Source organism: Oncorhynchus mykiss, chromosome 31, assembly GCF_013265735.2.
Source record: "Oncorhynchus mykiss isolate Arlee chromosome 31, USDA_OmykA_1.1, whole genome shotgun sequence".
Classification (NCBI taxonomy): domain Eukaryota; kingdom Metazoa; phylum Chordata; class Actinopteri; order Salmoniformes; family Salmonidae; genus Oncorhynchus; species Oncorhynchus mykiss.
The window spans coordinates 7684012-7756100 of NC_050571.1; the positions used below are offsets into that span (position 1 = coordinate 7684012).

The 72089-nt window shown below is 43.9% G+C and overlaps 2 protein-coding genes across 5 annotated transcripts in view; one reads left to right on the forward strand and one right to left on the reverse strand.

Moving 5' to 3' along the window:
- Nucleotides 1–14171: 14171 nt before the first annotated feature.
- On the reverse strand, nucleotides 14172–41781 carry LOC110504480 (cationic amino acid transporter 2). 2 transcript variants are annotated; one of them, XM_036969850.1, is made up of 14 exons: nucleotides 41447–41781; nucleotides 41052–41085; nucleotides 40371–40545; nucleotides 37580–37781; nucleotides 31243–31398; nucleotides 30942–31107; nucleotides 23190–23326; nucleotides 22543–22765; nucleotides 21940–22076; nucleotides 21411–21513; nucleotides 21186–21319; nucleotides 18196–18362; nucleotides 17377–17485; nucleotides 14172–17101 (listed from the first exon to the last, which is right to left on the reverse strand). In XM_036969850.1, the coding sequence occupies exons 3-14, from the start codon at nucleotides 40536–40538 to the stop codon at nucleotides 16971–16973; spliced, it is 1833 nt and encodes a 610-aa protein (XP_036825745.1). In that variant the 5' UTR covers nucleotides 40539–40545; nucleotides 41052–41085; nucleotides 41447–41781; the 3' UTR covers nucleotides 14172–16970. The 2 variants fall into 2 exon arrangements, with proteins under 2 accessions (XP_036825745.1, XP_036825744.1); XM_036969849.1 differs by lacking the exons at nucleotides 30942–31107; nucleotides 31243–31398; nucleotides 37580–37781; ... (1 more) ...; nucleotides 41052–41085; nucleotides 41447–41781 and having other exon boundaries at nucleotides 23190–24250.
- Nucleotides 41782–53486: 11705 nt separating this feature from the next.
- Nucleotides 53487–72089, forward strand: part of LOC110504482 (annexin A6) — a 48962-nt gene continuing 30359 nt past the window's right edge. The window contains exons 1-14 of one of the 3 annotated variants that reach the window (XM_036969859.1): nucleotides 53487–53788; nucleotides 55309–55347; nucleotides 58805–58889; nucleotides 59612–59706; nucleotides 60833–60946; nucleotides 61098–61188; nucleotides 63519–63598; nucleotides 63873–63929; nucleotides 64048–64141; nucleotides 64512–64607; nucleotides 64782–64840; nucleotides 65531–65653; nucleotides 67537–67595; nucleotides 71420–71498. In XM_036969859.1, coding sequence (XP_036825754.1) covers nucleotides 55345–55347; nucleotides 58805–58889; nucleotides 59612–59706; nucleotides 60833–60946; nucleotides 61098–61188; nucleotides 63519–63598; nucleotides 63873–63929; nucleotides 64048–64141; nucleotides 64512–64607; nucleotides 64782–64840; nucleotides 65531–65653; nucleotides 67537–67595; nucleotides 71420–71498 — 1035 coding nt within the window. In that variant the 5' untranslated portion in view covers nucleotides 53487–53788; nucleotides 55309–55344. Of the gene's footprint in view, nucleotides 53789–55308; nucleotides 55354–58804; nucleotides 58890–59611; nucleotides 59707–60832; nucleotides 60947–61097; nucleotides 61189–63518; nucleotides 63599–63872; nucleotides 63930–64047; nucleotides 64142–64511; nucleotides 64608–64781; nucleotides 64841–65530; nucleotides 65654–67536; nucleotides 67596–71419; nucleotides 71499–72089 lie in introns of all 3 variants that reach the window. The other 2 variants (XM_036969858.1, XM_036969860.1) reach the window with 2 other exon arrangements.

The following is a 72089-nucleotide window of genomic DNA, read 5'->3' on the forward strand; positions in this document are numbered from 1 at the left end:
TCACCATAATCACCATGGTCACTATTATCACCATGGTCACCATAATCACCATGGTCACTATTATCACCATGGTCACCATTATCACCATGGTCACCATTATCACCATGGTCACCATTATCACCATGGTCACCATTATCACCATGGTCACCATTATGACCATGTCCACCATTATCACCATGGTCACCATTATGACCATGTCCACCATTATCACCATGGTCACCATTATCACCATTATCGCCATGTCACCATGAGCCCCATTATCACCATGTCACCATGGTCACCATTATGACAATGTCCACCATTGAAAAAGTCTTGAAAACTTGATTGCTGACATGCAACACATTTTGGTACTAACAGAAGGCTCCTTAACAACCCCCAAGCCATAAGACTGCTGAACAATTAATCAACTGGCCCCCCGGACCATTTACATTGACGCCCCCCCCCCCCCCCCCCCCCCTTTGTTTTTACACTTATCCAGTGAAGGTCCATGCTGCAGCTGAACAGCCCAGTCGGAGACCACCTCTGTATTCCACCTTTAACAGATTCAAATATCATTTAAAAATATCATTGTTCATTTTGGAGAGTTTCAGGCAGACACACTTTTACCACAGAATTTAAGTGAACAAAACTACTGATTGTTAAAGATTCCTGGACTCTTTATTTAATCCTGATACACCTGAACCAAAAATAAAACACTATGGTAAAACCCTCTCTATTTCCCTCTCCCCTCTCTATTTCTCTCTCCCCTCTCTATTTATATCTCATCTCTATTTCTCTCTCCACTCTCTATTTCCCCCTCCTCTCTATTTCTCTCCCCTCTCTATTTCTCTCTCCCCTCTCTATTTCTCCCCCCTCTCTATTTCTCCCTTCTCTATTTCTCTCTCCCCTCTATATTTCTCCCTCCTCTCTATCTCTCTCCCCTCTCCATTTCTCTCACCTGTCTATTTCTCCCCTCTCTATTTCTCTCTCCCCTCTCTATTTCTCCCTACTCTCCATTTCTCTCCCCTCTCTATTTCTCTCTCCCCTATCTATTTCTCCCCCTCTCTATTTCTCCACTCTCTATTTCTCTCTCCCCTCTCTATTTCTATCTCCCCTCTCTATTTCTCCCCCCTCTCTATTTCTCTCTCCCCTCTATTTCTCCCCCCTCTCTATTTCTCTCTCCCCTCTATTTCTCCCCCTCTCTATTTCTCTCTCCCCTCTATTTCTCCCCCCTCTCTATTTCTCTCTCCCCTCTATTTCTCCCCCCTCTCTATTTCTCCCCCCTCTCTATTTCTCCACTCTCTATTTCTCTCTCCCCTCTCTATTTCTCTCTCCCCTCTCTATTTCCCCCCCTCTCTATTTCTCTCTCCCCTCTATATTTCTCCACCCTCTCTATTTCTCCCCCCTCTCTATTTCTCCCTTCTCTATTTCTCTCTCCCCTCTATATTTCTCCCTCCTCTCTATCTCTCTCCCCTCTCCATTTCTCTCACCTGTCTATTTCTCCCCTCTCTATTTCTCTCTCCCCTCTCTATTTCTCCCTACTCTCCATTTCTCTCCCCTCTCTATTTCTCTCTCCCCTATCTATTTCTCCCCCTCTCTATTTCTCCACTCTCTATTTCTCTCTCCCCTCTCTATTTCTATCTCCCCTCTCTATTTCTCCCCCCTCTCTATTTCTCTCTCCCCTCTATTTCTCCCCCCTCTCTATTTCTCTCTCCCCTCTATTTCTCCCCCTCTCTATTTCTCTCTCCCCTCTATTTCTCCCCCCTCTCTATTTCTCTCTCCCCTCTATTTCTCCCCCCTCTCTATTTCTCCCCCCTCTCTATTTCTCCACTCTCTATTTCTCTCTCCCCTCTCTATTTCTCTCTCCCCTCTCTATTTCCCCCCCTCTCTATTTCTCTCTCCCCTCTATATTTCTCCACCCTCTCTATTTCTCTCTCCCCTCTATTTCTCCCCCCTCTCTATTTCTCTCTCCCCTCTATTTCTCCCCCCTCTCTATTTCTCTCTCCCCTCTATTTCTCCCCCCTCTCTATTTCTCTCTCCCCTCTATTTCTCCCCCCTCTATTTCTCCACTCTTTATTTCTCTCTCCCCTTTCTATTTCTCTCTCCCCTCTCTATTTCTCCCCCCTCTCTATTTCTCTCTCCCCTCTATTTCTCTCTCCCCTCTCTAGTCTCCCCCTTCCTATTTCTCTCTCCTCTCTCTTTTTCTCTCCCCTCTCTATTTCTCCCCTCTCTATTTCTCTCTCCCCTCTCTATTTCCCCCCCTCTATTTCTCTCTCCCCTCTCTATTTCTCTCTCCCCTCTCTATTTCTCCCCCTCTCTATTTCTCCCCCCTCTCTATTTCTCTCTCCCCTCTCTATTTCCCCCCCTCTATTTCTCTCTCCCCTCTCTATTTCTCTCTCCCCTCTCTATTTCTCCCCCTCTCTATTTCTCCCCCCTCTCTATTTCTCTCTCCCCTCTCCATTTCTCTCCCCTCTCTCTTTCTCCCCCCTCTCTATTTCTCTCTCCCCTCTATTTCTCTCTCCCCTCTCTGGTCTCCCCCTTCCTATTTCTCTCTCCTCTCTCTTTTTCTCTCCCCTCTCTATTTCTCCCCTCTCTATTTCTCTCTCCCCTCTCTATTTCTCCCCCCTCTCTATTTCTCTCTCCCCTCTCTATTTCTCCCCCTCTATATTTCTCTCTCCCCTCTCTATTTCTCTCTCCCCTCTCTATTCCTCCCCCTCTCTATTTCTCCCCCTCTCTATACCCCCCCCCCTCTGTTTCTCTCTCCCCTCTCTATTTCTCTCTCCCCTTTCTATTTCTCCCCCTCTCTATTTCTCTCTCCCCTCTCCATTTCTCTCCCCTCTCTCTTTCTCCCCCTCTCTATTTCTCCCCCCTCTCTATTTCTCCCCCCTCTCTATTTCTCTCCCTCTCTCTATTTCTCTCCCCTCTCTATTTATCTCTCCCCTCTCTATTTCTCCACCCCGCTCTATTTCTCTCTCCCCCTCTCTATTCTCCCCCTCTCTATTATCCCCCTCTCTATTTCTCTCCCCTCTCTTTTTCTCTGCCCTCTATTTTTCTCTCCCCTCTGTATTTCTCTCTCCCCTCTCTATTTCTCTCTCACCTCTATTTCTCTCTCCCCTCTCTTTTTCTCTCCCCTCTCTATTTCTCTCTCCCCTCTCTATTTCTCTCTCCCCTCTCTATTTCTCTCTCGCCTCTCTCCCCTCTCTATTTCTCTCTCGCCTCTATTTCTCTCTCCCCTCTCTATTTCTCTCTCACCTCTATTTCTCTCTCCCCCCTCTCTATTTCTCTCTCCTCTCTCTATTTCTCCCCCCTCCGGTCATCTTAAATAATTCTACTTTTAAACAAAAGTTTTAAACATTTTCTGCAGGTTTTTAAAAATAATGTTGATAAATTATGAAATTATTGTTTATATTGTTTATACAGCATCTCTATACAAACAGAGAGGTGAGAAATTAGTCCCTCACACCCATTAGTAGACATTGCTCCACCAACATCCGTCCATTGCATCAGAAATCTCAGACCTGTGAGTGCTTTTAAAAAATGTGTGCACATAATGTTTACCTTTAATGCATACTACTTACAGTGCCTTGCGAAAGTATTCGGCCCCCTTGAACTTTGCGACCTTTTGCCACATTTCAGGCTTCAAACATAAAGATATAAAACTGTATTTTCTTGTGAAGAATCAACAACAAGTGGGACACAATCATGAAGTGGAACGACATTTATTGGATATTTCAAACTTTTTTAACAAATCAAAAACTGAAAAATTGGGCGTGCAAAATTATTCAGCCCCCTTAAGTTAATACTTTGTAGCGCCACCTTTTGCTGCGATTACAGCTGTAAGTCGCTTGGGGTATGTCTCTATCAGTTTTGCACATCGAGAGACTGAAATGTTTTCCCATTCCTCCTTGCAAAACAGCTCGAGCTCAGGTTGGATGGAGAGCATTTGTGAACAGCAGTTTTCAGTTCTTTCCACAGATTCTCGATTGGATTCAGGTCTGGACTTTGACTTGGCCATTCTAACACCTGGATATGTTTTTTTGAACCATTCCATTGTAAATTTTGCTTTATGTTTTGGATCATTGTCTTGTTGGAAGACAAATCTCCGTCCCAGTCTCAGGTCTTTTGCAGACTCCATCAGGTTTTCTTCCAGAATGGTCCTGTATTTGGCTCCATCCATCTTCTCATCAATTTGAACCATCTTCCCTGTCCCTGCTGAAGAAAAGCAGGCCCAAACCATGATGCTGCCACCACCATGTTTGACAGTGGAGATGGTGTGTTCAGCTGTGTTGCTTTTACGCCAAACATAACGTTTTGCATTGTTGCCAAAAAGTTCAATTTTGGTTTCATCTGACCAGAGCACCTTCTTCCACATGTTTGGTGTGTCTCCCAGGTGGCTTGTGGCAAACTTTAAACAACACTTTTTATGGATATCTTTAAGAAATGGCTTTCTTCTTGCCACTCTTCCATAAAGGCCAGATTTGTGCAATATACGACTGATTGTTGTCCTATGGACAGAGTCTCCCACCTCAGCTGTAGATCTCTGCAGTTCATCCAGAGTGATCATGGGCCTCTTGGCTGCATCTCTGATCAGTCTTCTCCTTGTATGAGCTGAAAGTTTAGAGGGACGGCCAGGTCTTGGTAGATTTGCAGTGGTCTGATACTCCTTCCATTTCAATATTATCGCTTTCTCCAGTGCTCCTTGGGATGTTTAAAGCTTGGGAAATCTTTTTGTATCCAAATCCGGCTTTAAACTTCTTCACAACAGTATCTCGGACCTGCCTGGTGTGTTCCTTGTTCTTCATGATGCTCTCTGCGCTTTTGACGGACCTCTGAGACTATCACAGTGCAGGTGCATTTATACGGAGACTTGATTACACACAGGTGGATTGTATTTATCATCATTAGTCATTTAGGTCAACATTGGATCATTCAGAGATCCTCACTGAACTTCTGGAGAGAGTTTGCTGCACTGAAAGTAAAGGGGCTGAATAATTTTGCACGCCCAATTTTTCAGTTTTTGATTTGTTAAAAAAGTTTGAAATATCCAATAAATGTCGTTCCACTTCATGATTTTGTCCCACTTGTTGTTGATTCTTCACAAAAGAATACAGTTGTATATCTTTATGTTTGAAGCCTGAAATGTGGCAAAAGGTCGCAAAGTTCAAGGGGGCCGAATACTTTCGCAAGGCACTGTATATGTACAGATTTGACGAAGATCCCAATCTGTCATGGCAGCCTCACAATTATGAAAATGCAAAACAAGGCTTACTTTTATGAATAATTTGATAATTTGACATGTTTTCAACCCTACCTGTGTCAAAGGAACAGGGCCGGTGTTGCTTTAGCTTTGGGTTAACCTGCTCCCCTCACTGGCTTACCCTTACTGGGTTTAGGCTTACGTCCTGGTGGGCTGGTCCGTCCCTCCTGCTCCCCTCACTGGCTTACCCTTACTGGGTTTAGGCTTACGTCCTGGTGGGCTGGTCCGTCCCTCCTGCTCCCCTCACTGGCTTACCCTTACTGGGTTTAGGCTTACGTCCTGGTGGGCTGGTCTGTCCCTGGTCTGTCCCTGGGACCAGGTGGGCTGGACCAGGTGGGCTGGTCTGTCCCTCCTACTCCCCTCACTGGTTTACTGTTACTGGGTTTAGGCTTACGTCCTGGTGGGCTGGACCGTCCCTCCTTCTCCCCTCACTGGTTTACCCTTACTGGGTTTAGGCTTACGTCCTGGTGGGCTGGTCTGTCCCTCCTTCTCCCCTCACTGGTTTACTGTTACTGGGTTTAGGCTTACGTCCTGGTGGGCTGGTCTGTCCCTCCTTCTCCCCTCACTGGTTTAACCTTACTGGGTTTAGGCTTACGTCCTGGTGGGCTGGTCTGTCCCTCCTGCTCCCCTCACTGGTTTACTGTTACTGGGTTTAGGCTTACGTCATGGTGGGCTGGTCTGTCCCTCCTTCTCCCCTCACTGGTTTACTGTTACTGGGTTTAGGCTTACGTCCTGGTGGGCTGGTCCGTCCCTCCTTCTTCCCTCACTGGTTTACTGTTACTGGTTTAGGCTTACGTCCTGGTGGGCTGGACCGTCCCTCCTTCTCCCCTCACTGGTTTACTGTTACTGGGTTTAGGCTTACGTCCTGGTGGGCTGGACCGTCCCTCCTTCTTCCCTCACTGGTTTACCCTTACTGGGTTTAGGCTTACGTCCTGGTGGGCTGGTCTGTCCCTGGTCTGTCCCTGGGACCAGGTGGGCTGGACCAGGTGGGCTGGTCTGTCCCTCCTGCTCCCCTCACTGGTTTACTGTTACTGGGTTTAGGCTTACGTCCTGGTGGGCTGGTCTGTCCCTCCTTCTCCCCTCACTGGTTTACTGTTACTGGGTTTAGGCTTACGTCCTGGTGGGCTGGTCCGTCCCTCCTGCTCCCCTCACTGGTTTACTGTTACTGGTTTAGGCTTACGTCCTGGTGGGCTGGACCGTCCCTCCTTCTCCCCTCACTGGTTTACTGTTACTGGGTTTAGGCTTACGTCCTGGTGGGCTGGTCCGTCCCTCCTTCTTCCCTCACTGGTTTACCCTTACTGGGTTTAGGCTTACGTCCTGGTGGGCTGTTCTGTCCCTTCTGCTCCCCTCACTGGTTTACTGTTACTGGGTTTAGGCTTACGTCCTGGTGGGCTGGACCGTCCCTCCTTCTCCCCTCACTGGTTTACTGTTACTGGTTTTAGGCTTATGTCCTGGTGGGCTGGTCTGTCCCTCCTGCTCCCCTCACTGGTTTACTGTTACTGGGTTTAGGCTTACGTCCTGGTGGGCTGGTCCGTCCCTCCTACTCCCCTCACTGGTTTACTGTTACTGGGTTTAGGCTTACGTCCTGGTGGGCTGGTCCGTCCCTCCTGCTCCCCTCACTGGCTTACCCTTACTGGGTTTAGGCTTACGGCCTGGTGGGCTGGTCTGTCCCTCCTACTCATCCTGCTGGCACTGTCTTGCAGAGCAAGTATCAAATAGTGAATTTGTATTCTTTGAAATACACATAACCATAGTCACAAGCACAGTATGCTTCAGGTTAATGCAACATGAAGAGTCTAATGTTGATTTGCTATTGGTAAACATACTTTGGCAATAACAGGAATGTCCTGCATGGAATTTACAATACAGACAGACAGCATGAGGTGAAAAGTAATGTAACTAACACAAGAAATGCCATCAAAGTTCACAGTAAGTCATCTACTAATCTCTTCCTGCACCTCACTAGCCTAGTGTACGTTCAGGAATGCACACTATCCACAGCCACACAGAGAGGAAATAAAGTCACTTACCAAACTCCAGGTTTAACCCACAGATGAGGAGAGCGCCCAATAATACCAGCCTCCACTTCTCCCCTGAGCCGTTTACTGCCACCATGGATCCTGTGATGTACAGACCAATGAACCCACCGACTGACTGAGCACAGGATTAACAGTTCACAAGGTTCACAACCGCAGAACCACAGGGAACGCAACAAGGAGGGAAAGAAGGGGGTAGAGAGAGAAGGAGAGAGGGAGAGAGAGGGAGAGGTTGGGAGAGGTTGGGAGAGGGGGGAGAGAGAAGGAGAGAGGGAGTGGGAGGGAGAGAGGGAGAGAGAGGGGGGGAGAGGTTGAGAGAGGGAGGGAGAGACAAGGAGAGAGGGAGAGGGAGGGAGAGACAAGGAGAGAGGGAGTGGGAGGGAAAGAGAAGGAGAGAGGGAGAGGTTGAGAGAGGGAGGGAGAGAGAAGTAGAGAGGGAGGGAGAGAGAGGGAGAGGTTGAGAGGGGGAGGGAGAGAGAAGGAGAGATTGAGAGGGAGGGAGAGAGAAGGAGAGAGATGGGCAGAGAGAGAGGGGGTCAAGAGAGAAGCAGAGAGAGGGGGAGAGAGAGAGGGGGTAGAGAGAGAGGGGTAGAGAGAGAGAGGGAGAGAGAGAAAGGCAGGGAGAGAGGGGGTAGAGAGAGAGGCAGAGAGAGAGGAGGTAGAGAGAGAGGCAAAGAGAAATACATATAATGAGAGAGACACACAGACTTACAAAGAATTAGAAAACAATTGGGTGAAATGCCACCGTGTGACCTGTTGCCACAAGAAAAGGTCAACCAGTGAAGAACAAACACCATTGTAAATACAACCCATATTTATGTTGATTTATTTTTCCTATTGTACTTTAACTGTTTGCACATAATATGACATGATTAAAATGCCTTTATTATTTTGAAACTTTTGTGAGTGTAATGTTTACTGTTATTTTTTAAAATTGTTTATTATCTAGAGCAGTGGTTCCCAAACTTTTTATAGTCCCGTACCCCTTCAAACATTCAACCTCCAGCTGTACCCCCTCTAGCACCAGGGTCAGCCGTACTCCCTCTAGCACCAGGGTCAGCTGTACCCCCTCTAGCACCAGGGTCAGCCGTACTCCCTCTAGTACCAGGGTCAGCTGTACCCCCTCTAGCACCAGGGTCAGCCGTACTCCCTCTAGTACCAGGGTCAGCTGTACCCCCTCTAGCACCAGGGTCAGCCGTACTCCCTCTAGTACCAGGGTCAGCGCACTCTCAAATGTTGTTTTTTTGCCATCATTGTAAGCCTGCCACACACACACTATACGATACATTTATTAAACATAAGAATGAGTGTGAATTTTTGTCACAACCCGGCTCGTGGGAAGTGACAAAGAGCTCTTATAGGACCAGGGCATAAATAATAATATTATAATAATCAATAATTTTGCTCTTTATTTAGCCATCTTACATATAAAACCTTATTTGTTCATCTAAAATGGTGAATAAAAATCGTGATTAATTCACCACAGGTTAATGAGAAGGGTTGAAAGGATGCACATAACTCTGCAACGTTGGGTTGTATTGGAGAGAGTCTCAGTATGGAATAATTTTCAACACACAGTCTGTATCAGGTATCAAGGTAAGACCCAGATGCAGACCGTGTTGAAGTAACAATGTTTATTACAGCAATCAGGGGCAAAGGTACAGGACGGCAGGCTCAGGCTCAGGGTCAGGCAGAGGTCGGTAATCCAGAGGTGGGGCAAAGGTACAGGGCGGCAGACAGGGTCAGGGTCAGGGTCAGACAGAGTGGTCAGGCGGGTGGATACAGGGTCAGGACAGGCAAGGGTCAAAATCCAGGAGGATGAGAAAAGTAGGAGCTGACACAAAAACGCTGGTTGACTTGAACAAACAAGTCAAACTGGCTACAGACAAACAGAGAATACAGGTATAAATACACAGGGGATCATGGGGAAGATGAGCGACACCTGGAGAGGGGTGGAGACAATCACAAAGACAGGTGAAACAGATCAGGGTGTGACAGTCTGTGTCTGTATTTAGTTTTCATGCTAGTGAGGGCCAAGAATCCACTCTCACATCGGTACGTGGTTGTAAAGGGCATCAGTGTCTTAACAGCACGATTTGCCAAGGCAGGATATTCTGAGCGCAGCCCTATCCAGAAATCTGGCAGTGGCTTCTGATTAAATAACATTTTCACAGAACCGCTTGTTGCATTTTTGACGAGGCTCTCTTGTTCAGATATCAGTAAGTGGACTGGAGGCAGGGCATGAAAGGGATAATGAATTGTGTAATCCGTTTCGGGAAAGTACCTTCGTAATTGCGCACCCAACTCACTCAGGAGCTTCACTATATCACATTTGACATTGTCTGTAATCTTGAGTTCATTTGCTCAAAAAAATTAATGCAAGCGGGCAGACAAGTGAAAATTATGGTCAGTAAAGAAAACTTTAAACTGTTTCAAAACATCTCCTGCCGTGTCACTGATGCGACGTGAAACGGTGTTGTTTGATTGTCTGTATAGTTTTTTTGGCCTTTTCCCCCAGCATTGTCCCAGCCACATCCACGGCAGCAGGAAGAATTAATGAAGTCCTCCACAATAGTGTGGGGCTTGCCTGTCCGAGCCACTCGGTAGCTCACCATATAAGACTCTTCTGGCCCCTTCTTATTAATGGTATCTGTGGCTTTTATACATGTCTTACTACTCGAAAGTTGTCTTTATTCTCGCTCAAAAAACTCCTGTGGTTTATTTTTCAAATGGTCATGTTTCGTTTCTAAATGTCTGCGCAAGAGTGAAGGTTTCCTGTGAGAGTAACGGTTAATGTGATTGGATGAGTAACGGTTAATGTGATTGGATGAGTAACGGTTAATGTGATTGGATGAGTAACGGTTAATGTGATTGGATGAGTAACGGTTAATGTGATTGGATGAGTAACGGTTAATGTGATTGGCTGAGTAACGGTTAACGTGATTGGATGAGTAACGGTTAATGTGATTGGATGAGTAACGGTTAATGTGATTGGATGAGTAATGGTTAATGTGATTGGATGAGTAACGGTTAACGTGATTGGATGAGTAACGGTTAATGTGATTGGATGAGTAACGGTTAATGTGATTGGATGAGTAACGGTTAACGTGATTGGATGAGTAACGGTTAATGTGATTGGATGAGTAACGGTTAATGTGATTGGATGAGTAACGGTTAATGTGATTGGATGAGTAACGGTTAATGTGATTGGATGAGTAACGGCTAACGTGATTGAAAATGTGAAGAATAAAAAAATATATATATATATATAAATATATATAATATATATACACTTTTTTATTATAAATAAATTAATTGTGAATCACGTTTTTATTTAGTCCCAGTTTGGGACTACCTGAACTACTTTACTACAATGTAAATAGATGTTTCTCATGCCAATAAAGCCCTTAAATGAAATTGAATTGAAATGAGAGAGTCTCCACAAATTCCTCCTGAAATTCTCAATGGAGACATTCAGGGGCCTGTGGTCCAATCAGCAGCCGGGAATGGAGGCCCCTCCTCCCAACTACTTCTGGGACTGCTGAGACTGTTTATTTAGGTAGTAGAGTGAGAGAGAGAAAGAGCTTTGCATAGTAGCAGTGGCCCTCTGAACTACCTTGAAGACGTAAATAACAACAGTGTCCTAGTGTTGACGTTGGCGTGTTTTAGTTAGGTACTACCTTCAAAGGGACAGAGAGGGGCATGGCAGGTTGGCAGTGGCCCTCTGAAGTACAGAGGCGATATCTTTTAAAAGTTAACAACAGGGTCATTTCTAATACTACTCTTTTCATTAGATTTAGTTGGTTTAGCTGGAGAAGTGGAATAGAGGGCGAGGAGCATGGCCCTCAGAACTACCGTGCTGCAAACCTTGAAGATAGAAATATAGTATACTCTATAACAGGTTTTCCTAAAACTCTTGTGTTTTGACCCAAAGCTTCTCTAAGGTTCAAATAAATGGATTGGATGTTTCTAGGAGTAAAATATTGCACCATTTAGGAAACAGGAAGCTAACAACAATTATGTATTTGACGTAGTGTTGGGCAAGCTACTCTGAAAAGATTGTTTACCAAGCTACCAATTACGTACACTAGCAGTAGTTAAGCTACACTAAAGCTACCCTTAAGAAAATTATAGTTTACTAAAGTTACTTTAAAAAACGACTTTGTGAAAAGTTATCATATCTAAATCTGAAATGTCATAGACTACAAATTAAGCAGGTCTGATTCTGAAAAAGAAAGGAAATTATTGCCTACTTCACCCATATTTTTGCAAAAGAAGTAGTTAGCTACACCGCTACATGGTAAAACAGTAGTGTGTAGTTCCAGTAGTTAGCTACATGGTTAAACAGTAGTGTGTAGTTCCAGTAGTTAGCTACATGGTTAAACAGTAGTGTGTAGTTCCAGTAGTTAGCGACACCGCTACATGGTAAAACAGTAGTGTGTAGTTCCAGTAGTTAGCTACATGGTTAAACAGTAGTGTGTAGTTCCAGTAGTTAGCTACATGGTTAAACAGTAGTGTGTAGTTCCAGTAGTTAGCTACACCGCTACATGGTAAAACAGTAGTCTGTAGTTCCAGTAGTTAGCTACACCGCTACATGGTAAAACAGTAGTGTGTAGTTCCAGTAGTTAGCTACATGGTAAAACAGTAGTGTGTAGTTCCAGTAGTTAGCTACACCGCTACATGGTAAAACAGTAGTGTGTAGTTCCAGTAGTCAGCTACACCGCTACATGGTAAAACAGTAGTGTGTAGTTCCAGTAGTTAGCGACACCGCTACATGTAAAACAGTAGTGTGTAGTTCCAGTAGTTAGCTACATGGTAAAACAGTAGTGTGTAGTTCCAGTAGTTAGCTACACCGCTACATGGTAAAATAGTAGTGTGTAGTTCCAGTAGTCAGCTACACCGCTACATGGTAAAACAGTAGTGTGTAGTTCCAGTAGTTAGCTACACCGCTACATGGTAAAACAGTAGTGTGTAGTTCCAGTAGTTAGCTACATGGTAAAACAGTAGTGTGTAGTTCCAGTAGTTAGCTACACCGCTACATGGTAAAACAGTAGTGTGTAGTTCCAGTAGTTAGCTACACCGCTACATGGTAAAACAGTAGTGTGTAGTTCCAGTAGTTAGCTACACCGCTACATGGTAAAACAGTAGTGTGTAGTTCCAGTAGTCAGCTACACCGCTACATGGTAAAACAGTAGTGTGTAGTTCCAGTAGTCAGCTACACCGCTACATGGTAAAACAGTAGTGTGTAGTTCCAGTAGTTAGCTACACCGCTACATGGTAAAACAGTAGTGTGTAGTTCCAGTAGTTAGCTACATGGTAAAACAGTAGTGTGTAGTTCCAGTAGTTAGCTACATGGTAAAACAGTAGTGTGTAGTTCCAGTAGTTAGCTACATCACTACATGGCAACACTACACTACCAAGATCTGAATGTAGTTCAACTACCACCAAGCTACTGCAAAATGTAGTTAAATTACTAGATCAACTACATGTATATAACTACTCCCCAACACATGTTTAACATGCATTTTTATGAATGGTACTGTATGGAAGGCCTAATGAACAGTCTGACCACCCATGTGGGGGCCTATGTTTATGGAAGCACACACAGTTGATGTCGGGGAGTTTACATATACTTTAGTCAAATACATTTAAACTCAGTTTCTCTCAACTGCTGACATTTAATCAAATATGTAAATTAAAGAGTAGTATATTTGAATGTATCCTGTATGGTGTAATTAAACAGTAGAGTATTGGAACGTTGTAACGTCTCTCGTCGGAAGGCATCGACCAAAACGCAGCGTGGAAAGTGTTCACGATTCTTTATTACTCAAAAAAACACTAGAACAAAATAACAAAGTGGAGAAAAAAAACGAAACAGTTCTGTCAGGTGCAGAAAACACTAAACCGAAAATAACTACCCACCAAACACAGGTGGAGAAAAGGCTGCCTAAGTATGATTCCCAATCAGACACAACGATAGACAGCTGCCTCTGATTGGGGAACCACACTCAGCCAAAAAACAAAGAAATAGAAAACATAGAAATAAAGAACCTAGAATGCCCACCCTAGTCACACCCTGGCCTAACCAAAATAGAGAATAAAAGCCTCTCTATGGCCAGGACATAGAATGCCCACCCTAGTCACACCCTGGCCTAACCAAAATAGAGAATAAAAGCCTCTCTATGGCCAGGTGGCGTAACAAACGTATCCTGTGTGGTGTAGTTAAAGAGTATTGGAATGTACTGTCTCTTATATGGTGCTTCATTAGCTCTACTGTACCTCAGGTCTAGATGTCTGTGTGCTGTGTGAGTGCGCTAAACCTTGCTTAAGGAATGACTTGCTCAGCCATGATTATGGCATGGCCTAGGTAACAACATGTCAATGGTTCTATTGTTCCCCATGAACACAGAGTGGAAAAGTGGTACGCTATGACCATGTCCCAAATTGCACCCTATTCCCTATATAGTGCACTACTTTTGACCAGAGCACTATAGGCCCCAGTCAAAAGTAGTGCACTATATAGGGAATAGGGTACGATTTGGGATGCAAGTATATGAGCTCTTTATCCCAGCTTAGCACTGCCTTCATCACCGGCTTGGTCAATGGAAAAAAATGTGTGTTACAGTTTATTAATGACCCTTGTGAGAAGGCTTTGACCAATGAGAAGGCTCTGACCAGTGAGAAGGGTTTGACCAGTGAGAAGACTTTGACCAGTGAGAAGACTATGACCAATGAGAAGACTATGACCAATGAGAAGCCTCTGACAAGTGAGAAGGCTCTGACCAGTGAGAAGGGTTTGACCAGTGAGAAGACTTTGACCAGTGAGAAGACTATGACCAATGAGAAGACTATGACCAATGAGAAGAAGTTGACCATTGAGAAGACTTTGACCAAAATGGAACATGATCAAGTTTATTTGGGAGACATTTGCATTACGTCATTGTATACATTCATCTCTTTACATTATGAAACAATAAAATATCTTGTTAAAATCTTAAAATAAGCTATGTACTAGACATTTATTTTAATTCAAAATACGATTCTTCATCATATGGACTTTCTATGTGTACACCTGATAACATTATAATACATGTAGAAAAACTGAATCCTAAGAAATGGAGAGAGAAATCTTCCTCTGATTTAAAACTCACTTGCTTCATCTATTATTGGCAGGACAACGACAAGCATGGAAAAGCAGTGAGTACGTGAACTTTAACACACCGTCAGTCACAGTCGCACCGTCAGTCACACCGTCAGTCACAGTCACACCGTCAGTCACACACCGTCAGTCTCAGTCACACCGTCAGTCACAGTCACACACCGTCAGTCACAGTCACACCGTCAGTCACACCGTCAGTCACACACCGTCAGTCACAGTCACACACCGTCAGTCACAGTCACACCGTCAGTCACATGTTAGTTCACAGGTGAGAAGAAGAAACAGAAAGCTCAACTCTAACTGGTTGAATGGACTCCAACTCCAACTGGTTTAATGAACTCCAACTCCAACTGGTTTAATGGACACGAACTCCAACTGGTTTAATGGACTCCAACTCCAACTGGTTTAATGGACTCCAACTCCAACTGGTTGAATGAACTCCAACTGGTTGAATGAACTCCAACTCCAACTGGTTTAATGAACTCCAACTCCAACTGGTTTAATGAACTCCAACTCCAACTGGTTGAATGGACTCCAACTGGTTTAATGAACTCCAACTGGTTTAATGAACTCCAACTGGTTTAATGAACTCCAACTGGTTTAATGGACTCCAACTCCAACTGGTTTAATGGACTCCAACTCCAACTGGTTGAATGAACTCCAACTGGTTGAATGGACTCCAACTCCAACTGGTTTAATGAACTCCAACTCCAACTGGTTGAATGGACTCCAACTCCAACTGGTTTAATGAACTCCAACTCCAACTGGTTTAATGGACTCCAACTGGTTGAATGAACTCCAACTGGTTTAATGGACTCCAACTCCAACTGGTTTAATGAACTCCAACTGGTTTAATGAACTCCAACTGGTTTAATGAACTCCAACTGGTTGAATGAACTCCAACTGGTTGAATGGACTTCAACTCCAACTGGTTGAATGGACTCCAACTCCAACTGGTTGAATGAACTCCAACTGGTTGAATGAACTCCAACTGGTTTAATGAACTTCAACTGGTTGAATGGACTTCAACTCCAACTGGTTGAATGGACTCCAACTCCAACTGGTTGAATGAACTCCAACTGGTTTAATGAACTCCAACTGGTTTAATGAACTCCAACTGGTTGAATGAACTCCAACTGGTTGAATGGACTTCAACTCCAACTGGTTGAATGGACTCCAACTCCAACTGGTTGAATGGACTCCAACTCCAACTGGTTTAATGAACTCCAACTGGTTGAATGAACTCCAACTGGTTGAATGGACTCCAACTCCAACTGGTTGAATGGACTCCAACTCCAACTGGTTGAATGGACTCCAACTGGTTGAATGGACTCCAACTCCAACTGGTTGAATGGACTCCAACTCCAACTGGTTTAATGGACTCCAACTGGTTTAATGAACTCAAACTGGTTTAATGAACTCCAACTGGTTGAATGAACTCCAACTGGTTGAATGGACTTCAACTCCAACTGGTTGAATGGACTCCAACTCCAACTGGTTGAATGGACTCCAACTCCAACTGGTTTAATGGACTCCAACTGGTTTAATGGACTCCAACTCCAACTGGTTTAATGGACTCCAACTCCAACTGGTTGAATGGACTCCAACTGGTTTAATGGACTCCAACTCCAACTGGTTTAATGGACTCCAACTCCAACTGGTTGAATGGACTCCAACTCCAACTGGTTTAATGGACTCCAACTCCAACTGGTTTTGGACTCCAACATACTCTATATAATCGTAGTAGGGCAATTTTCCTGAAGAAAACATTGTTGTGTTTGCTTCAGCTGTCCACTATGAATTTTTATGGTGGTAGAATGAGTTAAAAACAGCGGGGCGGCAGGGTAGCCTAGTGGTTATAGCGTTGGAGCGGAAGGTTGCAAGTTCAAACCCCCGAGCTGACAAGGTACAAATTTGTCGTTCTGCCCCTGAACAGGCAGTTAACCCACTGTTCCTAGGCCGTCATTGAAAATAAGAATGTGTTCTTAACTGACTTGCCTAGTTAAATAAAGATAAAATACTTTTTTTGATGAAGGTCCCTTGCTGTTTTTGATGACTAGCATAAACAGTTGAAGAGCAAGACTATTCTGAAAAATGTCAACACTTGTTGAATTCTAGTGTACAGACAGTATAAGCCAGCCTTTAGTTTTACAGTAGACAGGAATTCTCTTAAATACACAACGTAACATCAGAACATATCTCTCTCTCTCTAACTCTCTATTCAATTCAAGGGGCTTTATTGGCATGGGAAACATACAGTATGTTTACATTGCCAAAGCAAGTGAAATAGATAAACAAATAAATAAACAATAAAAAGTGACAGTAAATATCTCTCTCTCCAGACCTTCTCAGCTCCCGTCCTGTCCTGTCAGCTGCAGTCCTGTCTTGTCCTGTCCTGTCAGCTCCCGTCCTGTCCTGTCAGCTGCAGTCCTGTCTTGTCCTGTCCTGTCAGCTCCAGTCTTGTCCTGTCTCTCGCTCCTATGTCCTCTCTTCTCCTCTCCTCTTCTCTCCACTCCTGTGTTGTCCTTTCCACTCAGCCTCAGAATCTGTCTTCTTTGAAGGCCTCCTTCTTCGGTACACCGCTGATGGTCTCAATCTCCACCTGGCGGGTCTGGTTCCTCTGCTTCTGAACGCTGTTACGGATCCCATAACCAAAGTAGATGAGGAACCCTACAGACAGACATACACACAGAGAGAGAGAGAGAGATCAGAGAGAGAGAGAGAGATCAGAGAGAGAGAGAGATCAGAGAGAGAGAGAGATCAGAGAGAACCCCCCCTCAACCCTCTGACATCCTGTATAGCCTCCAACCAACTTTAAACAACCCACACTCCTATTGATATCAGGTCATATAGATAGAAAATGACACATCCATCCCCACCAGCCTCCCAGTTTAGTGCTTGTGGCATGTATAATTGGGTAGAGAAGTGTTGGGTAGAGTACTTACCTACGGCCATCCAGATGGCGTATCTCATCCAGGTGTCTCGTCCTAACTGCACCATCAGGTAGACGTTGACGAACACACTAACTACCGGCAGCACGGGCAGGAAGGGCACCTGGGAGCAGACGGCAGGGGGTAAGAGAACTCTACTGTAATGTCAACATAAAGACACAAACAACGTACCACACAGGGTCCCGGGCCCAAAGGTAAACATTCTGGAGTTCAAACACATTCGGGGTTGATTGATATTACGATATGTTAGGCTGTATCTGATAATGGTTGATAATATTTGTGAATCAGCGATGTTTGTATAGCCTGTGATAATGTCCTCTAATCAGCGATGTTTGGACAGCCTGTGATAATGTCCTCTAATCAGCGATGTTTGGACAGCCTGTGATAATGTCCTCTAATCAGCGATGTTTGGACAGCCTGTGATAATGTCCTCTAATCAGCGATGTTTGGACAGCCTGTGATAATGTCCTCTAATCAGCGATGTTTGGACAGCCTGTGATAATGTCCTCTAATCAGCGATGTTTGGACAGCCTGTGATAATGTCCTCTAATCAGCGATGTTTGGACAGCCTGTGATAATGTCCTCTAATCAGCGATGTTTGGACAGCCTGTGATAATGTCCTCTAATCAGCGATGTTTGGACAGCCTGTGATAATGTCCTCTAATCAGCGATGTTTGGACAGCCTGTGATAATGTCCTCTAATCAGCGATGTTTGGACAGCCTGTGATAATGTCCTCTAATCAGCAATGTTTGAATAGCCTGTGATTAACGTTCTTTATATGCAGGTGTCCATTTTCCGACAGTGCTTCTCACCATGAAAGCAGCCTTGGCTTGGTTCTGTGGATGCCTCCAGATGACGATGACGAGGACCAGGAGGATGAAGGCTACTATGGACACACACACCATGCTCCAGATCTCCTGCCGCTGTATAGCGTCTATCGCTTGGGTCAGCAGGACACACAGACCGCATACACACACCACTGGAGAGAGAGAGAGAGAGAGAGAGAGAGAGAGAGAGAGAGAGAGAGAGAGAGAGAGAGAGAGAGAGACAGAGAGAGACAGAGAGAGAGAGAGAGAGAGAGAGAGAGAGATATTCACTTTATATATTATCTACCTCACTTGCTTTGGCAATGTTAACACATGTTTCCCATGCCAATAAAACCCTTGAATTGAATTGAATTGAGAGAGAGAGAGAGAGAGAGAGAGAGAGAGAGAGAGAGAGAGAGAGAGAGAGAGTAAGGGGGTGAGAGAAGAACAACTGAAAAGAGAGAGAGAAAGGGGGTGAGAGAAGAACAACTGAACAGAGAGATAGAGGAAGATGGTGAGAGAAGAACAACTGAACAGAGAGAGGAAGGGGGTGAGAGAATAACAACTGAACAGAGAGAGGAAGGGGGTGAGAGAAGAACAACTGAACAGAGAGAGAGAAAGGGGGTGAGAGAAGAACAACTGAACAGAGAGAGAGAAAGGGGGTGAGAGAAGAACAACTGAACAGAGAGAGAGGAAGGGGGTGAGAGAAAAACAACTGAACAGAGAGAGAGGGGAAGGGGTGAGAGAAGAACAACTGAACAGAGAGAGAGGGGAAGGGGGTGAGAGAAAAACAACTGACCAGAGAGAGAGGAAGGGGGTGAGAGAAGAACAACTGAACAGAGAGAGAGAGGAAGGGGTGAGAGAAGAACAACTGAACAGAGAGAGAGGGGAAGGGGGTGAGAGAAAAACAACTGAACAGAGAGAGAGGAAGGGGGTGAGAGAAGAACAACTGAACAGAGAGAGAGAGGAAGGGGTGAGAGAAGAACAACTGAACAGAGAGAGAGAGGAGGGGGGTGAGAGAAGAACAACTGAACAGAGAGAGGAAGGGAGTGAGAGAACAACAACTGAACAGAGAGAGAGGAAGGGAGTGAGAGAAGAACAACTGAACAGAGAGAGAGGGGAAGGGGGTGAGAGAAGAACAACTGAACAGAGCATGAGGGGAAGGGGTGAGAGAAGAACAACTGAACAGAGAGAGAGGGGAAGGGGGTGAGAGAAAAACAACTGACCAGAGAGAGAGGGGAAGGGGGTGAGAGAAGAATAACTGAACAGAGAGGAAAGGGGTGAGAGAAAAACAACTGAACAGAGAGAGAGAGGAGGGGGGTGAGAGAAGAACAACTGAACAGAGAGAGGAAGGGAGTGAGAGAACAACAACTGAACAGAGAGAGAGGAAGGGAGTGAGAGAAGAACAACTGAACAGAGAGAGAGGGGAAGGGGGTGAGAGAAAAACAACTGAACAGAGAGAGAGGGGAAGGGGGTGAGAGAAAAACAACTGAACAGAGAGAGAGAGGAAGGGGTGAGAGAAGAACAACTGAACAGAGAGAGAGGAAGGGGGTGAGAGAAGAACAACTGAACAGAGAGAGAGAGGAAGGGGTGAGAGAAGAACAACTGAACAGAGAGAGAGAGGAGGGGGGTGAGAGAAGAACAACTGAACAGAGAGTGAGGGGAAGGGGTGAGAGAAGAACAACTGAACAGAGAGAGAGGAGGTGAGAGAAGAACAACTGAACAGAGAGAGAGGAAGGGGGTGAGAGAAGAACAACTGAACAGAGAGAGAGAGGAAGGGGTGAGAGAAAAACAACTGAACAGAGAGAGAGAGGAAGGGGGTGAGAGAACAACAACTGAACAGAGAGAGAGAGGAAGGAGGTGAGAGAAGAACAACTGAACAGAGAGGAAGGGGGTGAGAGAAAAACAACTGAACAGAGAGAGAGAGGAAGGGGTGAGAGAAGAACAACTGAACAGAGAGAGAGGAAGGGGGTGAGAGAAGAACAACTGAACAGAGAGGAAGGGGGTGAGAGAAGAACAACTGAACAGAGAGAGAGAAAGGGGGTGAGAGAACAACAACTGAACAGAGAGAGAGGAAGGGGGTGAGAGAAGAACAACTGAACAGAGAGGAAGGGGGTGAGAGAAGAACAACTGAACAGAGAGAGAGAAAGGGGGTGAGAGAACAACAACTGAACAGAGAGAGAGGAAGGGGGTGAGAGAAGAACAACTGAACAGAGAGAGAGGAAGGGGGTGAGAGAACAACAACTGAACAGAGAGAGAGTAAGGGAGTGAGAGAAAAACAACTGAACAGAGAGAGAGAGGAAGGGGGTGAGAGAAGAACAACTGAACAGAGAGAGAGAGGAAGGGGGTGAGAGAAGAACAACTGAACAGAGAGAGAGTAAGGGAGTGAGAGAAAAACAACTGAACAGAGAGAGAGAGGAAGGAGGTGAGAGAAGAACAACTGAACAGAGAGGAAGGGGGTGAGAGAAGAACAACTGAACAGAGAGAGAGGAAGGGGGTGAGAGAACAACAACTGAACAGAGAGAGAGGAAGGGAGTGAGAGAAGAACAACTGAACAGAGAGAGAGAAAGGGGGTGAGAGAAGAACAACTGAACAGAGAGAGAGGAAGGGGGTGAGAGAACAACAACTGAACAGAGAGAGAGGAAGGGGGTGAGAGAAGAACAACTAAACAGAGAGAGAGGAAGGGGGTGAGAGAAAAACAACTGAACAGAGAGAGAGAGGAAGGGGGTGAGGGAAAAACAACTGAACAGAGAGAGAGAGGAAAGGGGGTGAGAGAAGAACAACTAAACAGAGAGAGAGGAAAGGGAGTGAGAGAATAACAACTGATCAGGGAGGAGGCCGATGGAAGAATGTCTGAAAGAAAGGGTGGAAGGCTACATAATGTCCCACTGCAGGTACTACAGCACCTATAAAATGTAGACCATCTTTGAATAATATTACTTGTCAACTTTAAAGACAGATTGACTTGAGATTTATTGTCAAAGCGTTGTGCTTACCGGAAAAGACGGTCAAACTTGTGACTGTTTTCGAGGTGCCCGGTGTTGGGAATGATGGCGGTTTGAGACAAACAAACTTGGTGTTTGATTCAAGGATCTGGAGATCTGAGTCTTCTGATTGGGTCTCTTGGTACCTAGATGTTACAAAGTCAACTTAGTACCTTTTCTTTAGCTAAATAGACGATGGCTGTTTATCTAAGTTTGGATATTTGGGAAATTACTTACCTAAGTATAAGAATGCATATAGCCACAAGTGTGTAGGCAAAGAGTGTCCCAATTGACATCATATCAACCAGAGCTTTCAGGTCAAACACCAGGGCCATTATCGCTGGAAAGGAAAACAAACAAGCATTCAAGTATTTACCATAGATAAATCATCACACAAAATATATCATGAGCCAAACACAACAAACTCTTCATATCTCTACGAGAGAAAGAGAACGAGAGAGAGATAGAGAGGGATGGGGTGTTACCTGCTACGACCCCGGAGGAGAGTGTAGAGAGAGATAAAGAGGAATGGGGTGTTACCTGCTTCGACCCCGGGGGAGAGGGTAGAGAGAGAGATAGAGAGGGATGGGGTGTTACCTGCTTCGACCCCGGGGGAGAGGGTAGAGAGAGAGATAGAGAGGGATGGGGTGTTACCTGCTACGACCTCGGAGGAGAGGGTAGCGAGAGAGATAGAGAGGGATGGGGTGTTACCTGCTATGACCCCGGAGGAGAGGGTAGAGAGAGATAGAGAGGGATGGGGTGTTACCTGCTACGACCCCGGAGGAGAGGGTAGCGATGACAGGACTTTGTCTGGCGCTGACCTTACTGAGGGGCTTGAAGAGGAGGCCGTCTCTGGCCATAGCAAACAGTACGCGGGGCATAGGGAACATGGAACCCAACAGACTGTACAGGAGACAGACAGACACAGAGAGCAATCAGACATGTTACAGTCTCAGGTTTATGCCCCAAATGGCACCCTATTCCCTATATAGTGCACTACTTTTGACCAGGGCCAATAGGGTAGTGCACTATAAAGAGATAAGGGTGCCATTTGGCATGCAGTCTCAGCACAGGACCACGTTACAATCTCAGCAAACAGCTATGACAACAGAATACGAGGCCAGATTTACAAATCATTTGCAACCTGGTAACTATGGTTTATCTCGTTTTAGAACGGAGACAGACAGACAGACAGCCAGACAGACAGACAGACAGACAGACAGACAGACAGACAGACAGACAGACAGACAGACAGACAGACAGACAGACAGACAGACAGGCAGACAGACAGACAGACAGACAGACAGACAGACAGACAGACAGACTGAAATGATGCCTGACCAGGGACTTCACATGTTCTCCTACCTACCTGGTGGAGAGGGCGCAGAGCGAGCCGACAGCCACCACATACTTGGCGGGCCCCCAGCCGATGTACATGAAGGCCACGGGCAGCGGGCTGTTAACATTCAGCATGTAGTAGGGCATCATCAGAGTGAGGGCTGCCGACACGGCGAAGTAGGCCAGGAAACAAATGAGGAGAGACGCCACGATGCCCAGCGGGATGGACTTCTGAGGGTTCTTCACCTCCTCACCTGGAGAGAGACAATGAATGAATGAATGAATGAAGCACTGTCAATCAATCAGTCCATAAGTCGATTGGGGTGGATTGATATTACGATCTCTTAGGCTGCATCTGATAATGGTTGATAATATTTGTGAATCAGCGATGTTTGTATAGCCTGTGACAATGTCCTCTAATCAGCGATGTCAGTTGAATGGTCAATCAGTCGATCAATCAGCCAATATCGATCAATTAAGCAAGCAAAGTTTAATCATGAAGAATATCGACTGTTACAATATGCCTAAACATTCACCCCAAAAAAGTAGAGTAGAGTAGACATTACCAAAGATACTGTATGGACAAAGCTTGGAGAAGCGCCTGGCTTTATTAATGTTTCTGATGTATATAGGTTAGTGTCTCTGTGCATGTTCAAAGATCAAAGCAGGTAGGCCTACTTGTTGTGGCGATGCAGTCGAAGCCTACGAAGGCGTAGAAACAGGTAGCGGCTCCAGAGATTGTCCCGTCGAAACCGTACGGGAAGAACCCTCCAGCCCCATACATACTGGTCACGTTGACTGTAGAGGTTAGGTTCCTGGAGAGGTCACAATACAGGACATATATACTGGTCACGTTGACTGTAGAGGTTAGGTTCCTGGAGAGGTCACAATACAGGACATATATACTGGTCACGTTGACTGTAGACGTTAGGTTCCTGGAGAGGTCACAATACAGGACATATATACTGGTCACGTTGACTGTAGAGGTTAGGTTCCTGGAGAGGTCACAATACAGGACATATATACTGGTCACGTTGACTGTAGAGGTTAGGTTCCTGGAGAGGTCACAATACAGGACATATATACTGGTCACGTTGACTGTAGACGTTAGGTTCCTGGAGAGGTCACAATACAGGACATATATACTGGTCACGTTGACTGTAGACGTTAGGTTCCTGGAGAGGTCACAATACAGGACATATATACTGGTCACGTTGACTGTAGAGGTTAGGTTCCTGGAGAGGTCACAATACAGGACATATATACTGGTCACGTTGACTGTAGAGGTTAGGTTCCTGGAGAGGTCACAATACAGGACATATATACTGGTCACGTTGACTGTAGAGGTTAGGTTCCTGGAGAGGTCACAATACAGGACATATATACTGGTCACGTTGACTGTAGAGGTTAGGTTCCTGGAGAGGTCACAATACAGGACATATATACTGGTCACGTTGACTGTAGAGGTTAGGTTCCTGGAGAGGTCACAATACAGGACATATATACTGGTCACGTTGACTGTAGAGGTTAGGTTCCTGGAGAGGTCACAATACAGGACATATATACTGGTCACGTTGACTGTAGAGGTTAGGTTCCTGGAGAGGTCACAATACAGGACATATATACTGGTCACGTTGACTGTAGAGGTTAGGTTCCTGGAGAGGTCACAATACAGGACATATATACTGGTCACGTTGACTGTAGAGGTTCCTGGAGAGGTCACAATACAGGACATATATACTGGTCACGTTGACTGTAGAGGTTAGGTTCCTGGAGAGGTCACAATACAGGACATATATACTGGTCACGTTGACTGTAGACGATAGGTTCCTGGAGAGGTCACAATACAGGACATATATACTGGTCACGTTGACTGTAGAGGATAGGTTCCTGGAGAGGTCACAATACAGGACATATATACTGGTCACGTTGACTGTAGAGGTTAGGTTCCTGGAGAGGTCACAATACAGGACATATATACTGGTCACGTTGACTGTAGAGGTTAGGTTCCTGGAGAGGTCACAATACAGGACATATATACTGGTCACGTTGACTGTAGAGGTTAGGTTCCTGGAGAGGTCACAATACAGGACATATATACTGGTCACGTTGACTCTAGAGGTTAGGTTCCTGGAGAGGTCACAATACAGGACATATATACTGGTCACGTTGACTGTAGAGGTTAGGTTCCTGGAGAGGTCACAATACAGGACATATATACTGGTCACGTTGACTGTAGACGTTAGGTTCCTGGAGAGGTCACAATACAGGACATATATACTGGTCACGTTGACTGTAGAGGATAGGTTCCTGGAGAGGTCACAATACAGGACATATATACTGGTCACGTTGACTGTAGAGGTTAGGTTCCTGGAGAGGTCACAATACAGGACATATATACTGGTCACGTTGACTGTAGAGGTTAGGTTCCTGGAGAGGTCACAATACAGGACATATATACTGGTCACGTTGACTGTAGAGGTTAGGTTCCTGGAGAGGTCACAATACAGGACATATATACTGGTCACGTTGACTGTAGAGGTTAGGTTCCTGGAGAGGTCACAATACAGGACATATATACTGGTCACGTTGACTGTAGAGGTTAGGTTCCTGGAGAGGTCACAATACAGGACATATATACTGGTCACGTTGACTCTAGAGGTTAGGTTCCTGGAGAGGTCACAATACAGGACATATATACTGGTCACGTTGACTGTAGACGTTAGGTTCCTGGAGAGGTCACAATACAGGACATATATACTGGTCACGTTGACTCTAGAGGTTAGGTTCCTGGAGAGGTCACAATACAGGACATATATACTGGTCACGTTGACTCTAGAGGTTAGGTTCCTGGAGAGGTCACAATACAGGACATATATACTGGTCACGTTGACTGTAGAGGTTAGGTTCCTGGAGAGGTCACAATACAGGACATATATACTGGTCACGTTGACTGTAGAGGTTAGGTTCCTGGAGAGGTCACAATACAGGACATATATACTGGTCACGTTGACTGTAGAGGTTAGGTTCCTGGAGAGGTCACAATACAGGACATATATACTGGTCACGTTGACTCTAGAGGTTAGGTTCCTGGAGAGGTCACAATACAGGACATATATACTGGTCACGTTGACTGTAGAGGTTAGGTTCCTGGAGAGGTCACAATACAGGACATATATACTGGTCACGTTGACTGTAGACGTTAGGTTCCTGGAGAGGTCACAATACAGGACATATATACTGGTCACGTTGACTGTAGAGGATAGGTTCCTGGAGAGGTCACAATACAGGACATATATACTGGTCACGTTGACTGTAGAGGTTAGGTTCCTGGAGAGGTCACAATACAGGACATATATACTGGTCACGTTGACTGTAGAGGTTAGGTTCCTGGAGAGGTCACAATACAGGACATATATACTGGTCACGTTGACTGTAGAGGTTAGGTTCCTGGAGAGGTCACAATACAGGACATATATACTGGTCACGTTGACTGTAGAGGTTAGGTTCCTGGAGAGGTCACAATACAGGACATATATACTGGTCACGTTGACTGTAGAGGTTAGGTTCCTGGAGAGGTCACAATACAGGACATATATACTGGTCACGTTGACTCTAGAGGTTAGGTTCCTGGAGAGGTCACAATACAGGACATATATACTGGTCACGTTGACTGTAGACGTTAGGTTCCTGGAGAGGTCACAATACAGGACATATATACTGGTCACGTTGACTCTAGAGGTTAGGTTCCTGGAGAGGTCACAATACAGGACATATATACTGGTCACGTTGACTCTAGAGGTTAGGTTCCTGGAGAGGTCACAATACAGGACATATATACTGGTCACGTTGACTGTAGAGGTTAGGTTCCTGGAGAGGTCACAATACAGGACATATATACTGGTCACGTTGACTGTAGAGGTTAGGTTCCTGGAGAGGTCACAATACAGGACATATATACTGGTCACGTTGACTGTAGAGGTTAGGTTCCTGGAGAGGTCACAATACAGGACATATATACTGGTCACGTTGACTGTAGACGTTAGGTTCCTGGAGAGGTCACAATACAGGACATATATACTGGTCACGTTGACTGTAGAGGTTAGGTTCCTGGAGAGGTCACAATACAGGACATATATACTGGTCACGTTGACTGTAGAGGTTAGGTTCCTGGAGAGGTCACAATACAGGACATATATACTGGTCACGTTGACTGTAGAGGATAGGTTCCTGGAGAGGTCACAATACAGGACATATATACTGGTCACGTTGACTGTAGAGGTTAGGTTCCTGGAGAGGTCACAATACAGGACATATATACTGGTCACGTTGACTCTAGAGGTTAGGTTCCTGGAGAGGTCACAATACAGGACATATATACTGGTCACGTTGACTGTAGAGGTTCCTGGAGAGGTCACAATACAGGACATATATACTGGTCACGTTGACTGTAGAGGTTAGGTTCCTGGAGAGGTCACAATACAGGACATATATACTGGTCACGTTGACTGTAGAGGTTAGGTTCCTGGAGAGGTCACAATACAGGACATATATACTGGTCACGTTGACTGTAGAGGTTAGGTTCCTGGAGAGGTCACAATACAGGACATATATACTGGTCACGTTGACTGTAGAGGTTAGGTTCCTGGAGAGGTCACAATACAGGACATATATACTGGTCACGTTGACTGTAGAGGTTAGGTTCCTGGAGAGGTCACAATACAGGACATATATACTGGTCACGTTGACTGTAGACGTTAGGTTCCTGGAGAGGTCACAATACAGGACATATATACTGGTCACGTTGACTGTAGAGGTTAGGTTCCTGGAGAGGTCACAATACAGGACATATATACTGGTCACGTTGACTGTAGAGGTTAGGTTCCTGGAGAGGTCACAATACAGGACATATATACTGGTCACGTTGACTGTAGAGGTTAGGTTCCTGGAGAGGTCACAATACAGGACATATATACTGGTCACGTTGACTGTAGACGTTAGGTTCCTGGAGAGGTCACAATACAGGACATATATACTGGTCACGTTGACTGTAGAGGTTAGGTTCCTGGAGAGGTCACAATACAGGACATATATACTGGTCACGTTGACTGTAGACGTTAGGTTCCTGGAGAGGTCACAATACAGGACATATATACTGGTCACGTTGACTGTAGAGGTTAGGTTCCTGGAGAGGTCACAATACAGGAAATGTTTGCAAAATGATGAGAGATAAAAACAGAAATACCTTATTTACATAAGTATTCAGACCATTTTGCAATGAGACTCAAAATTGAGCTCAGATGCATCCTGTTTCTATTGCTCATCCTTGAGATGTTTCTACAACTTAATTGGATTCCACCTGTGGTAAATTATATTGACTGGACATGATTTGGAAAGGCACACACCTGTCCAAATAAGGTGCCACAGTTGACAGTGTATGTCAGAGCCAAAACCAAACCATGAGGTGGAAGGAATTCTCCGTAGAGCTCAGATACAGGATTGTGTCGAGGCACAGATCTGGGGAAGGGTACCAAAACAAGCCATTCCTCAGTAAAAGGCACATGGTAGCCCGCTGGTGTTTGCAAAAAGGAGAAACAAGATTCTCTGGTCTGATGAAAACAAGATTGAACTCTTTGGCCTGAATGCCAAGCCTCATGTCTAGGGGAAACCTAGCACCATCCCTACGGTGAAGCATGGTGGTGGCAGCATCATGCTGTGGGGATGTGTTTCAGTGGCAGGGACTGGGAGACTAGTCAGGATCGATGCAAAGATGAACGGAGAAAAGTACAGGGATCCTTGATGAAAACCTGCTCCAGAGCGCTCAGGACCTCAGACTGGGGCGAAGGTTCGCCTTCCAACAGGACAATGACCTTAAGCACACAGCCAAGACAACGCAGGTGTGGCTTCGGATCAAGACTCTGAATGTCCTTGAGTGGCCCAGTCAGAGCCCGGACCTGAACCCGATCTAACATCTCTGGAGAGACCTGAAAATAGCTGAACAGCAACGCTCCCCATCCAACCTGACAGAGTTTGAGAGGATCTGCAGAGAAGAATGAGAGAAACTACTCAAACACAGGTGTACCAAGCTTGTAGAGTCAAGAAGACTCAAGTAAAAGGTCAAAATACTTATGTAAATGTGATATTTAGGTTTTAATTTTTTTAATTTCTAAAAACTTGTTTTTGCTTTGTCATTATGGGGGGGTTGTGTGTAGATTGATGAGGGAAATAAACATTATTTCATCCATTTTAGAATTATGCTGTAACGTAACAAAATGTGGAAAAAGTCAAGGGGTCTGAATACTTTCCGAATGCACTGACTGTAGAAGTTAGGTTCCTAGAGAGGTCACAATATAGGACATACAGTTGAAGTCGGAAATGTACATACACCTTAGCCAAATACATTTAAATTCAGTTTTTCCCAATTCCTGACATTTAATCACAGTACAAAATTCCCTGTCTTAGGTCAGTTAGGATCACCATTTTATTTTAAGAATGTGAAATGTCAGAATAATAGTAGAGAGAATGATTTATTTCAGCTTTTATTTCTTTCATCACATTCCTAGTAGGTCAGAAGTTTACATACACTCAATTAGTATTTGGTAGCATTGCCTTTGAACTGGTTAACTTGGGTCAACCATTTTGGGTAGTCTTCCACAAGCTTCCTACAATAAGTTTTTGGCCCATTCCTCCTGACAGAGCTGGTGTAACTGAGTCAGGTTTGTAAGGCCTCCTTGCTCGCACACGCTTTTTCAGTTCTGCCCACACATCATTTTCTATGGGATTGAGGTCAGGGCTTTGTGATGGCCACTCCAATACCTTGACTTTGTTGTACTTAAGCCATTTTGCCACAACTTTGGAAGTATGCTTGGGGTCATTGTCCATTTGGAAGACGCATTTGCGACCAAGTTTAACTGATGCCTTGAGATGTTGCTTCAATATATCCACATCATTTTTCTGCCTCATGATGCCATCTATTTTGTGAAGTGCTCCAGTCCCTCCTGCAGCAAAGCACCCCCACAACATGATGCTGCCACCCCCGTGCTTCACGGTTGGGGTGGTGTTCTTCACCTTGCAAGCGTCCCCCTTTTTCCTCCAAACATAACAATGGTCATTGTGGCCAAACAGTTCTATTTTTGTTTCATCAGACCAGAGGACATTTCTCCAAAAAGTACGATCTTTGTCCCCATGTGTAGTTGCAAACCGTAGTCTGGCTTTTTCATGGCGGTTTTGGAGCAGTGGCTTCCTCCTTGCTGAGCGGCCTTTTAGGTTATGTCGATATAGGACTCGTTTTAATGTGGATATAGATATTTTGTACCTGTTTTCTACAGCATCTTCACAAGGTCCTTTGCTGTTGTTCTGGGATTGATTTGCACTTTTCGCACCAAAGCACGTTCATCTCTAGGAGACAGAACGCGTCTCCTTCCTGAGCGGTATGACGGCTGTGTGGTCCCATGGTGTTTATAATTGCGTACGATTGTTTGTACAGATGAACGTGGTACCTTCAGGCATTTGGAAATTGCTCCCAAGGATGAACCAGACTTGTGGAGGTCTGTATTTTTTTCAGAGTTCTTGGCTGATTTCTTTTGATTTTCCCATGATGTCAAGCAAAGAGGCACTGAGTTTGAAGGTAGGCCTTGAAATACATCCACATTTACACCTCCAATTGACTCAAATTATGTCAGTTAGCCTATCAGAAGCCATGACATCATTTTCTGTTATTCCCCAAGCTGTTTAAAGGCACAGTCAACTTAGTGTATGTAAACTTCTGACCCACTGGAATTGTGATACAGTGAATTATAAGTGAAATAATCTGTCTGTAAACAATTGTTGGAAAAACTTGTGAAAAACTTGTGTCATGCACAAAGTAGATGTCCTAACCGACTTTCCAAAATTATAGTTTGTTAATAAGAAATGTGTAAAGTGGTTGAAAAACTAGTTTTAATGACTACAACCTAAGTGTATGTAAACTAGTTTTAATGACTACAACCTAAGTGTATGTAAACTAGTTTTAATGACTCCAACCTAAGTGGATGTAAACTAGTTTTAATGACTCCAACCTAAGTGTATGTAAACTAGTTTTATTGACTCCAACCTAAGTGGATGTAAACTAGTTTTAATGACTCCAACCTAAGTGGATGTAAACTAGTTTTAATGACTACAACCTAAGTGGATGTAAACTTCCGACTTCAACTGCATATATATATATATATATATATAGGGTTGCAAAATTCTAGTAACTTTCCCAATCTTCCCTGGTTTTCCAGATATCTCGGTTGAAAGATTCACGCTAATATTTCCTGCTAATACCACGGCTATAACATGCTCACACACATTTGCCAGTAGAAATGTGTTCAACAACCACTGAAGTTTCTAGCACGTTTGGTATGATGAAGGATGTCTCATGTATTGTTATGAAACATGGTTGCGTACTGTAATTCCGCTGTAGCGTTGATGAGCACCTCCTGACTGATCTGCCAGTTACCGACGTCTCCCTTGACAACGCCCGCTACAATGACAAACAGAAGCACCAGGATGTTGACGGCCGTGAAGATCTTGTTGACTATTGCCGATTCCTGGACACCGAAGGCCAGCAGACCTTCACAGGACAGAAACACGTGAACGAAACGTGTTCATCATCATCATCATCATCATCAGTACCAGACAGTTTTAATGTCGCTATGCTGTTAAACGAACCAGTGATCAATCAGTCAATCAATCTGATTTAGTTTACCTGCCAGGAGCATAATGAGCCCAGCAGCAAAGAAGTCTGGGTATTCTGCGAGGCCCGGGAAGCCCATGTAAAGGTTTTCTTTGAAGAAATTCCCCATGACGTTGCCGATGAGGTCATCAAAGGTTCCGCTCCAAGCCCTCGCCACACTTGACGTCCCTGACAGGATAATGATGAGAGGAGATTAGCCAATATGACAATAGCTGGATCAATCAATCAACCCTTTACAACTGGTGGGAATCGGCCTTTATGGATAGGGCTAAATTCAAATGTCTCTTACAGAAGACACATGAAAAGCATAGGCATAACCCTGGTAGCAATTGAAAGGGAACAGTTTAGAGATACTGTGAAAATGATTAAACCAAAGGTGAGAGGACACAACAGTTCACTTGACACAAGACTGAATCCAAACATTAAACTGTTGATTTTATGCACATTTTACATTTACTGTACTTTTCGCCACATTTGTTGACAACGAAATCTGAAAATACTCCAGATACATTCAGTAACATGTTGAGAATATTCCTGGAAAATGTGGGATAGGTGCAACATAAGACAAGAAAATTACAAAGGTTTGAGTGAGAGGAGTGAGAGGAGTCTCCAAGTGAACAGACATGTCCACAGTTTCTCAGTAATTATTGTTTTCAACTATAAGGTGCTTTTTAGAACTCTCCTACTGTAGCTTTGCCAGTTGGGTAACTAGAGCAGGCAGACGTGTAGTTGTTTTGTTTGGAACCCAACCCTGCATCCCCGCCATCACACAATTACTGTTCTTGTTTATGAAATCCCAAAACGGCCCATTATACATCGCAATCTGGTGGGCATGATTTGAAAGCTTGTTCTTTAAGCCAACATGACTAGCTAAGTTATAAAATCCGATCTTAGATTGCTTTCACGGGGCAATTCAGAGAAACAGATCTTTATTTTGGTGCGGTTCAGAACAACCCAGGGTATGACGCCATGTCATCTTGTAACATTAAACATAGTGATCATAAATGTTGACACTGTATACGACATGAGGTTTTTATGATATGTGAAGTGCCCATTTGGACTCAGGGGGGTAATTGACGTCAAAGTGGTATTTATTATAATCCTCAACGTCTCATCTTTCAAAATACACAGAGTCCTTTTAATTTACAGAATTTCCCTCAACTCAGACAGATTTTCTTTTTGCAAAAGTTACCCAATTAGCAGAAGAAAATGAGGGAAAAAACGTCTTGTTGCATGCAGTGCTATCGGTCAAGCGGTGCTATCGGTCAAGCGGTGCTATCAGTCAAGCAGTGCTATCGGTCAAGAGGTGCTATCAGTCAAGAGGTGCTATCAGTCAAGCGGTGCTATCAGTCAAGCGGTGCTATCAGTCAAGCAGTGCTATCAGTCAAGAGGTGCTATCAGTCAAGCGGTGCTATCAGTAATGATGTGCTACCAGTCAAGCGGTGCTATCAGTCAAGCGGTGCTATCAGTCAAGAGGTGCTATCAGTCAAGCAGTGCTATCAGTCAAGCGGTGCTATCAGTAATGATGTGCTATCAGTCAAGCGGTGCTATCAGTCAAGCGGTGCTATCAGTCAAGAGGTGCTATCAGTCAAGAGGTGCTATCAGTCAAGCCGTGCTATCAGTCAAGAGGTGCTATCAGTCAAGCGGTGCTATCAGTCAAGAGGTGCTATCAGTCAAGAGGTGCTATCGGTCAAGAGGTGCTATCAGTCAAGAGGTGCTATCAGTCAAGCGGTGCTATCAGTCAAGCGGTGCTATCAGTCAAGAGGTGCTATCAGTCAAGCAGTGCTATCAGTCAAGCGGGGCTATCAGTAATGATGTGCTATCAGTCAAGCGGTGCTATCAGTCAAGCGGTGCTATCAGTCAAGAGGTGCTATCAGTCAAGAGGTGCTATCAGTCAAGAGGTGCTATCGGTCAAGAGGTGCTATCAGTCAAGAGGTGCTATCAGTCAAGCGGTGCTATCAGTAATGATGTGCTACCAGTCAAGCGGTGCTATCAGTCAAGCGGTGCTATCAGTCAAGAGGTGCTATCAGTCAAGCAGTGCTATCAGTCAAGCGGTGCTATCAGTAATGATGTGCTATCAGTCAAGCGGTGCTATCAGTCAAGCGGTGCTATCAGTCAAGAGGTGCTATCAGTCAAGAGGTGCTATCAGTCAAGCCGTGCTATCAGTCAAGAGGTGCTATCAGTCAAGCGGTGCTATCAGTCAAGAGGTGCTATCAGTCAAGAGGTGCTATCGGTCAAGAGGTGCTATCAGTCAAGAGGTGCTATCAGTCAAGCGGTGCTATCAGTCAAGCGGTGCTATCAGTCAAGAGGTGCTATCAGTCAAGCAGTGCTATCAGTCAAGCGGTGCTATCAGTAATGATGTGCTATCAGTCAAGCGGTGCTATCAGTCAAGCGGTGCTATCAGTCAAGAGGTGCTATCAGTCAAGAGGTGCTATCAGTCAAGCCGTGCTATCAGTCAAGAGGTGCTATCAGTCAAGCGGTGCTATCAGTCAAGCCGTGCTATCAGTCAAGAGGTGCTATCAGTCAAGCGGTGCTATCAGTCAAGAGGTGCTATCAGTCAAGAGGTACTATCAGTCAAGAGGTGCTATCAGTCAAGAGGTGCTATCAGTCAAGAGGTGCTATCAGTCAAGCGGTGCTATCAGTCAAGCGGTGCTATCAGTCAAGAGGTGCTATCAGTCAAGCAGTGCTATCAGTCAAGCGGTGCTATCAGTAATGATGTGCTATCAGTCAAGCGGTGCTATCAGTCAAGCGGTGCTATCAGTCAAGAGGTGCTATCAGTCAAGAGGTGCTATCAGTCAAGCCGTGCTATCAGTCAAGAGGTGCTATCAGTCAAGCGGTGCTATCAGTCAAGAGGTGCTATCAGTCAAGAGGTGCTATCAGTCAAGAGGTGCTATCAGTCAAGAGGTGCTATCAGTCAAAACGCCATTCAGAGCAGTACAGCCCACTACGTTCCAATTTAGGCGTTTTTCATCTTCGAACCATATATAGAGACGTGTGTAAAGTGCTACACAGTCAATCCATCAATCAGTACTCATCGTTTTATCACGTAGTGTCATACAGATGGGGTGGCAGGTAGCCTAGTGGTTAGAGCGTTGGATCCCCGAGCTGACAAGGTAAAAAATCTGTCGTTCTGCCCCTGAACAAGGCAGTTAACCCATTGTTCCTAGGCCATCATTGTTCATAAATAAATAAAGGTTAAAAAATATATATATATAAAAAAACATCCCTGAGAAGATAACGGTAAGAGAAGAGAGTTCATTTTGAATCATAATTTTACTGTGTTGTGTCATATCATACATACCCAGAGCGCAGAGAGCGCCCTAGAGGGTAGATATAAATGTGATTGGTTAAGTCTAGGCAAAAATGTGATTGGTTAAGTCTAGGCAAAAATGTGATTGGTTAACCTTAGGTAAATGACTCCAACTATCTAGGCTCTTAATTATCAGCTAACTTAACTGCTGTGGGGTTGTTTTTAAGAGCACAGTAGCACCTCCTGGTTGAAACTCCATCGATCCATGTTTCATTTTTCCTTTTGTTTTGTCTGTTTTACACACCTGGTTCCCCATCTCATAATGATGTTCCTTATTTAACCCTCTGGTTTCCCTTTCTGTTTTGTGCGTGATTGTCTTTCGTGTATTCCGGTGTGTTGTATTTTGAGTCTTGTTTTGTCCTGGTTTGGAACGGGATTTTGTTATGTTTTGGATTGAGTAAATCAGTGATTGTTACTCTTATCTCTTTGTTACTCTGACAATATGACTAAATAGTTAATCAGGGTAAACTGGGATATGACTAAAGAGTTAATCAGGGTAAACTGGGATGTGACTTAATAGTTAATCAGGGTAAACTGGGATATGACTAAAGAGTTAATCAGGGTAAACTGGGATGTGACTAAATAGTTAATCAGGGTAAACTGGGATGTGACTAAAGAGTTAATCAAGGTAAACTGGGATATGACTAAATAGTTCATCAGGGTAAACTCGGATGTGACTAAAGAGTTAATCAGGGTAAACTGGGATGTGACTAAATAGTTAATCAGGGTAAACTGGGATGTGACTTAATAGTTAATCAGGGTAAACTGGGATATGACTTAATAGTTAATCAGGGTAAACTGGGATATGACTTAATAGTTAATCAGGGTAAACTGGGATATGACTTAATAGTTAATCAGGGTAAACTGGGATGTGACTTAATAGTTAATCAGGGTAAACTGGGATATGACTAAAGAGTTAATCAGGGTAAACTGGGATGTGACTAAATAGTTAATCAGGGTAAACTGGGATGTGACTAAAGAGTTAATCAAGGTAAACTGGGATATGACTAAATAGTTCATCAGGGTAAACTCGGATGTGACTAAAGAGTTAATCAGGGTAAACTGGGATATGACTAAAGAGTTAATCAGGGTATACTGGGATGTGACTAAATAGTTAATCAGGGTAAACTGGGATGTGACTAAAGAGTTAATCAAGGTAAACTGGGATATGACTAAAGAGTTAATCAGGGTAAACTGGGATGTGACTAAAGAGTTAATCAGGGTAAACTGGGATATGACTAGAGAGTTAATCAGGGTAAACTGGGATATGACTAGAGAGTTAATCAGGGTAAACTGGGATATGACTAAATAGTTAATCAGGGTAAACTGGGATATGACTAGAGAGTTAATCAGGGTAAACTGGGATATGACTAGAGAGTTAATCAAGGTAAACTGGGATATGACTAAAGAGTTAATCAGGGTAAACTGGGATATGACTAAAGAGTTAATCAGGGTAAACTGGGATATGACTAGAGAGTTAATCAGGGTAAACTGGGATATGACTAGAGTTAATCAGGGTAAACTGGGATGTGACTAAAGAGTTAATCAGGGTAAACTGGGATATGACTGAAGAGTTAATCAGGGTAAACTGGGATATGACTAGAGAGTTAATCAGGGTCAACTGGGATATGACTAAAGAGTTAATCAGGGTTAACTGGGATATGACTAGAGTTAATCAGGGTGATTTTTCCACAAATGGACAGGTGTTTTCCTTTCCATGGTAACAAGATCTTATCCATTTTTTTGCAAACGTTCTCTTAAAACGTATTGTAATGAGATCCTTTCTTTCTTTCAGGATATGTATACCGAGTATGTCCACGTCACCACCAGACCATTTTATTGGTAAACTACGCGGTAATGTAAAAGTAGTATTGTTGTGAGATCCGATACATAATAAACTGATCATAGTCTGGTTGTAATCCAGAGAGGTTAGAAAAAGTATCTAGATCCTCTATGAGGCTGTGGGGAGATTCTAATTGTGGATTTAAAAGAAAACGTGAATCATCAGCGTACAATGACACCTTTGTTTTTCTAGCCATGGATTTCTATTCCCTTAATATTATTGTTGGATCTGATTTGAATAGCTAACATTTCGATGGCCACAATAAATAGATATGGCGATAGTGGACAACCTTGTTTTACTCCTCTTGACAGTTTAAAACTTTCTGAGAAGTAGCCATTATTTACTATTTTACACCTAGGGTTACTATACATGATTTTAACCCATTTTATAAGAGATTCTCAAAAAAGTAAATGTTCCAGGCATTTATATATAAACTCCAGTCGTACTTAATCGAAAGCCCTTTCAAAGTCTGCTATGAAGAGCAGGCCTGGATTCCCAGATTTTTTATAGTGTTTTTTTGTTTCTGCTACATGCCTTATATTATCTTCAATGTATCGTCCATGTAAAAACCCTGTCTGATTAGAATGAATAATGTCTGACAATACCTTTTAAATTCTATACATTTTGCTAGAATTTTTGCATTACAACACTGAAGTGTAATGGGCCTACAATTCTTTAAATGGACTGGATCTTTATATTTGGACAGGATCTTTATTTTTCTCACTTTGTATCCTTGCATGATTCTTGCCATTCTCCTTTGACCTCTCTCATCAACAAGCTATTTTCACCCACAGGACTGCCTCTGACTGGATGTTTTGTGTTTGTTGCATCCTTCTTGGTAAACCCTAGACACTGTCATGCGTGAAAAGCTCAGGAGGGTGGCTGTTTCTGAGATACTGAGTCCGGCGCACCTGGCACCGACGATCATAACATTATCAAAGTCGCTTAGGTCACACGTTTTGCCCATTCTAACGTTCAATCGATCAGTAACTGAATGCCTCGATGCCCGTCTGCCTGCTTTATATAGCAAGCCACAGCCACGTGACTGTCTATAGGAGAAATACATTTTCGTGAATGGGGTGGCGTGCCTAATAAACTGGCCTGTGAGTGTAGATCAGATAGGAATAGTTCACTCCCAAAATCATAGCTAGGAAAACTCCTGAAGTAGAATGAAGTAGTATGCAGTTGTATCTTACCTATGACGTAGGACAGCAACAGATTCCATCCAGTAATAAACGCCAGTAGCTCTCCCACCGTCACATAGCTGTACAGATACGCAGACCCCGTTTTGGGGACGCGGGCCCCGAACTCAGCATAGCACAAGCCGGCAAAGATGGAGGCCACGGCAGCGATGAAGAAGGATATGATGATGCTGGGACCTGACGACGTCCTAGCAACCTAATAGATGTCATTATCAATTAAATCGATTTTATAAATCCCTTTTTACATCAGCTGTTTCCAGATACAAGGCCAAAACCCTAAAGAACAAGCAATGCAGATGCAGAAGCCCAGTGGCTAGGGAAACTCCCTAAAATATTAGAGAAAGGTCCAGACACTGTTTTTGCGATTTCGTTTTTTATTTTTACTTACCACAACCAACAATTCACTTCCCCATCCTCATTGTGCATTATTTACAATTTCATGTGTACACCTTCTGGAGACCTGCATCACTATACTGAAAGCGTTTGACATATTTGGTTATTTCCGGAGCACTTGTTCATGTTTTTTCAGAGCACCCGTACTGCACAGCGAGAATGAGGAAGTGTATCACTGGTTGGGGTAAGTTTTTCAAAAACAAATGAAATCCCTCCCTTTTACGCTGCTATTCTCTGTTTATCATCTATGCATAGTCACGTTAACTCTACCTACATGTACTGTACCTATTACCTCGATTACCTCGACTAACCGGTGCCCCCGCACATTGACTCTGTACTGGTACCCCCTGTATATAGCCTCCACATTGACTCTGTACCGGTACCCCCTGTATATAGCCTCCACATTGACTCTGTACCGGTACCCCCTGTATATAGCCTCCACATTGACTCTGTACCGGTGCCCCCTGTATATATCTTCCACATTGACTCTGTACCGGTACCCACTGTATATATCTTCCACATTGACTCTGTACCGGTACCCACTGTATATATCCTCCACATTGACTCTGTACCGGTACCCCCTGTATATAGCCTCCACATTGACTCTGTACCGGTACCCCCCTGTATATATCCTCCACATTGACTCAGTACCGTAATACCCTGTATATATCTTCGCTATTGTTATTGTTGTTATGCTGCTCTTTAATTATTTGTAAATTTTATTTCTTATTTTTTACTTAACACTTATTTGTCTTAAAACTGCATTGTTGGTTACTGGATTGTAAGTAATTATTTCACCTGTTGTATTCGGCACATGTGACAAATAAAATTTGATTCGATTTGTTTTACTGAACAAAAGGCACATCTCAATAGGTGGCCCTGATATACTCATGACATGGTTAGGTTAAATGTTAGGTTAAAGTTTTACGATAAAGTGTTACAATAAAGTGTTACGTAGAATTCTTACATTCAAGTGAAACATTAAAGTGTTACATTAAAGTGTTACATTAAAGTGTTACATTAAAGTGTTACATTAAGGTGTTACATTAAAGTGTTACATTAAAGTGTTACATTAAGGTGTTACATTAAAGTGTTACAATAAGGTGTTACAATAAAGTGTTACAATAAAGTGTTACGTAGAATTCTTACATTCAAGTGAAACATTAAATTGTTACATTAAAGTGTTACATTAAAGTGTTACATTAAAGTGTTACATTAAGGTGTTACATTAAAGTGTTACATTAAAGTGTTACATTAAGGTGTTACATTAAAGTGTTACATTAAAGTGTTACATTAAAGTGTTACATTAAGGTGTTACATTAAAGTGTTACATTAAAGTGTTACATTAAAGTGTTACATTAAAGTGTTACACTAAAGTGTTACATTAAAGTGTTACATTAAAGTGTTACATTAAGGTGTTACATTAAAGTGTTATATTAAAGTGTTACATTAAAGTGTTACATTAAGGTGTTACATTAAAGTGTTACATTAAAGTGTTACATTAAAGTGTTACATTAAAGTGTTACATTAAGGTGTTACATTAAAGTGTTACATTAAAGTGTCACATTAAAGTGTTACATTAAGGTGTTACATTAAAGTGTTACATTAAGGTGTTACATTAAAGTGTTACATTAAAGTGTTACATTAAAGTGTTACATTAAAGTGTTACATTAAAGTGTTACATGAAAGTGTTATATTAAAGTGTTACATTAAAGTGTTATATTAAAGTGTTACATTAAAGTGTTACATTAAGGTGTTACATTAAAGTGTTACATTAAAGTGTTACATTAAAGTGTCACATTAAAGTGTTACATTAAGGTGTTACATTAAGGTGTTACATTAAAGTGTTACATTAAGGTGTTACATTAAAGTGTTACATTAAGGTGTTACATTAAAGTGTTACATTAAGGTGTTACATTAAAGTGTTACATTAAGGTGTTACATTAAAGTGTTACATTAAGGTGTTACATTAAAGTGTTACATTAAGGTGTTACATTAAAGTGTTACATTAAAGTGTTACATTAAGGTGTTACATTAAAGTGTTACATTAAGGTGTTACATTAAAGTGTTACATTAAAGTGTTACATTAAGGTGTTACATTAAAGTGTTACATTAAGGTGTTACATTAAAGTGTTACATTAAGGTGTTACATTAAAGTGTTACATTAAAGTGTTCCATTAAAGTGTTACATTAAAGTGTTACATATGGCTAAGTATTAAAGTATTAAAAGTGTTGACAGGTAAGTGTTAAAAAAGAGGATAAAAGGATAAGTGCAACAATCAGAGATGTATCCATATATCGCCCCCAAGGTAATCCCCACCCCCCAGGGCCACCAAGTCAACAGTGTTAAATTAAAATAAATGAGTTTACTAAGAAGAAGATGTATCCATGCCTCTCCAGAGAGAACGTAGACCCCTGCCCCCAGGGTACTCCCCACCCCTAGGGCCACCAGGTCCAGGGTGGTCAGACAGCGGTTGAAAGTGGACTCCTCTCCCTCGGGCTCCAGAGGTTTTCTCCTGGACAGGCTCCGTACAAAGGAGCTCAATGAGTGGCAGGTCATCCTTCTACTGGGGTCAGGGGTCAGGGGTAGTGGGAGGAAGAGAGGGGGGGGGGTGTAATGAGAGAAGGTAGAGAGAGAAAAGGGTATCAGCGAGGGGGGGGGGGGGTCATCCCTAACACTGACTCATTCCTGACGACATGATGTTCAAGAACATTACTTTCTAATAAGATCAAAAGTTACATTGAAGAAAATGCATTTAAAGCTGTCTGTCTTTACCACAGTTTGAAAGATCAGCGGTATAATATCAGAAACATCATCAATAAACCTTGATCAGTTTCCATGTATTTCATGAAGTCTTCTATATGCAAACCGTGCTCTTTGTAAGTCCACGGTAAAATCCATAAGCTACGTCATGGACTGTCCCTATCAGTAACATTCTTACACGAGGCACGCTAACTCCAAGAGTTCCGCACCACTGGGTAACAAGTTTGCAGTCTTCTTTTAAAACGGCCCAAAATCACTATCATTACTCTGCCAGATAATCAATACATCAATATTTGTTTGTCTGCTTACCTGTTAGTGAGTGATTCCCTGTTACAGAGCTGTGCTGTGTTTAGGAGAGACAATTGATAGTGTTGATTATTCCTTCCTTCAATCACTTAATTATTTTATGCCTCCTCCTTAATCACCTGCCTGACAGAAGAGTACTGTTGCTTGTCGTTTTTCTCCTGATGCCCACTGGCTCTATAACTACGCCCTAAACCTGCCACATGACTCACGACTCTAGCCAAAACTTAACTTGACAACTTTTATCCACGGGATAAACCTAAATGAGTCAAGTATGTAAGGAAATATTTACGCTATGTCATGAAAATACATGTTAATTAAACAGATATGTCATATAAAAACATGTATTAGGAATGTAATATCTAATAGCAGGTGTGTGAATCCATAGAATGTGTACTCACCTTACGATAGAAGTTCCATGTTATCATGTGTTCTGAGACGGAACATTGAGAATCAGAGACATTCCATTCAGCTCTCTCTCTCTCTCTCTCTCTCTCTCTCTCTCTCTCTCTCTCTCTCTCTCTCTCTCTCTCTCTCCACTGGGTGTTCTGTAGGGCCACTGCTCCCTCCTTCCTTACATTGGAGAGGACAAAGACCGAGGGGGAAGAATGAACCAGAGAATGATCCGCTAGCTAAATGCCACTATCTCGAAGGAGAATATATACAGTGGGGTATGAAATGATTGACACCCTGTTTAAAGGTGAGCAGAAAATCTATATACTGAGCTATATTGTGTGCTCCAAACATTTTGGAAATTATTTTATTTTATACTAATACAGTTGCTCAGAGAAAGAGATTTTGTTTAACAATAAATATTAGTTTTTTTCAATATCTCACTTTGCGAGAAAAACAGCACCCATTTTGAACCCTATCTTTTTGAGAAACTAAATTATTACTTGTTAAACAAAATCTATTTCTCTGAGCAATTGCCAGAACAGCTTCCAAGCACCTTGGCATAGATTCTACAAGTGTCTGGAACTCTATTGGAGGGATGTGACACCATACTTCCACGAGAAATTCCATCATTTGGTGTTTTGTTGATGGTGGATAACTGTCTCAGAAACCACACCAGAATCTCCCCTAAGTGTTCAATTGGGTTGAGATCTGGTGACTGAGACGGACGTGGCCTATGGTTTACGTTGTTTTCATGCTCATCAAACCATTCAGTGACCACTTGTGCTCTGTGGATGGGGGCATTGTCATCCTATGGGGGCATAGCCAGGGTAGCCAAAATAATGGCCTGCCCAGTATTTTTATACATGACCCTAAGCATTTTGGGATGTTAACTGCTTTATTACAGTTTTTCTCAATTGCTAAAACACTAAAACCCATTGGCTGAACAAAGTTCTCAGTTGCCTGGACTCATTTAGCTAATTATGCAGTCTGTTGTCAATACCTTAAACCATTTCACATGATAAAACACAATTTGCAGATCTCACTTACACTTTTCAGCAAAACTCTAAACACATTCTCATTCTCAAAACACATTCTGCACTCTAATGCACATGTCATCCATACTGGTAAACACAAGTGGCAACAATCAAATACAAATAGAGAACATATGTCATTGATTGAACACAACCACTCAAAATGGATTTAACCTGTTTCAAATGATGCGACACAACCAATATAAGTCAGTACAGAGAGCAAACAGGTTGTTGAAGATGGGAAGGAGAAAGTCTGAGAATGGATACTGTAGTACAATGCATTGTAGGCTGTATACTGTACAATGGATGAATTGTATGGCCCTGAACATTGTGCTTTCCATTTATTAACAGTACTGACTGCTCAATAGATTTTGACTGGTTGCAGGTTCATATCAACAAAGAACAAGAATTACAGTATCACAGAGACAAAGGACAAGTTTGTGAGATGCAGGGTACAGGACTGTAAAAATAGGGGTACAAGGAGGAGGAAGAACAAAAAACTAAATTACAAAGAGCAAAGCAGAGTAGTAATTTCTGATCCATTTTGAGCTCCTATGATAGAACATGTTTTCGTTCATCAAAAGACAATGACGGAAAATATGAATATTTCTTTAGATTAAAAATGTACTTATCCCTGAGAATTGTATGTTTTGAACAATGTGTTTTCTATTTTGCGGTGTATTGTTTACTGACTGCTTGAGAGTGTTTATCATTTTGATCACTTGGTTTATGATTTGAGAGCAGTGTTTGATTTTGAACACAGGTAAAACTGTTTTGAGGCGAATGTTTCATTTTGCGAGAGGAGTCAGAGGTTATGTAAATAGTGCTTGAAGATGAGGTTTTGTGTTTAATGTTTTCAGGAAATGGAGCAAAGTTTCAGAAATTGTGTTTTAGCAATTGAGAAAAACTGTAAATCAGGAAGGGTGTCAATAATTTCGAACCCCACTGTGACTGTCTGTCCACACAGTTTCTTTCTCAGGGCACACCACAGCACACCCTGCATTGTTGCCCTGTCCCAGCCGACTCTGGAGACAAGCTTATATTTTTCTCTGCAATGTAGTTCCCAGCCAGCTCTCTGTCAGCAGCTGAGAGGCTATCTAACTATCAACCCTGACAGATAATGTCAAAATAATCACTATTAACTAATAGGTAATGTCATAATTAGTAAAGAGGGGGGGGGGGGTCGAGAGAGCGGTTAGAGAATGAAAGAGAGAGACGGACAGAGAGAGAGAGAGACACTGAGAGAGAGAGAGTGAGAGTGAGAGAAAGAAAGAAAGAGCGAGAGAGAGATTGAGAAAGAGAGAGAGTGTGAGCGAGCGAGAGAAAAAGAGAAAAAGAGAGAGAGAAAAAGAGAGAAGGGGTCAAAGCTGCTTTCATGGCCCATAACGGGCTGTACACTCTTTGTGACTGTGGTGTTGTTTCGTTTTCTTTCCCCCTGAGCCTCCTCTCGTCTCCCATAAAGGGACTTCAGCCAACCCTAATCCCTCCTGACGTCCACCTGCCTACCCAGGGACGGACTGAGACCAGAAATCAACCCGGACAATTTTGTTTTCTTTATTGAGGCCTCCATTATTATCTAAATAATGAGAATTCAGCCCATCTGGCATTTCCCAACTGCCCTACGGCCAGTCAGTTTCTGTCACTACCCCAGCCCTGCCTCTCCACCCCCTGGCCCACCCCTGGCCCACCCCTGCCCTGCCTCTCCACCCCCTGGCCCACCCCAGCCCTGCCTCTCCACCCCCTGGCCCACCCCAGCCCTGCCTCTCCACCCCCTGGCCCACCCCTGCCCTGCCTCTCCACCCCCTGGCCCACCCCGGCCCTGCCTCTCCACCCCCTGGCCCACCCCTGCCCTGCCTCTCCACCCCCTGGCCCACCCCTGGCCCACCCCTGCCCTGCCTCTCCACCCCCTGGCCCACCCCTGCCCTGCCTCTCCACCCCCTGGCCCACCCCTGCCCTGCCTCTCCACCCCCTGGCCCACCCCTGCCCTGCCTCTCCACCCCCTGGCCCACCCCGGCCCTGCCTCTCCACCCCCTGGCCCACCCCTGCCCTGCCTCTCCACCCCCTGGCCCACCCCGGCCCTGCCTCTCCACCCCCTGGCCCACCCCTGCCCTGCCTCTCCACCCCACCCCTGCCCTGCCTCTCCACCCCATGGCCCACCCGGCCCTGCCTCTCCACCCCCTGGCCCACCCCGGCCCTGCCTCTCCACCCTCTGTCCCACCCCGGCCCTGCCTCTCCACCCCCTGGCCCACCCCTGCCCTGCCTCTCCACCCCCTGGCCCACCCCTGCCCTGCCTCTCCAACCCCTGGCCCACCCCTGCCCTGCCTCTCCACCCCATGGCCCACCCCGGCCCTGCCTCTCCACCCCCTGGCCCACCCCGGCCCTGCCTCTCCACCCCATGGCCCACCCAGGCCCTGCCTCTCCACCCCCTGGCCCACCCTGGCCCTGCCTCTCCACCCTCTGGCCCACCCCGGCCCTGCCTCTCCACCCTCTGGCCCACCCCGGCCCTGCCTCTCCACCCCACCCCGGCCCTGCCTCTCCACCCCACCCCGGCCCTGCCTCTCCACCCCACCCCGGCCCTGCCCACCTGGCTCAGTACACGCCCGTGTACCTTTGACCAATCTCCTCATGGCTCAGGCCTCCTGCCCCAGGGACCCATATCTGCACAACTCAATAACACGGATAAGTTATTCAGACTACCAGTAATGATATTGGTAATGTTGAAACCACAGAGGTGTGCTTCTGTGGATCAGACACACACACACACACACACACACACACACACACACACACAATGCTGCTGCTGTGGAAGAGAACAGTCATGGCTCTCTCTCTCTCACACACACACACACACACATATATACACCAATATACACACACAAACATACAAATACACAAACACACAAGTACACACACATTGCTGCTGCTGTGGAAGAGAACAATCATGGCTCTCACACACACACACACATACACACACACACACACACACACACACACACACACGCACACACACACACACACATACACACACACACACACACACACACACACACACACACACACACACACACACACACACACACACACACACACACACACACACACACACACATACATACACACTGCTGTGGAACAGAACTGTCATAGTTTGTGAGGAAGGTTTATAAGCAGAGAGAGATAGACAGAATCAAACTGAACCTCAGTAAAGTTCACATGCATACGGGCAAGTGTCTCAAATGGCACCCTATTCCCTTTATAGTGCACTACTTTTGACCAGCGTCCTATGGGCCCTAGTCAAAAGTAGTGCACTATAAAGGGAATAGGGTGCCATTTGAGACCAGTCCCTTCCCTGTGTGCTCAGACAGTGGGTTTTTAACATGGAGTGACAAGTAACAAGTCAACCTGACAGATTGTACATACAAAAATTCATTCAGGCAGGAAAATTGCATATATATTTATAAATATCCCAAATTGAAAAGCTACTAAGTTCTCTCTCTCTCTCTCTCTCTCTCTCTCTCTCTTTAATCTTACTAGTTTACTGTCTCTCTCTTTTTCTCCCCAACAAACACCACTCTATAAATACATACTTTGAATTAGAGTCTTTACCTTGTCTCAAATTCGCCCAGACCAAGACTGCTATTTAATTCTTGTTGTTGTGTATCCCGAGTGGACGGACAAATATAACCACTGTCTGTGTTTACTCTTATGAGGGCAAAGTGATTTTTTACGGCCATATATACAGGGCCTGTTGTGTGACCCTCCTACTCACTAGATTTAGCGACAAAGTAGCCTTTCTGACTGGCTGCTGAGTCTGGCCCCGTTTGGCCCATAATGTCCTCATTATTACACACAGCCTGAGCCCCAAATGACACCATATTCCCTATGTAGTGCACTACTTTTGACCAGAGCCCATAGGGAATAGGATGCCATTTGGGACATTTCCACAGTCAGGACTACAGGGTGAGAACTGTGAACAAATCCCGTGCTGAATGTCAGAAATTCTTTTCTGCTGTAAACTCTACTCTTTAGTTTTTTCTTGGTTGAACCCACATGCTGTGGTCACACGGGGATTTTTTTTATTGATAAAAAAGTGGGGCTTTTGTTTTTTTTTTTTTTTTTGGGGGGGGGGGATGTCTTGTGACTTTGAGATGAAGTTGAACAAGTTGAGATACAGAGATGTGAGAGGGTGGGAACTCGTATCTGTCAAGGAATCTGATGACGTATTCTATGTAATGCAGTTCTGAAGCAACAGAGAGCAGTATTTCAAATCAAAGTTCATTGGTCACATACACAGATTTGCAGATGTTATCGCAGGTGCAGCGAAATGCTTATGTTTTTTTTTTTAGCTCCAACAGTGCAGTTATATCTAGCTATATACTAACCAAACATTTTTTTTAAAAGAAAGAAATTAGTAAATATCAGAACGAGCTAGTGGTGACTGTTTAACGGTCTGATGACCTGGAGATCTATTTTTCAGTCTCTCGGTCCCAGCTTTGATGAACCTGCACTGCCTCCGCCTTCTAGATGATAGTGGGGTGAATAACACATGGCTCAGGTGGCTGAGGTCATTGGTGATCTTCTTGGCCTTCCCGTGACACCGGGTGCTTGTGGGCGGTGCAGTTGCCAGAACCAGGTGGTGATACAGCCCCACAGAATGCTCTCAATGGTGTATCTGTAGAAGTTTGTGAGGGTCTTAGGTGCCAACCCGAATTTCCTCCACTGCGGCCCAGGGACTACACCAGGGATTTCACCTCCTCCCTGTAGGCTGTCTCGTCGTAGTTGTTAATCAGGACCTCCACTGTTGGGTTGAAAGCAAACGTATTTAATAGAGTTGGAGATGTGGGGTAGGCCACGCAGTCATGGATGGGCAGCGCAACGGGCGATTGCGTCGTCAGTGGATCTGTTGGGACGGTATGCAATTTGCAGTGGGTCTATGGTGTCGGGTAAGATGGAGGTGATATGATCCCTAACTAGCCTCTCAAAGCACTTCATGATGACAGAAGTGATTGCTACAAGGCCATTTTTTATTACATTTTCTTTGTTATTAAAGTTGTATTTACTTTTTCCTTTTTTCCACAGAACAAACAAATAAAAATATAATAAAACAGTGCACATATTATCTCACAAGCTTCAAAACAGAACTAAATGGGTTTACAAGATACAGTACAGAATTAAATGGGTTTACAAGCTACAGTACTGAACTAAATGGGTTCACAAGCTACAATACTGAACTAAATGGGTTCACAAGCAGAAGTAATCACCTCCCAGTCTTAGAAACATGACAAATATACGCCCAGCTTCTATAATTTACATTTCTACCAGTGATCCTAGCAAGCATTTGCTCATAAGATGCCACCGCCAAAATTGATTCTACACTGTTTCAGTGCAAGAGAGGCCCTTCTAGATTCTAAGGATTACTCTAGTTGCTGTAACCATATCAACAGTGATTCTTTCCACGGTTTCAGAGTAGGAGTGAACCTTCCAGATTCTAAGGATTACTCTAGCTGCTGTAACCATACCAACAGTGATTATGACCACTGTTTCAGAGTAGGAGTGAACCTTCCAGATTCTAAGGATTACTCTAGCTGCTGTAACCATACCAACGGTGATTCTATCCACGGTTTCAGAGAAGGAGTGTGCCTTACAGATTCTAAGGATTACTCTAGCTGCTGTAACCATACCGACGGTGATTCTATCCACGGTTTCTGAGTAGGAGTGGCCCTTCCAGATTCTAAAGATTACTCTAGCTGCTGTAACCATACCGACGGTGATTCTATCCACGGTTTCTGAGTAGGAGTGAACCTTCCAGATTCTAAGGAATGGTCTGTTTATACACGTCCAGGTTCCCAGTACCCTGCCCTGGTTAAATGTGGTGGTTTGCGCTTTGTGTGAATGCTGCCAGCTATTCACTGTTTCTGGTTTGGATAAGTCCTAATCGTTCCAGTAGGAACAACATCCTCTATGCACTTCCTGATGAACCCAGTCACAGAGTCAGTGTATACATCTATACTAACGTTATTCCCAAAGGTGACCCGGAACATTTCCCAGTCCGGGTGATCAGATTAGTCTTGAAGCATAGATTCTGATTGTTCAGACCAACTTTGAACAGTCCTTATCACGGGTGTTTCTAGTTTAAGTTTCTGCTTATAGGTGGGGAGGAGCAGGATCGAGGCGTGATCTGATTTGTTGAAGGGAGGGAGGGGGAGGGTACTCGTAGATGTTCCAGAAGGTAGAGTAACAATGGTCAAGCATGTTCTATTTGTGTGTAACACGAGATGTGTTGGTAGAATTTCGGGAGCGTTTTCCTCAGATTTCATTTATTAAAGTCCAAAGCTACAATAAATACAGCCTCAGGATATGCAGTTTCCAGTTTGTGCGAAGTCCACTGTAGTTCTTTGAGAGGGGTTGCAGTGTCGGCTTGGGGGTGAATATACACGGCAGTGACAGTAACCAAAGAAAATTATCTTGGGATGTAATGTGGTCGGCATTTGATGGTGAGATATCCCAGATTGGGAGAACAAAAGAACTTGAGTTCCTATAAAACCACATTCACACCATGAGTTGTTAATCATTACATACCCTTCCACCTTTGTTTTCCCAGAGAGTATGTTTACAGCCCCTTATGTCTCTCTGAAAGGTGATCCTCGCCCTGAGCTCGTCTCTTTTATTGTCCAGGTCAGGGAAGTAGAATTCCTGGTTGGATTTCTGGTGATTGACCGCCGATCTAATGTCCAAAAATGTATTTTCGGCTGTAGTAAATAATACTAGAAACGTTTTGAGGAAATAACGTAAGAAATAACACACACAAAAAAAAGTACAAATTCCGCAAAGTTTGCTAGGAGTTAGGAACAGGGTAACCGTGTCTGTTGGCTCCATCTTGCATATATAACATCTCAGGGATCACATTGCTGTGTAATCTGGCTAACTATAAGAAGAGAAAATAGCCTTGTGTGTCTGTAGTAGACAGCTACTTTTTTTGTTGTTTAACCTTGACAGTAATCCAGGGCATAGTTTCACATTCTGCTCAGGGAAAAGCAGAGAAAAACATACTTATCTTTCCCTGGGATGTGATTGAAAGGTATTAAAGTTACTGCATACAGTGGCAGATTAACTAATCTTGTAAAACGTCTCAAAATGCCATCATACTTTGGCGGGGGTTGGGAACATTTTAATCTCCAAATTCTGTCTACCCTGTTTGTGCTGTAAGGTGCATGACCAGGAAAGCCAGGTGTCTTTTGGGAAGCTAACAGGGGAGAAGTAGTGGCCAGTATTACTGGCAGTGATGTAAATACAGTCATACAGTCCCACTGTCCCACACACTCAAATCTCCCGTGGGCAGATGATGCGTGTAGACGAAGAATCTGCCGGGACTGAATGGGATGCATGAGACAACTGCGATCGCAACATTTTTGGCAAAATCAACCATTCCTCGCATATTATGCGAGGGCTTGCAAATTTGACCAATCTCCGCACTATTTCCGCATAAAACAGTCAAATCATTGCAATATTATCACATAAAACTGACCCATCACCGCAGTAAAAAAAAAAAAAGAGGGCTTGCAATTTCAACCAATCATCGTACATTTACTGCATAATGTGGTTCAATCAACCAATCATCTTTTACATTTACCGCATAATGTGATTCAATCAACCAATCATCTTTTACATTTACCGCATAATGTGATTCAATCAACCAATCATCTTTTACATTTACCGCATAATGTGGTTCAATCAACCAATCATCTTTTACATTTACCGCATAATGTGATTCAATCAACCAATCAACCACACGTCAACAAACTTTTTCCCTCGTCAGCGCATTTTCTCAACAAAATTGGACAGAATCATTGCAAATTGCCGTGCAAAATGTCAGAATTGCGGCACAAAAATCTAGCATTTTATCCCGCAAATATCACAAAACATGTCAGTGAAATCCCAGAGGGATAACAGCATTAGTTCCGTTTTGGGGTTTTCATGGTTATTTGGGTGTGTGAGGATTGGACAAAGGCTGTGCTTAGGGTGGCTTCATGTGTTCTTGTGGGAAATGGGAAACTGGGAAGTCTGACATGATTGTGTTCACGTGCCTTTGAAACACTAAGATTTGAACTTGCAACCTTCCGGTTACTAGTCCAACGGTCTAACCACCCTGCCGCCCCTGTGTTCACACAGTGTGAACACAGAAGTTAATTATGCAGCTGACCAAATTACACAAGATTTTACTTCTGGGTTAACAGTAATTACTCACACTCTGATCTCTCTTCCCGTTCTCTCTCTCTCTCTCTCTCTCTCTCTCTCTCTCTCTCTCTCTCTCTCTCTCTCTCTCTCTCTCCCCTCACTCTCTTCCTCTCTCTCTCACTCACTCTCTCTCCCCCTGTCTCTTTCCTTCCCCTCTATCTCTCTCCCGTCTATCTTTTTCTCTCACACTCTACCCCTTTCCCTTTCTCTCTCCCTCATTCTCGCTTTTCTCTCTCGCTCCCCCCTCTCCTATTCTCCCAAGTTCTGATCTCTCTGCCCCTCCCCCCCTCTCTCGCTCTCCTCCTCTCACTCTCTCTCTCCCCTCTCTCCACCTCTTTCCCTCTTGCTCTCTCCCTCGTTCTTTTTCCCCCCTCTCTCTCTCCCCCCTCTCACTCTCTCCCTCTTTCTCTCTCCCTCTCTCCCTCTCTCCAGTCTAGCTTTACATTACCCTCTGACCGGAATGGCTCCCACCACAGCCAGCAGAGACAGAAATAGCACAGTCACAATCTCTCACACAGAATGCTCAGCTCTGGCAAAGTCACAAACCGGTAGGCCTCACAGCTCACACACACCAGTCATACCTCTCTCTCTCTCACTAAGGTTCAAACTATTATAACAGCGGAATAATAGATCTGAATATGCTTGTACAGAAGGCCCTGCATGTTGTTTCAGTGTTTCAATACTGGCTCCTCTCATAACCTGACCATAACATGATTGCAACATTCACTCTGGTGGAGGTGGCTCCTCTGCATGCAACCTGGACTCAGAGGTAGACGTAACATAATACACATAATTTGAATCAGGTTCATTTTAGTTTTGAATTAAAGTTGAAAATATGTATTTTCCGGACATTGAAAATACATATTTTCCAGACGTTGAAATCAGTTTCATTTTCGGGTTCTGAATGAAAGTTGAAAAAACATAATTTACAAATGTTAAAAATACTTGTTTTTTTGGTCATTTGTTCTATGGATATTTCAACTGCACACAAAGTACGTTCTCAGTGATTAATAATGTTTTATAGCCATCACTAGCACATTAACATAGACTTGAAATCACTGGCCACTTTAATAAATGGAACACTAGTCACTTTAATAATGTTTGCCTATCTTGCATTACTCATCTCATGTGTATACGCTGTATTCTATTGTATTCTACTGTATCTTAGTATATGCCTCTGACATTGCTCATCCACATACACTACCAGTCAAAAGTTCCTACTCATTCAAGGGTTTTTCTTTATATTTACTATTTTCGTGAAGACTTCAAAACTATGAAATAACACATATGGAATCATAAAGTAATCAAAAAAGTTAAACAAATCAAAATATATTTGAGTTTCTTTAAATAGCCTCCCTTTGTCTTGACCGCTTTTGCACAGTCTCGGCATTCTCTCCACCAGAGATTGTCCCTTAGTTCCCTTTTTTTTTAATCAAGGTGGAGACTAAGTAACATCAAATGTCCTTCTAAGTTCTTAGTACTGAACAAAACAACAAGTTCTTAGTACTGGAGGCAAAGTGCTGGCAAAGGATGTGTGGGGTTAGGGGCTCCCGAGTGGCGCACTTCATCTCAGTGCAAGAGGAGCCACTACAGTCCCTGGTTCAAATCCAGGCTGTATCACAATGGACCACAATTGGGTGAGTCCCATAGGGCAGCGCAGTGTCGTCTGGGTTTGGCTGGGTGAGGCCATCATTGTAAATAACTGACTTTCCTGGTTAAAGGTAAAGGATGTCGCACCTATCCTGAGATGGTATATTACCCAGAGGCCCACTCTACCCAGTGGGGTTCCACTCTATTCACTTTGTGGGTGGTGGGAGCCGCTCCCCTTATCAATACGTTTTTTCTACACCCGACCGGACAATAGTGTGCAACTGCAGCCCGCAATTCAGGGCGTTTCGAGCATCCCATCGGTCCCTGGATGGTCCCTGGATGGTCCCTGGATGGTCCCTGGATGAACATTACACATTTGAATGTGGGTCAAAAGGGAAATAAAAGTATTATCTGTGTTTTCTCGCGCCCCCGCCTCCCAGAGTCCTCCTTGCTAGCTAGCGGGAGTGACACCGGTAGACAGTGTCCTTCGCTCCTACCTGCCGAACACCTGCATTAACAGAACTGCTGGATAACAGTGCCCGAAAGGCGGGGGCGAAGGACACTGTCTACCGGTCACCCCCACCTACCTACCGCTAGCACAGCAGGCACCGTGTGTTAGCTAACTAGTTAGCTTGCTAGTTACGCCATGTGCTAGCTTGCTAGTTAGCTCGCACATAGTGTTGCCTCTGCCTCCCGCCTGCTGTGTTCCCGGAGAAAACCGTGCCCAACAGGCAGGGACGAAGGACACTGTCTACCAGTCGCCTGCTAGTTAGCTAGCTAGTACACAGTGTCAATTCCGCCTGCTGTGTACCGGACCAGCTGGCAGTGTCCTTCGCTCCTGCCTGCCGAACACCTGACCTCGTAGTCATTAACAGAACTGCAGGAAAACAGTGCCCGACAGGCTGGGAGGAAGGACACTGTCTACCGGTGTACGGCTTACTAGCTACCATTGTCACCCCCGCCCCTTCTTCTGTGAGGTTTTTTCGGCGGCTGGCATCCAACTTTATTGTGCATTAAAGCCACCTCCTGTAGTGGACTGGCCCCACCTCCCTCCTGTCCTAGCTTAGAAATTGACCAATAGAAGTATAAAGAGGGTTTCCAGCACGTGCCAGAATTCCCACATGCAGGAACACCCTGAATTGCTGGCTGCAATTGCATCCCTCTTTGATCTGACAGGACCAAAAATAAGTCCTAAAGAAGGTTCATGCTTAGTGGGTATATGGAGCGTCCAGAAAGACCAAACAGCACAAGTAAATTAGTTGTTCACATCTTTGTTAATTTACCGTAAACACCATTTTTATTCAGTGTGGAAGGGCTCGCTGTTTGAAAGGGAAACTCTTTTTGACGCACTGCCGGTGAGCGCCGCAGTTATTACGTCAGCTCGAGGACAGTGAATAAGACAGCTGGCTGTTTCAACACCGGGCAAAACGCAGGAGAGAGGAGGTCAGCACTGCGGCGTGGGTTGATTTGGATCAAATTAGTTCTGTAAAAGAGGTGAGTTTGCATTTTGCATTGTAACGAGTTTCCTATAGTGTCAAATGCTCAACAATATAGGCAAAGATAATGTTGTCGCAAGTCACGTGAAGACAATAACGGAGCTATAACGGTTTGTTTAGGCTATTATTAGCCTAGCCCAAGCCTATAATAGCAAGTTTGTGAAATGAGAGTAATAAACAGACACACTGTCCCATTTTACAAACCAAGAAGTATAAAGAACAACATAGAGAAAAGGATGTTGTAAATGTAAAGCAAGGGATTGAGCATAGACATGAGTCATGTCTATTGACATTGATGTCCATTGTGTAAATAGTCAAATTCTAAGTTATGTGTTTTTAGACAGAATAAAATAAATACATTTTTAAAAAAGTTTTAAGCTTTATGAATATGAAGTTGTATAATTAGTTTGGGGTGGGAGCCTGAGAGATGGGGTGTGGTCGTGGACATTCTGTGGCTGTAGGGGTTGTGGATCAAACTATTTTAGGAGACTGAACACTGCTGTGGGCTTATCTTAAACAAACTAAGATACCTTTCTTAGATTGTTTATCTCATATCCTCACTAATGGAGAAACTCTCAGAAATCCTACAATTGACTGCAATACTGCGTGCTTGCTTGTCCTCACTGAGTGCTTCTCCTGCGCTATATATTCTTTATGAGAATCCGAATGACTTACATCTCATTTGGAAAGTCCAACAGCATTCCCTTTACTGATACACAAATTCTTAAGCTACACAGTTTTTCCATCTACTGTAGAATCCATCATCATAGACCGTGTGTGCTTTGGTTCAAAGTGGAGATGCTTCAAAACAGTTCAACAAGAGTGTCAGAACAAGTTTAACCCAACCGTACCTTTGTAAAAGTAGATGTTTGATTATTAGATGTTCTGTGCCCCTTTCTCCACCTCACCAGATGCTAAAGCTAACTACCACTCTGAAAGGGAACACTGTAGCCACACTGAACTGCAGGAGAGAAGCAGCCAACATGTTTCCTGCAGAAAACGTGGCTATGCTTTATAACCACTAGGCCATAAGCCAACCACCCTACATTTACCCTGAACGCGTCAGCATGTGGGTGGGCCCCCGTTGTGTCTTCTCCCTGTATAATCCTATAGCAAGCCTACTAGTGACTTTTATTATGAAACAGTGTTTTGATCTTGCAATGCAGTCTTCTCTAGTGCAGGTTCTGTGGATGGTGTTGTGCTGAAACCGGACCACCACCATTCAATGACATATCGAGTATATTTTCATGAGCCTATGGTCCAATAGCATCTCTTTGTTCATCCGGCCACACATGTGGATCACAATCATATAATGTAAACATTGACAGTTAGGATCGATAAGATGGAACAGCCAGAAGAGGACCCCTTGGTTTCTGTAAAAAGCTCTTTGTGACAACTGCGAGCTGTAAAAAGGGCTCCATAAATACATTTGATTGGTTGATATTGATACCATCTTAAACAGAATGTCAACACGTTTCTCTGTTCTCATTTCTGCTTCGTATATATCTTGTCTTGCAGGTTGATTGTTTCCTGCATATCCTTAAAAGACCAAATATGGTAATGGTAAGTCAAAATTATAATCCTGTGTCTGCCATTCTCTCAGTGCTATGTGTAGCTACAGTAGATCTATAAGGATAAACGTATCCTATTCCATAATGACTGTATGATAATGAGGTAAGGACAGAGGAGGGGTCAGATGAGCAGTCATCAGCCTTGGGGCATCTGTTTATTGTAATGGCAGCAGTATAAGGTGTCACTTCCCTCTGGCAACCTGGACATGCTATTGACAGACACACAGAGAGAGCTCCGGCAGGCATACGTCAGGCCTGCTCCTCTATCTGATGCCAAGCCTCGGACACCCAGGTTCCGTCAGGCCTGCTCCTCTATCTAATGCCAAGCCTCGGACACCCAGGTTCCGTCAGGCCTGCTCCTCTATCTAATGCCAAGCCTCGGACACCCAGGTTCCGTCAGGCCTGCTCCTCTATCTGATGCCAAGCCTCGGACACCCAGGTTCCGTCAGGCCTGCTCTTCTATCTGATGCCAAGCCTCGGACACCCAGGTTCCGTCAGGCCTGCTCCTCTATCTGATGCCAAGCCTCGGACACCCAGGTTCCGTCAGGCCTGCTCCTCTAGCTGATGCCAAGCCTCGGACACCCAGGTTCCGTCAGGCCTGCTCCTCTATCTGATGCCAAGTCTCGGACACCCAGGTTCCGTCAGGCCTGCTCCTCTATCTAATGCCAAGTCTCGGACACCCAGGTTCCGTCAGGCCTGCTCCTCTATCTGATGCCAAGCCTCGGACACCCAGGTTCCGTCAGGCCTGCTCCTCTATCTGATGCCAAGCCTCGGACACCCAGGTTCCGTCAGGCCTGCTCCTCTATCTGATGCCAAGCCTCGGACACCCAGGTTCCGTCAGGCCTGCTCCTCTATCTGATGCCAAGTCTCGGACACCCAGATTCCGTCAGGCCTGCTCCTCTATCTGATGCCAAGCCTCGGACACCCAGGTTCCGTCAGGCCTGCTCCTCTATCTGATGCCAAGCCTCGGACACCCAGGTTCCGTCAGGCCTGCTCCTCTATCTGATGCCAAGTCTCGGACACCCAGGTTCCGTCAGGCCTGCTCCTCTATCTAATGCCAAGTCTCGGACACCCAGGTTCCGTCAGGCCTGCTCCTCTATCTGATGCCAAGCCTCGGACACCCAGGTTCCGTCAGGCCTGCTCCTCTATCTGATGCCAAGCCTCGGACACCCAGGTTCCGTCAGGCCTGCTCCTCTATCTGATGCCAAGCCTCGGACACCCAGGTTCCGCTCACGTAAGCTCTGAAAGTCCAGTCAACAAGAGGAGATTTGCAATGATGGCCCTGCTAGACTATTTAATATCAAAACCATGTCCAAAGATGGCCCTGCTAGACTATTTAATATCAAAACCATGTCCAAAGATGGCCCTGCTAGACTATTTAATATCAAAACCATGTCCAAAGATGGCTCTGCTAGACTATTTGATATCAAAACCATGTCCAAAGATGGCCCTGCTAGACTATTTAATATCAAAACCATGTCCAAAGATGGCTCTGCTAGACTATTTAATATCAAAACCATGTCCAAAGATGGCTCTGCTAGACTATTTAATATCAAAACCATGTCCAAAGATGGCCCTGCTAGACTATTTAATATCAAAACCATGTCCAAAGATGGCCCTGCTAGACTATTTAATATCAAAACCATGTCCAAAGATGGCTCTGCTAGACTATTTAATATCAAAACCATGTCCAAAGATGGCCCTGCTAGACTATTTAATATCAAAACCATGTCCAAAGATGGCTCTGCTAGACTATTTAATATCAAAACCATGTCCAAAGATGGCTCTGCTAGACTATTTAATATCAAAACCATGTCTAAGGATTGCCATGCTAGTGTAACCGATGTGAAATGGCTAGCTAGTTAGCGGTGGTGCGCGCTAATAGCGTTTCAATCGGTGACGTCACTCGCCCTGAAACTTGAAGCGGCGGCTTTTGTGGAGCGATGGGTAACGATGCTTTGTGGGTGTCAGTTGTTGATGTGTGGTTCGAGCCCGGGTAGGGGCGAGGGGACAGACCAAAGCTATACTGTTACACTAGACTATGTAATATCAAAAGCATGTCCAAGGATGGCTACACCAGAGTAGCAAGACAAACGACAAGTTAGCCATAGCACAGACAGACTGGTGCCAAGGATAGTGCAGTGTCTGAATGGAAGTTGCATGCAGCCAATCACTGCTGTAGTTTAGTTTTATCATCAAAACAAATAGCTCTAGTATTTCACTGGTATCATCTGAACATACTGTGATTATCTATGTTCTACGATGCTTATTTGCTGCTTGAACAGTCTGTTTGCTGAAAGGACCGTTGCTATAGGCCCGTTGGTTTGGTCCTGTCGCTATGTGGGTGGGACCTCCCAGCTGTCCTGGGGAGTGATGGTCTCTATGGTAGAGCTGTAGTAGGGGCACATCTGAGCATGTGCAGTGGCCTCCTTGGCTGTCTGACTGGCTGGATTTCTGGGTAGGAGACATTGGCTGTGTGCCTCAATGCAGCAGAAAGAATCTCCACAGAAACGGATATGTTTCTCACATACAGGATAAGAAATACGTATCAGATATAGGCTGGGGATTCTTCAAGACAGATCTGTAGTCTCTGAGCTGTTTATTTGGTTCTTGTTTATCACGTGATCTTCAACGTGTATTTTCACGTCATATGAACACCGATATTTTCCGCACTGAATATTTGATTGAATTGCAGCCCTGGTGACTATTGTGTTGTTTTATTGTTACCGTGTTGATTTGAAGTCAGCTTCTATGAAACCGTGTCAGACCCCTGCAGACTGAGCAGGTCTCTGTGTGTGTAACCTGACCTCCCCGTTCCTCCCTGCACACACACTGCTGTTCTGGAGGGGGCAGCTGTAGGCAGGCGGGCAGACTGGTGTCAGCTGTCTGTCTGCCTGTCAACCCTCTGCTCAGGGCAGGCTCGGCCACAGAGACTGCAGCCACAGCCCTTCCTTCTCCCTGTATACCCACTCAGCCACTTCCTGCTCCCTGTACACCCACACAGCCACTTCCTGCTCCCTGTACACCCACACAGCCCCTTCCTGCTCCCTGTACACCCACACAGCCCCTTCCTGCTCCCTGTACACCCACACAGCCCCTTCCTGCTCCCTATTCACCCACACAGCCCCTTCCTGCTCTCTGTTCACCCACACAGCCCCTTCCTGCTCCCTATTCACCCACACAGCTCCTCAAGGCCATCATATACTCCAACACAGCCCACAAATACACCCATAACCCCTCACTTCCCTGTGACTTTAATTAAACCTGGGACAGGCCCAGAGCAATTCCTGGCCCCTCATTCATTCTTCTGTGCCGAACTAGTCATACCAAGCTTCCAGTTGGCTCAATCAACCTTTGCTCTGAAACTCATTGTTATGAATGAAAATGTGTTCTTTAACAACTGACCTGATTAAGTGAATAAAATGTCATGAATATTTTTCTAGGGGTTCCGAGGCACAGTAACCGATGCTCCAGACTTTGATGCCAGCGCAGATGCTGAGACTCTCTACAATGCCATGAAAGGCATCGGTGAGTAACACCGTAGCTACACTCAGTATCCACTTTAGGGCAGGGGTACACTAGCCTGGTAAAACCAAACAGAACAATGCACTGCACTTTGTTTCAGTTTACTTCAGTTCTGTCTGGTTTATTAACCAGGCTAGAGATACACAACTCCAACACCAGTATTCACGGCTGTTTAGAACAGGGCTGATTTAACCCTGTTCCTGGAGAGATACCATCCTGTAGGTTAACATCCTACCCTGTTCCTGGAGAGATACCGTCCTGTAGGTTAACTCCAACCCTGTTCCTGGAGAGATACCATTCTGTATGTTTTAACTCCAACCCTGTTCCTGGAGAGATACCGTCCTGTAGGTTTTAACTCCAACCCTGTTCCTGGAGAGATACCGTCCTGTAGGTTTTAGCTCCAACCCTGTTCCTGGAGAGAAACCATCCTGTAGGTTTTAACTCCAACCCTGTTCCTGGAGAGATACCGTCCTGTAGGTTTTAACTCCAACCCTGGTAATTCTGGTAATTAATTCTGGTAATTAGCTGGTTGATAAGAATCAGTTTAGTTACAACGGGCGTTGGAGCAAAAATCTAGAGGAGGGTAGCTCATAGGAATAGATTAGAATCATTCTATTTCAGTGGTGTAGCTCTCCAGGAACAGGATTGGACAGCCCTGGCTGACAAGGTTCTAAAGTCAAATGTTACTAATGATGTTACTGATGATCTTCCTCTGTGCTCTGCAGGCAGCGACAAGGAGGCCATCTTGGATTTGGTCACTGGCAGAAGCAATGCTCAGAGACAGGAGATTGTACAGGCGTACAAGTCTAGCTATGGGAAGGTACAGGAACATCACATCATAACATCTAACATCACATCTATCATCACGTTTCTGTACCTTTCCAGAGCTGGACCTGGATTGCATTGAAATCATTTTTTTGGGGGGGGAGGATTCATGTACATAAACATCACTATATATCAGAAAGTACCCATTGTTACTTTGACCCACTCTATCATCTATAGTTAATACCAGGTAAATACTGGATCTGTATCAGCTAAAACCACGGTGTAAAATGTAGCTATACCACAAATTGCACAATTCAGTGTGCCATTTATTAGAAGGTACAATACATTCTTAGTTAAATTCCAGAGGTGCATGCATCAGTTTGTGAACATTAGCTAACGTTAGCTAACATTACCCATTTGTGTTGTTTTATGCTAACAATAGCTAACATTTCCCATTTGTGTTGTTTTATGCTAACGTTAGCTAACATTTCCCATTTGTGTTGTTATATGCTAACATTAGCTAACATTTCCCATTTGTGTTGTTCTATGCTAACTTTAGCTAACATTTCCCATTTGTGTTGTTCTATGCTAACGTTAGCTAACATTTCCCATTTGTGTTGTTTTGTGCTAATATTAGCTAACATTTCCAATTTGTGTTGTTCTATGCTAACATTAGCTAACATTTTCCATTTGTGTTGTTTTGTGCTAACATTAGCTAACAGTCTGCGAAGGTAGTGTGCAGAGAACGTCAGTGTCTGTTTTGGGGTCTAAACTGCCACTACAAATAATAATGTAACCCTGTAGGCTTTCCCATTACATGTAGTAGGAATAGCAACGTCATTTGCAGTTTGACCATTATCCCTAAACTGCCTCAGTTATCCTTACAAAAAAGGATCTGTTTAATGTTTCACTGTAATATTTTGGAATATTCATTCAAATCGTTCAACTGAAATTGTTGCTAAGTAACATGTTTGCCGCTAACAGAAGCGTTGTTGAACTCACTATACTCTACTGAGCACGTTGTGTCACAAATCATGACAGGACAACTTCAAAACAGACACGTGTCTTACTAATTGTGTTGAATTCTTTAAGGTAAGTTTGTCCAGTCAATTCGCAATTCACAATTCAGTGTGCGCACACCGTGAGAGGGTAACTTCCTAACAGACGTCTCTGTTCCCCAGGACCTGATAGATGACCTGAAGTATGAGCTGACGGGGCATTTTGAACGCCTCATCGTCAGTCTGATGAGACCCCAGGCCTACCATGACGCCAAAGAGATCCACGATGCCATCAAAGTAAGATAATGTCTTCGAGATTTTGGAAGTAAAAAGTTAAGAAACAGGAAAATGATCAGAATTGAGAATACCCACATCAGACACCAACTGTTACACAGTCCAGTTAGTAACTTGTGCCATTCTGTATTTAATGCAATGCTTTATTTCTAAGGGGGCAGGAACAGATGAGAAGTGCCTGATTGAAGTCTTGGCCTCGAGGAACAACCAACAGATACACGAGCTGGTGGAGGCATACAAGGATGGTAAGATATATTTCCTCCTCCCATTAGAATAGATAGTAAGATATATTTCCTATCTCCCATTAAAAGCATTAGAAGCTGAATGGTGGAGATACCTGCAGATCTATGATCTATAGTTAAAGACAAATACATATGACATACACCATATGATAATAATAATGTATTATTATAGCATTTTTTATTACAAAGTCAAAGAGCTTTAAGCAACAACAAAAAATGTTTAAAAAAATATACAATTTCTAAAAACCAAAACAAATAGTTCGGCACCAGGAGGAAGGCTAGAGCAGAGGCAGTTCAGAGGTGAAACAGAGGGGTAGCTAGCTAACTAGTTTGATCACTCTTTTGTTGCTGAGAATTTTTGCTACACGGCAGGAAATGCAAACGTGTAGTGTATTCAAGGCTTCTGAAGTTTTGTAATTTCCACTTGAATTCCCATTTCCTGTTGCCGCAGCAACATACTCTATGACATACTCTACACTTGAATTCCCATTCCCTGTTGCCGCAGCAACATACTCTATGACATATGACATACTCTACACTTGAATTCCCATTTCCTGTTGCCGCAGCAACAGTATGACATACTCTACAGAAGTATGTGGGCACCCCTTCAAATTAGTGGATTTGGCTATTTCAGCCACACCCGTTGCTGACAGGTGTATAAAATCGAGCACACCGCCATGCAATCTCCATAGACAAACATTAGCAGTAAAAATGGCCTTTGCTGACGAGCTCAGTGACTTTCAACGTGGCACCGTCACAGGATGCCACCTTTCTAACAAGACAGTTCATCAAATTTCTGCCCTGCTAGAGCTGCCCGGGTCAACTGTAAGTGCTGTTATTGTGAAGTGGAAACGTCTAGGAGCAACAACGGCTTAGGCCACAGAAGCTCACAGAATGGGTGCTGAAGCGTGTAGCGCGTAAAAATCATCTGTCCTCGGTTGTAACACTCACTACCGAGTTACAAACTGCCTCTGGAAGCAACGTCAGCACAAGAACTGCTTCTCGGGGGCTTCATGAAATGGGTTTCCATGGCCGAGCAGTCGCACACAAGCCTAAGATCACCATGCGCAATGCCAAGCGTTGGCTGGAGTGGTGTAAAGCTCACCGCCATTGGACTCTGGAGCAGTGGAAACATGTTCTCTGGAGTGATGAATCACGCTTCACCATCTGGCAGTCCGACGGACTAATCTGGGTTTGGCAGATGCCAGGAGAACGCTACCTGCCCCAATCCATAGTGCCAACTGTACATTTTGGCGGAGGAGGAATAATGGTCTGGGGTTGTTTTCATGGTTCGGGACTAGGCCCCTTAGTTCCAGTGAAGGGAGATATTAACCTTACAGCATACAATGACATTCTAGATGTTTCTGTGCTTCTAACTTTGTGGCAACAGTTTGGGGAAGGCCTTTCCTGTTTCAGCATGACAATGCCCCCGTTCACAAAGCGAGATCCATACAGAAATGGTTTGCAGAGATCAGTGTGGAAGAACTGGACTGGCCTGCACAGAGCCCTGACCTCAACCCCATCGAATACCTTTGGGATGAATTGGAACGCCAACTGCGAGCCAGGCCTAATCGCCCAACATCAGTGCCCGACCTCACTAATGCTCTTCAATCAATCAAATGTATTTATAAAGCCCTTCTTCATCAGCTGATGTCACAAAGTTCTGTACAGAAACCCAGCCTAAAACCCGAAACAGCAAGCAATGCAGGTGTAGAAGCACGGTGACTAGGAAAAACTCCCCAGAAAGGCCAGAACCTAGGAAGAAACATAGAGAGGAACCAGGCTATGAGGGGTGGCCAGTCCTCTTCTGGCTGTGGTGGGTGGAGATTATAACAGAACATGGCCAAGATGTTCAAACGTTCATAGATGACCAACAGGGTCAAATAATAATCAACACAGTGGTTGTAGAGGGTGCAACAGGTCAGCACCTCAGGAGTAAATGTCAGTTGGCTTTTCATAGCCGATCATTCAGAATATCTCTACTGCTCTTTCTGTCTCGAGAGAGTTGAAAACAGAAGGTCTGGGATGTCCGGTGAACAGGTCAGGGGTTCCATAGCCGCATGGCTGAATGGAAGCAAGTCCCTGCAGCAATGTTCCAACATCTAATGGAAAGCCTTCCCAGAAGAGTGGAGGTTGTAATAGCAGCAAATGGGTGGGGGGGGGGGGGGGGGGGGCGGGCAACTCCATATTAATGCCCACGATTTTGGAATGAGATGTTCGACGAGCAGGTTGTCAACATACTTCTGGTCATGTAGTGTGTGTATGACAAACACAGCATGTTCCAGTGAAATCCTGGTTGCGTTATTAACTGCCTGTGTTGTTACTGTCTTCAGCTTACGGCTCAGACATCGAGGAGGACGTTACAGGAGAGACCTCAGGGCACTTTAAGAAGATGCTGGTTGTTTTACTCCAGGTAAGTTGTTTTATAAGGTCACAGCCATGGAAACAGGAAATGTAAATCGATCTAAATGTGATTTGACTATTTGAAAGGCTGTCAATAGCTTGTTTTCTGGTTTTCGTTATTTTGTAAGTTGATCTAGTCTGGGTACCAATCTGTTACCAAACTTGTTGTTGTCCTAACCAAGGCGTGTGTGTGTGTGTGTGTGTGTGTGTGTGTGTGTGTGTGTGTGTGTGTGTGTGTGTGTGTGTGTGTGTGTGTGTGTGTGTGTGTGTGTGTTTTTCTCCAGGGAACCAGAGATGAACCAGGAGTAGTGCATACTGATCTAATAGAGGAGGACGCTCAGGTGAGTGTTTAAAGCAGGAGAACACGTTCCCCATAATATAAACACCAAGCATTTGATCCCCTACCCAACCTCACCCCTTTCTTCCTGTCTCTAACTATCACTTTTCAACACTTTCCAGGTGCTGTTTGCAGCCGGGGAGGAGCAGTGGGGCACAGAGGAGTCCATTTTCATTATGTTGCTGGGAAACCGCAGTTTCGACCACCTACAGATGGGTGAGTATAACACTGGGGTACATAAACATGAGGCTGAGCGCGACAACAGTATCATGACCTCAGCCTGACCAGAACTATTGGTTACATCCCAAATGGCACCCTACCCCCTACATAGTGCGCTGTCTATAACCCATAGATGTTAAAAGTAGTGCACTATGTAACGAATAGGGTTCCATTTGGAACATATCCAGTATGACGTCAGTGTGACATTTACTAGTGTGAATGGGTCATTTCTTGTCACACCCACAACACACAGGGATCCTGGTTGTATCAGGCTGCTGAGTTATGTGTCTGTGGTCTGGTCTCAATAGTTCACTGACTAGGATACCATGCCAGGGAATGACTCCGTTCTCTTGTCTTCTTCCTGCAGTGTTTGATAAGTACCAGGAGATAGCAGAGACGTCCATAGAGGACAGTATCAAGAGTGAGCTGTCTGGAGACTTTGAGAACCTCATGTTGGCTGTCGGTACGTGTTGGACTCTTTCTGATGGTTAAAAATCAGACGGAACCAAATTGAAATCAAATTGAACATCGTGGAGTACACTCACCGTCTCGTTCAGTCTGGTCTAATCATACCTAGTCAAGTCATCCACGAACCCTTATTTCAACATGTCTGTCTTGTGCGTCTTGTCTCCTACAGTCCAGTGCATCAGGAGTGTACCTATGTACTTCGCCAAGCGTCTCTACAAGTCTATGAAGGTAAAAAATCAACTGCTTATTCTTATTGAAGTCTTTCAGTCTCAGCCGCGCTCATATCCAACTCACTCTGACCAACAAGCTCTCAATTCAATTCAAAGGGCTTTACTCTCTTTCTCTCTCTCTCTCTCTCTGTCTCTCTCTCTGTCTCTCTCTCTGTCTCTCTCTGTCTCGCGCTCTCTCTCTCTCTGTCTCTCTCTGTCTCGCGCTCTCTCTCTCTCTCTCTCTCTCTCTTTCTGTCTCTCTGTCTCTCTCTGTCTCTCTCTGTCTCTCTCTGTCTCTCTCTGTCTCTCTCTCTCTCTTTCTCTCCCCCCTCTCTCTCTCTCTCTCTCTCTCTCTGTCTCTCTCTGTCTCTCTCTCTCTGTCTCGCGCTCTCTCTCTCTCTCTCTTTCTGTCTCTCTCTCTCTGTCTCTCTCTGTCTCTGTCTCTCTCTCTCTCTCTCTCTCTCTCTTTCTCTCCTCTCTCTCTCTCTCTCTCTCTCTCTCTCTCTCTCTCTCTCTCTCTCTCTCTCTCTCTCTCTCTCTCTCTCTGTCTCTCTCTCTCCCTCCCTCTCTCTATTTCAATTCAATTCAAGGGGCTTTATTGTCATGGGGAAACATATGTTAACGTTGCCAAAGCAAGTGAAATGGATAAACAAAAGTGAAAAAAACAATAAAAAGTGAACAGTAAATCTCTCTCTCTCTCTCTCTCCAGGGTCTTGGTACGCAAGACAACACTCTGATCAGGATCATGATCTGTCGTTCTGAGATTGACATGCTGGATATACGGGAGTGCTTCCGTATGTGCTATGAGAAGTCCCTGTACAACATGATCAAGGTGATACAACTTAACTTATCTTAAACCCGTATATGCTTTGATCCTATAGATTGTAACCTCCAGACTTTATAATGCCTCTTGTTTGAAGTTCTGTCTTAGTTCTTAGTCACCTTGTCTAGTGACTTGAGTTCTTAGTCACCTTGTCTAGTGACTGAGTTCTTAGTCACCTTGTCTAGTGACTGAGTTCTTAGTCACCTTGTCTAGTGACTGAGTTCTTAGTCACCTTGTCTAGTGACTGAGTTCTTAGTCACCTTGTCTAGTGACTGAGTTCTTAGTCACCTTGTCTAGTGACTGAGTTCTTAGTCACCTTGTCTAGTGACTGAGTTCTTAGTCACCTTGTCTAGTGACTGAGATAAGAGTAACATTATGACTCCATACTGTCTATCTTCCTGTCTGTCTAACTAGCTATCTGTCTGTCTAACTAGCTATCTGTCTGTCTAACTAGCTATCTGTCTGTCTAACTAGCTGTCTGTCTATCTAACTATCTAACTAGCTGTCTGTCTATCTAACTAGCTATCTGTATATCTAACTAGCTATATGTCTATCTAACTAGCTATCTGTCTATCTAACTATCTAACTAGCTATCTGTATATCTAACTAGCTATATGTCTGTCTAACTAGCTATCTGTCTATCTAACTAGCTATCTGTCTATCTAACTAGGTATCTGTCTATCTAACTATCTATATGTTTATCTAACTAGCTATCTGTCTATCTAACTAGCTATATGTCTATTTAACTATATATATGTCTATCTAACTAGCTGTCTGTCTATCTAACTATCTAACTAGCTATCTGTCTATCTATCTAACTAACTATCTGTCTATCTAACTATCTGTATATATCCCTGTCTTTCTAACTATCTATATGTTTATCTAACTAGCTATCTGTCTATCTAACTAGCTAGCAATCTGTCTATCTAACTAGCTATCGGTCTATCTAACTAGCTAGCTATCTGTCTATCTAACTAGCTATTGGTCTATCTAACTAGCTATCAGTCTATCTAACTAGCTATCAGTCTATCTAACTAGCTATCTGTCTATCTAACTATATATATATATGTCTATCTAACTAGCTATCTGTCTATCTAACTAGATATCAGTCTATCTAACTATATATATATGTCTATCTAACTAGCTAGATGTCTATCTAACTATATATATATATGTCTATCTAACTAGCTATCAGTCTATCTAACTAGCTATCTGTCTATCTAACTATATATATATGTCTATCTAACTAGCTATCTGTCTATCTAACGAGCTATCTGTCTATCTAACTAGCTATCAGTCTATCTAACTATATATATATGTCTATCTAACTAGCTATATGTCTATCTAACTATATATTTATGTCTATCTAACTAGCTATCTGTCTATCTAACTATCTATATGTCTATCTAACTAGCTATCAGTATATCTAACTATCTATATGTCTATCTAACTAGCTATCTGTATATCTAACTATCTATGTCTATCTAACTAGCTATCAGTATATCTAACTATATATATATCTATTTATATAGCTATCTGTCTAACTATCTATCTAATTACCTATCTGTCTAACTAGCTATATGTCTATCAAACTAGCTATATGTTTGTCCAACTAGCTATCTGTCTATCTAACTGTATATATATGTCTATCTAACTATATGTATATATCCCTGTCTTTCTAACTATCTATATGTCTAACTATCTATATGTCTATCTAACTAGCTATCTGTCTATCTACCTATCTGTATATCTCCCTATCTATCTAGCTGTCTGTCTATCTAACTAGCTGTCTGTCTATATGTCCCTGTCTAACTAACTATCTGTATATCTCCCTGACTGTATATATTTTAACATGGTGTCTTAATGTTCCGTCTGGTCTTCTACCCCTTTAGGAAGACACATCAGGAGATTACAAGAGGACTCTGCTCGCCCTGTGTGGAGGAGACGATGAGTAAGTTAGTTACTGCTGATTGATGGAGCTCATCATTACTGGGTATTTTTAGTAGTTCATTTTCACCGCTTGGGGGTGACATTGCACCATCTCAGTTTATCCACAGTTGGCAGATTCGACAATGACTTTTTCTGAGAAAACAGTAAGCCAAGGAGCTGAAACCCAAAGCTTCCCTAAAAAGTGAGAGAATTTAGAATGAAATGTGGTCATAGTTTAGGAATGAGTCAGAGGAGAAATACTGTTCATATATAACTCTCAACAGGCAAGCCTGAAGGGTCAGAACAGAGTCTGCTTATAGTGTAAAGGTTGGGGGAGTGCAAAGCTGACATAAGGAATTATGGTCATGATATCGATGTTGTGGTCATACTAAGATGGTCATACTGTGGATAATTTTGCTATTTGATTTTTAATTGTGTGACCCCTTTAGGTATCAACATTTAAAAAAAATAGGTATTTGATAAAATAACAATTTTAGCCTTTACTACTAAAGCCGATAGAAACGCATTGAATAACCCATTCATACATGTCAAAAAGGACAGTCAGAAAATAAATCATAAAAACAGGGTTCTGAAGTGTCTATGCTATTCCAGGAGATACAGAGCATTCTGAAAGTATTCAGACCCCTTCTCTTTTTCAAAATGTTGTTACGTTACAGCCTCATTCTAGAATGGATTCAATTATATTTTTTCCTCATCAATCTACACACAATACCACATAATGACATCACAATACCCCATAATGACACCACAATACCCCATAATGACATCACAATACCCCATAATGACATCAAAATACCCCATAATGACACCACAATACCCCATAATGACACCACAATACCCCATAATGATACCACAATACCCCATAATGACACCACAATACCCCATAATGACAAAGTAAAAACAGGTTTTTAGAAATACCTTATTTACATAAGTATTCAGACCCTTTGCTATGACACTCAAAATGGAGTTCAGGTGCATCCTGTTTCCATTGATGATCCTTGAGATGTTTCTACAACTTGATTGGAGTCCACATGTGGTAAATTCAATTGATTGGACATGATTTGGAAAGGCACACACCTGTCTATATAAGGTCCCACAGTTGACAGTGCATGTCATAGCTAAAACCAAGCCATGAGGTTGAAGGAATTGTCCGTAGAGCTCCGAGATAGGATTGTGTCGAGGCACAGATCTGGGGAAGGGTACCAAAACATTTCTGCAGCGTAGAAGGTCCCCAAAGAACACAGTGGCCTCCATCGTTCTTAAATGGAAGAAGTTTGGAACCACCAAGACTCTTCCTAGAGCTGTCCGCCCGGCCAAACTGAGCAATCGGGGGAGAAGGGCCTTGGAGGTGACCGAGAACCCGATGTCTCCTGACACTTGTGGGGTTCGTAAAGCAAAACGGAAAACACCTTCGTGAGAGGCTCATCTTTCCATATAGTTGTCATAATAGTTTGTAGTTCACACCTTCTGGACGCTGCGGACATTTACGCGACAAGACCAATTTTCGGGACGTCTCATGCTCTGACAAACACCGCTCTAGCTCTGCCACCTCCCACCACAGATGCAGAAGTACAATATAGGCAGATGCGGTGGATTGAGACGCATCCAATAATATCTCTAGTTTAAACTGAAGGATTTTGATGGGGATTCTTTGGTTATTTAACTTAGATTGACATACCCGTGCGATAATCAACTCTAAGGGGTTTAAAACAGCCATAAACCCCATTGCGACGGGGGAAATGGAAGCTTGTTGTGTGCAACAGGGAGTGGCAATGCAAGCTTCGCGCGTATTTGTCTTCTTGCCAAAATAGTTATAGTCGGGTAACGATGACGTGGACATGGATTTTAAGGCAGCCCCCTGCGCCTCTCCGAGTCAGAGGAAAATGAGACATTTAGTTTGAATGCATTCACTTGTGCAACTGAATACGGTATTCCTCATTTCCTTCCTATTTATGGGTAACAGGGTTGACGTGTTATGCTTGACCCACTCAGTTTTTTGGTCACCACAAAAACACCAGGAAATGTCCAGAAAGAGTACAACCCAGCTCACATTCTTTTACACTATGAATTGATTATTCATAGTTATTATTATTTTATTATTCTTTAGAAAATACAATTCTAAAGCAATAGTTAAATAAAACTAGAGTTCAGTTCACGTGACAGGGTTGACCTTAAAATGAGGGACATATATATATATATATATATATATATATATATATATATATATATATAGTGGGGAGAACAAGTATTTGATACACTGCCGATTTTGTAGGTTTTCCCTACTTACAAAGCATGTAGAGGTCTGTATTTTTTTATCATAGGTACATTTCAACTGTGAGAGACGGAATCTGAAACAAAAATCCAGAAAATCACATTGTTTGATTTTTAAGTAATTAATTTGCATTTAATTGCATGACATAAGTAGTTGATACATCAGAAAAGCAGAACTTAATATTTGGTACAGAAACCTTTGTTTGCAATTACAGAGATCATACGTTTCCTTTAGTTCTTGACCAGGTTTGCACACACTTATGTCATGCAATAAAATGCAAATGAAATGCAAATTACAGACCTCTACATGCTTTGTAAGTAGGAAAACCTGCAAAATCGGCAGTGTATCAAATACTTGTTCTCCCCACTGTATATACAGTATATATATATATATATATATATACAATTATTTATTTAATCTGATTAATAAATAAATCATTATCTTAAGAAAGGATTTGTAACTGTTGCCTTTTTTCATGTAAATAAATCAGATTTAGGAATATATTAAAGGGCACCTCATTTAATATAACAGGCTTTTAAAAAAAAAAAATCTATATTGGTGAACAATTTCTACTTAAAATATCAAAGGGACGCAAAAGGTACTTTTTTACGTAGAACGACACAGCTACTTTAAGGAAGTATTATTAGGAGAGAAAACAGAGTTGTCAAGAGAACATGATGTCTTGTGGATCATGTCAGATCTCAGAATAGCATATCTTATCTAGGAAATGAACCATATGTTTATTAGATAGCCAGTTCTCTTTGTGTGTGTGTGAGGGGGGGTAGCTCTGTGGTTTTGTTGTGGGGGGGTCCGGGTTAGCTCTGTGGTTTTGTTGTGGGGGGGTCCGGGTTAGCCCTGTGGTTTTGTTGTGGGGGGGTCCGGGTTAGCCCTGTGGTTTTGTTGTGGGGGGGTCCGGGTTAGCCCTGTGGTTTTGTTGTGGGGGGGTCCGGGTTAGCCCTGTGGTTTTGTTGTGGGGGGGTCCGGGTTAGCTCTGTGGTTTTGTTGTGGGGGGGTCCGGGTTAGCTCTGTGGTTTTGTTGTGGGGGGGTCCGGGTTAGCTCTGTGGTTTTGTTGTGGGGGGGTCCGGGTTAGCTCTGTGGTTTTGTTGTGGGGGGGTCCGGGTTAGCCCTGTGGTTTTGTTGTGGGGGGGTCCGGGTTAGCCCTGTGGTTTTGTTGTGGGGGGGTCCGGGTTAGCCCTGTGGTTTTGTTGTGGGGGGGTCCGGGTTAGCCCTGTGGTTTTGTTGTGGGGGGGTCCGGGTTAGCCCTGTGGTTTTGTTGTGGGGGGGTCCGGGTTAGCCCTGTGGTTTTGTTGTGGGGGGGTCCGGGTTAGCCCTGTGGTTTTGTTGTGGGGGGGTCCGGGTTAGCCCTGTGGTTTTGTTGTGGGGGGGTCCGGGTTAGCTGTAGAGTAGCTAGTAGCTAGTAGAGTTGGCTCATGATTAGATATATTTTATTATTAAAGTGTTTTGAATCTTCAGGATGCCCAGCCCAGTCTGTTTTTCTGATTCAGTCTGTTCCATACTCCTTGACTCATTAGTCTATAATTGGTCATTGCAGCCTTGCAGGAGAGTTCTTCCCAGAGGCTGCTCAGCTAGCCTACAAGATGTGGGAAACAAGCGCCATGACAAAAGTCCAGGTTTGGCCCTCTGCTCACACATCCCAAAAGTAGTACACTGTGTAGGGTGTCATTTCAGAGATTGCATGTTTGTTCTGGCTCTGCCATGCATCTCAATACCTTTACAAGGATCTCTTCCCTTGCTGTTGCCCCTCAACCCGCTGTGATTACTCTACCATGTCCTCCCTTGCTGTTGCCCATCAACCCGCGGTGATAACTCTACCATCTCCTCCCTTGCTGTTGCCCCTCAACCCGCAGTGATTACTCTACCATGTCCTCCCTTGCTGTTGCCCCTCAACCCGCGGTGATAACTCTACCATCTCCTCCCTTGCTGTTGCCCCTAAACCCGTGTTGATAACTCAACCATCTCCTCCCTTGCTGTTGCGCCTCAACCCGTGTTGATAACTCAACCATCTCCTCCCTTGCTGTTGCCCCTCAACCCGTGTTGATAACTCAACCATCTCTTCCCTTGCTGTGGCCCCTCGCCCCGTGGTGATAACTCAACCATCTCTTCCCTTGCTGTGGCCCCTCACCCTGTGGTGATAACGCTACCATCTCTTCCCTTGCTGTGGCCCCTCACCCTGTGGTGATAACGCTACCATCTCTTCCCTT

Coding starts and splice junctions, on each gene's coding strand:
- LOC110504480 (XM_036969849.1), bottom strand. CDS start 24,246: ATGTCCTGTATTGTGACCTCTCCAGGAACCTCTACAGTCAACGTGACC. Junction 21,320..21,410: donor ATATGCATTCTTATACTTAG/GTAAGTAATTTC, acceptor TGTAACATCTAG/GTACCAAGAGACCCAATCAG. Junction 17,102..17,376: donor CGCCATCTGGATGGCCGTAG/GTAAGTACTCTA, acceptor GTCTGTCTGTAG/GGTTCCTCATCTACTTTGGT.